Source organism: Lycium barbarum, chromosome 2 (genome assembly GCF_019175385.1).
Source record: "Lycium barbarum isolate Lr01 chromosome 2, ASM1917538v2, whole genome shotgun sequence".
NCBI classification, from domain to species: domain Eukaryota; kingdom Viridiplantae; phylum Streptophyta; class Magnoliopsida; order Solanales; family Solanaceae; genus Lycium; species Lycium barbarum.
Window position 1 is genome coordinate 139,833,960 of NC_083338.1, and position 60,948 is coordinate 139,894,907.

Below are 60,948 nucleotides of genomic sequence, written 5' to 3' on the forward strand. Positions count from 1 at the left end.
CCCCTCCTAACACTCGCCCCCGTCCCCAAATAAAATTATATAGTATTGTTAATCAAGCATATATACTTTTACTAGTATATACCAAGAACATAACTAAGAAGTTGGCGCGCTGGCAAAGGAAGGTGCAAAGAAAAAGTGATCCGATGATTTTACTAGTTCCTCCTATGTATGTCAAAGTTATTTTTTGGACAGACATAGCAGGAACTACTTTTGCTAGACAATTTCTAACTCTTAACTATTAGTGTTTAATATATAATTGAATGATCTTTATTACCAAAAAAAAAAAAAAAAAAAAAAAAAAACCTCAAGTCCATAATTAAATTATTCCAAAAAAAAAAAAACGAGAGTGAAAGAGGGGGAAGAGTGGTCCTTCTTTTTAGACTTAGAAGATATAGGATTTTTTTCTTTTAATTTAATATAAGTTTTTGTTTAAATTTTAAGAAGTTGCTTTTTGGGCTTTGTAATATATTAATGGCTAGATTATGCTCCTTCTCTTGTTGCTTTTAATTTCTCATTTCCTCTAATATTTTATATTTTTCAATTAATTTTTTTCATTTGGCCCACAAGCCGACCCAAACTCAGACAAACATCATGGGCCGGCCCAGTTTCAGACAAACCTCACGGGCCGACCCAGTTTCAGACAAGCCTTACGAGTTGGGCCAGCCTCGGACAAATCTCACAGGCCGACGAACTCACATGGACCGGGCTAAAAGCCTCATTCTTAAACGGGCTTTAAAATCTTAGCTCGGTCTGATTAATTACGGATCAGGATGGGCCGACCCAGCGGGCCCAACCCATATCGACAGCTCTCATAAGAAGGTGGTCTATCATTGCTTGAGAATCATTTATCACAATGAATGAAAATAAATTCTTGGTATATGTCGATTCTAGATCAGAAAGTAGCACATGGGGGTCCGGCATGTAACACAAAAATGTCAATTTCATGGAAAATTCTACTTGTGTGTTAAGATAGGATCAGATCACCTTTTATAACCACATGCGTGTAGTATTTGATATCCCTTATAAAAATAAACAATGTGAAATATAGAGAACGGGATAAATAAACAAAAATATACTCTACTTCGAAGTTTTTCTAGCGTTAGCTTATTCAGATTACTATACTACTCCTTTTATATATATATATATATATATATATACACACACTATATATACACGACCAATATTAAACATTTGTTTTACTTAGAAGGACTAAAACCCCGAAAAATTATTTACATCATAACTTAAAACTCAAAAGGAATACCGATACATACAACTATGTCCAACATGCGGTGGTCCAAAACCACAACCACCTCGAATATTTGCCGTGTTTTTTGTGTCATCACAAGTCTAATACGAAAAAAAAAAAATCTCACAAAATAAAATAATCTTACACGACGAATAAATAATCCACTAAGGACCATCTCTTCATAGTTCTATTGGTGATTTACGTTCTACTAAACACTAAACAAATCAGTCTTGGGTTGCTAATCTTCTTGTCTTACTTCCAAACTTTGTCTTTTACAATTCGTGCTGTTTGGTTCTACTTTGGGAGTGAAGAAGGAACCACTTGCTTGGGAAATTGGGGTATATTTCAAAAAATAGTTCTTTCATATGTGTATATATTCGTTCTGGAACCCGACTAATTTGAATTCTTATTTTCTCTGAAAGTCGTACTTTGAGGATAAAAGTTAAAGGTAATTTCTGTCCCACGGCTCAATGCCGAGACTCTAATAAAGAATGTAGTGGTACTAATCACTCTACCATGATCCTTATGAAAAAACAGTAGTTTTATTTGTTCAAAGGCCAAAACTAGGGATCTCGTCCTTATTGGACATTTTCCAGCTACTCTTAACCTAATTAATTTATACTAAAAGTTGAATTTTCAATATGAAGATGCTCTAGGTGTTGTTTAACAGATTTAATAGGTGGATTTGGAGTACACGTCGATTAGTACAATTCAATGACTTGTTTAACGTGACTCAAAAAATCTAGATTCGTTGGTCCTCTGCACAATTACATTCATCTTCTTAATTTATTTATCTCCTTTTACAAAATTCAAGCATAATTTCAATTACTTGATCTAAACGTCTAGTTTTCATACACTAAGTTACTATGTTTGTCTAAGTTGTATATAATATAATTTTACCTGATTAAGTATCCAAGTTAGTAGACTTTATACATAGGAAATGATCTATTATGACGTGTAAAAACGAAGATTTCTTATAAGAAGGACATAAAACTTAAAACAAGTTTGTAAAGAGGTTCCAACTCATTTCTCTCGACGGGTAAAATGGTATGTTTCGATTTATATAATTAAAAAGTTACAATTCTCATATAATTAGATGGACAATTTTGATAGTGATACCTCTAAGCTTCAAAACGGTGGTGTGAAATATCTATGATATTTCTGATGATCTGCCAGAAATTGTGAACAATTAGTTCCAAAGTTACAATATAATTTGTACTGATGTCCTGATGATTCAATAGAATTTGTTTAATCAGAAACATTTGGTGACTCGCTAGAATTTGAGAATAACTTATTTCACAGTTACAACACAACTTTTACAATAGTGCTCCTGAGGATTCGTCGTGCTTCTAGCAAGCCCATTTATCAGAGACCCTGATAATTTGCTAGGATATTTTGTACTAAACTCTTTGTGATCCGCCATGAGTCGTGGCAATGCAAGTGTTCCGGGGATCCACCAAAAAATCGAATTCTAACTTATGACGTAAAAGTTATTTTTTCACAACTTATTTAACAGGGATCGAACATTAAATAATGGTGCAAAATAATCCTATTTGCACAAATCCCGTCGTCCGAAATTAGGAACTTTTGTTTGAACCTATTTATGTATTAAAAAATTTATCAAAGCAAGTACAAATAAATTGAATTTAACCCAACAAATCAAATGAATTATGGTAGAATTTTGAACTCAAATCCATAAAGTTTAAATTCTAAATAAAAATTATGATTTTTGCTGCAACTTTTGTCCCGACACCTTGATGGTTTTTTATAAGTATGGATTGCTAATCGGAAGTGCTTAGCCACTGGACATTTCTTTTTCTGGTAGTGCAATTTATTATTAGTACTCGAAACTTAAAAAATTGCATTCCCCCCCCCCCCCCCCCCCCCCCGTGATCTGTTCTACTGTTAATCTTGAAGATCAAGCTACGTGCATCTACTAGAAATGTCATCATATATTGGGATTTTCCCATTTTAGAAACTTTGTCAACGATCTCCATAAGTGAATGGAAAAGAGGAAAGGAGACAAAAACCGCAAGGGAATCACTTTTAATCTCTAGACTACATGTACAACTTAGAAAATTTCCATTTGCAAATATGAAACCGAAATAATTATACGTAGCGTTTTGGTCTTTCATGAAATTTAAACCATGATCTTTTATAGTTTTCACCATTTTAATGACCACTAAACCGCGCCATTGGATGTTCCTGTAATGAAATACACATAATTTCAATTTTCGGAGTAACAAGATAAAGAAAGGGGAAAAAGGAGATTAATAATTCGATTGGTATATTGCTATTCAATTCTCATTGTTAAAAACATTTAGAAAGTGGTGCATATGTTTCGGCTAAATAGTAGCCATTGTTGATCCATTTTCAAGACACAATGCTATATAAGTTGTAGAAACTTCAAAAACAAAGCAAACGCAATATTATATCTAAGCTAGGTTGTGTCACATTCTTTAGCCCAACTAGCATTAACTTAAGACCATCAAACCAAACAAAAAATATTAACTCTAAACAACCTAATGCATAAGTGGCACAACACAAAAATAAAGAATTAACCTAAATAACTCGTTCACCCAATCGCTTAAACTAAAAATAACCGCGAATTCATACTATATGTATATTCACTACATCTGCCTTTACGATATTTACTATGTTCCTTACGTTTCAGATATAACACGTCCTTTTTTCTTTCTTTTTTACCGTATGAAATCCATACTTTGACACTTGGGATTTTGTAACGAGTAGATAATTCAGCAGAAGCATAATCAATTTTCTGGTTATATATATTACGAGATGTATTTTCATACTTTCGCATTCAGTTCTAGCTATTTTTTCATATATAATATGTGTATAACTTTGTATAATCAATCTATAATTTCTATGTACCGACTAGAACAAATAACAGTGAATTCAACTGGCTATTTTATAAACATCCTCACGAAAATAGGTATTTAGTTTCGATAAATTAAGTGATCATGTTTACATTGGTTGTGTTATACCTCGTAGTTTTGTACCTTGAGATTCGTTAGGTGTTAGTTAACCTAATTGTGGACACCGGAGTTATCTTCAAGGATATATGAGATTATACTTGCCTATCTTATGGTTAAGAGGGTTTAAGTTCATGTTTAGTAAGTTATGGAAGGATTGAAGAACAAGCGAATTAAAGAAATTAAGTTTGTCGAAAATTTGGGAAAACTTGGCAGAATCTTGAATAGAAATTTTTGGTCCAACTTGAGAGAGGTATATCTCCTAGAATATGAGGAGTTGTGGTGTGCATTACCTATCCAAATTAAATTTTATTGAGTCTAGTTTTCAACGCAACAAACCGTTCGTCGATACGATATCAGAGTAAAAAGTTGTGGGTGTTTTAAGAGTGCAATTTGACGGACCGCAAAACTTTCTGTGGCCTGTCAAATGGAATTTTCTCCACCGTAAAATAGTTCCAGTAAGGTTATTTTGGGTGGTCCATTTGACGGAGCGTCGAATATTCTGCGGTCTGTCAAAGTGACCGCAAAAAGTAAGTCGGTGGCCGACTTTTTGATATTATAAATTTGTTCTAAGGTTCATTTTTCACCATTTCCACCTCAAAATTCGTCCAAATACTCTCCAAAACCCTTTCCTCAAGTTCATCTACTAATCAAGGCCAAACCCAAGAGAATCAATAGATTCAAGTGCTAGAAATTTCACTAGGGTTAGTAGAGTTGAAGTATCTCTTTGGTGTTGAAGTTGGAGGTTTTATCCTAGTGAAGTAATTTGATCTAGAGCCTGTTCTTGTGTAATTAAGGTAAGTTTTCATCTCTATTGCATGTTGTTAAGGTTGTTTGATTGTTATACAATTTGATTGAAGGAGGAAAGTGAAAAAAGAAAGTTCACCTATGAATTTGATGATATTTTGAATTGTAAATTAACTTGGGCTATAATTTTTAGCATCTTATGAGTATAATATTGTTATGAGGGATAATATTGATGATGAGGAAGTTTTGTATACAAGGGTATGAGGGGTTGCGTTTAAGTTGTTGTTATGGATTGATTATGAAAAGAAGTTTTGGGATTGAGTTGAGCATAATTTGAATGTAACCTTTCGATTATGGTATTATTGATGTTGTTAATGAAGTTTGGGAGCTGTTTTGGAATTTGGTAGAAGTAAGTGATATAGGGGAGATGCTGCCTAAATTTAGTTAGCTCACCTAATAGTCTAGTTTGATCTTATAAGTGTTTCAATAACTTAAACTTAGTGTGAATCATCTTGAATGTAGATTTGCAAACACAGGAGGATAGGCGAAGAGTAGTAAGGAGACGACGAGATATGTAAGGCTATCCCTTTCTTTCTCTTGGCATGATCCTTGTGAATCGAACGTACACATAACGTTAATCCATAATGACTCTACTTTTATAATTAGGAATGATCCATTTGATTCATGCTCCATATTGTTGTCTTCAGAAAGTCTTGCTTAGATCTAGTTTGGTCTTTAGAGTCACTTGTACTCCTATCATGTTTTATGCAATGTATTGCATTTATATATACATATGCATATACTGACCCGAGACCCCTCAAGCACTATATGAGCGTCTATTATGTATTATATATGTATATATGTATGGGGTATGGGGAAGGTGACGGCGTTATATACGCACTACCATTTGATCAGCTGGTCATATGATGATACAATGATGATGATGATGATGCCGGCCGATACGATATGATGGGATGCCCACAAAGGTATGATAGACGTTACACACACACACACACACATATATATATATATATATATATACCCCATGCATGCATGCACAGTCTTTATGCATATCCTCAGACCTTAGAGGCAGTTCAAATGCATAATAATTATATACGTGATTTACTCTCAGGGGCAATTCAGATATACAGGTTGCATTCACTTACATTATAGTTTCTTATATCTCTCTCATGTTACTTTCATGTCTTACATACTCAATACTTTGTCCGTACTAACGTCCTTTTGTTTGTGTAGGCTGCGTTCATGCCCGCAGGTAGACAGAGAGACAGCACAGATCCTTAGGCTGCCACGTCAACATTGGTACCGAAGCACTTCACTCGTTCCGGAGTTGCAGTTCAGAGTGGTGTGATTCTTTTGTGTGTGTGTGTGTGTGTATATACATACATATATATATATATATATATATATATATATATATATATATATATATATGGTCATGGCGGGTCCTGTCCCGTCCCTATTATGTTATGTACTCTATGTAGAGGCTCCTAGACAGATATGTACAGTTAAATGTCACATGACCTCTTCGTTCTATATTTTGTTATATCCTTTCATAGCCTTGTCGGCTTATATATGGGCACAGTTGATGATGGTGTGTGTGTATATATATATCTTTTGGGCATGTGCCCCTTTCAGTTATGATATTTGTGAGTTAGTTTCATGGCCCACTCAGGTATGACTATGAGATGTACGTTTTGAGGTACTTGGTAGGATAGCTCTGGGTGTCCGTCATGGCCCTCCGGTTGGGTCGTGAGGCCCAAGAACTTAAAGAATAAACATTTTGAGTTCATTTGGGCATAAGAGATCCGAGAATCCAAGTTGGTGAAGTTGTTTGGGAGATGGTATATTTGAGGTAAGGTTGTCCAAAATCGAACGGTGATCGATAATTCAACCGCAAAATATATTTATTGGTTTATTGGTATCAAACTATCGAATTAATAGTCGGGGAACAATTTGGAATTTTAAAGTTAATGGCTTAACAATGCGAATACAATTTACTCATTTTTCTTATCACATCGAGTTAGCCGTTATCATATTACATTTTAACTTTCTACTTTTAGAAGTCCCACTTTTCACATGACTTCTTGTCACGACCCAAATTTGACACTCAGGCCGTGACCGGGCACCTTTCGAGCTTCTACCCATAAGGCAAACCCTCTAAGCTAATCATGCGAAAATTAACGAGTAAAATGAATAATATGCAAAGTCTCATAATATAAAAAAAAAGTGCGGAAACAAAATACAAATACTGAGTCTTGCCTATAAACCCCATAAAATGTCTAAGTTATGGAACTACTAGTCTGAATATAAAAGTACGAGACGTAGCTCGGAATACTACTAAGTCAACTAAAGAAGAAGAGGCCGCTATGATCTAATGGTGGCTCACCTCGACTGAACTGGACTGAACGAAGCTGGAATGAATCAAGTATCGGCTACCTGGTCACTATTAACCACACCTGCACACATACAACATCAACAAGTGTGAGTCTAAAAGACCCAGCAAGATCATCGACACTCTCAGCTTACCCCTAGGGCAAGTCTTTAAAATCCCTGATAATGCATAAAAGCAATTACATAGTACAAGTATATTAAATATATACAAACACTGAAGCTAAAGCTAAAATCATGAGGCACAACCAAGCAAAACATAAAATACTCTAAATCTGAATCTATGCTCACGGGACATAGTACGTATTTATCTATGTCCTACCCCATTTTCCGGAGAGGGCATTATTTACCCCCATCTTACCCCGGACGAGCAATACATGAAATACACTGAATCTGAATGTATGCTCACGGGACATAGTACGTATTTGTCTATGTCTTACCCCGTCTTCCGGAAAAGGCATTATTACCCCCATCTTACCCGGACGAGCAATAGACGCACTACACTGAATCTAAATCTATGCTCACGGGACATAGTACGTATTTGTCTATGTCTTACCCAGTCTTCCGGAGAGGGCATTATTTACTCCCATCTTACCAGGGCCACTTAAAATTCTAGCATCTATCTCTCACTGAACATCAAAGGGACCTATGAAAGTGTGCCCCTTTGAAGATATGATAAGTGGAACATACATCCAATCAATACCACTTCTAAACTTTACATTTATATATATAGTATCTATTTAAGCGAAATTACGCTAAAGTACTCATATGGTCATTACTTTAGAAACTTGAAAATTATCCAATTTAGATCATGCTTGCCCACTCGCACGAACTAAATGGTTTAAATGCATACAAACAACACAAACCATATGTTTTTTATGAAAAGCAAGTAAACTAAGAGTTTAAGCCTCACTTGCCTTATAAGCCGTACGCAAACCTCTCTTGAAACGCCAGAATCTCTTCAAATATATTCGATAGCCTCAATCTATTCAAAACATAAATAACGAGTCCAAATTAGTGAAGAGAAACTAATCCCATAATTGTAAGACACCTCGGGTTCAAAGTCCATAATTGACATGCTAGTAGTCCACTAATCCCTTCAATCCCCCACATATTATAAAAACGCAATGGTTTTTTTAAAAAAAAAATCCTTTCCCGACAGACTATGGTAGAAATTCTGTCTTTCTAATCTTTACCAACCCATGAGTTGTAATTTATAAAACTAGTCTAACAATATTGCAGAAGCCCCAAACGAATTCTTTCCTTTCCTGTATGGCAGGAAGTCCCTCCAGCTTGTCTGGTTAACCGGGCTACCTATTCAAAGATGAACTAATTGCCTTTGGTTTCTTCTAATGGCAGGCCTGTGCCTCCTCTATTCCTGCTTTTCGGGGTACCTCTTCATCTAGTATCAGACGATTCGTTAGACGATTCCCTTGATCTTCTTCGTGCAAATCAAAGTGGAACTATAATCTTGAAAAGTTGTCCATTATAAAAAAGTTATACTGCTATTCCCAATGCCTATTAAACCCAATCACTTATCCCATCATCATTGTGTCCCCCAAATGGCAAATTCTTTACATTATGTCAGAAAGAAGTAACTGTACTCTCGTTCTAATTCAATTCATGAAACATAGCTACGGAATAAATTTAGCATAGTACCTGGACACGAATGTTGGGGTTGGGACTGCCACTTCTCCCACTCTCAGTACACGTTACCAAATCCTCTCTTGATACTACAATGTTTCCTTCTCAATACCAGAAATTTTTCTAATCCCTAATAACCTCTTAAACGTGGCCTGCAAAATTTGGAGGTGACTCGGCCCACTCCTCTCTTTTTAAAAAAAAAATATATATATATTTAAGTCCTTAATTATTCAATCTATGTAATGTGATATTGGCCCATTATCCACTAATTAACTGACTATCTCAAACTATATATATAAATATACTACTAATACTTTCAAGAAAATAAAAAAATATAAGCATATGATGTGGACTATATTCTATAGTTACCTCTCCGATATGAAACCCGTTAAAATTAGTAAGTTATAATTAAGGGAATAACTCTAAAATTCACTTGAGAAAAAAATATCGGGTTGTTACACTTCTTTACTTTTAGCAAAAAAACTTATATGGAATTGGTTAAATTAGCATCACAGTTACAATATTCTAAAGGTATACTCTATAGCTAAGTTGTTAAAGTCGGGCTCGAAGATAAAGCGATATCAATTGTTGCATTAGCTATAATGCTTGTTGGGAGTGGCATATGTTGCTCTTGTGATGATTGATGTAACAAAGAAATAGAGTATTATTAATTTTGCTTAACTCCTACGCTAGCTTTATGATTAATTGATAAAGCAATCGACGACTGATCGGTAATCGCTTAATTCAAATCAAATCAATCGGTATTCTGTGAGTTGGGTAGAGGATTAGTATATTTTAAAATTTAATAACCAATAAGTTGAACTATTGAGCGCAAATATCCAACCAGAATAGCAAATAAACACCATGGAGAAAAATAGTTTTTAGAAAATATTTTTCAATTTTCATGTTTGACTGGTCAAAATTTTAGAATAATATTTGATCTAGTAAAATAAGTTTCTTAAAATGAGGAAAAGAGTTTTCCTAGTGGAAATAAGGAAAATAAGTTTTACGAATGTCATTCCACATTGACCGTCTCTTCTCCATCCTCCAAAATCTCACCCCTACCCCATCCCCACCAACCCAAACTCTTACCCCCACCTCCACCTCTCATGGTATCTGTGTAGATTATACACAAATATTTTTAGAATAATATTTTCTATTTACATACCAAACACAGAAAAATAAATAAGAAAATTACTTATTTTTCAAAAAAAAAAACATTTTTCGAGGATCCTTCGACCAAACACACTCTTGATTTTGTAGTTTATTTTAGTTATATACTTTTTCTCAAGAATATCAATAAGAAACAATATGAATGATCTATTAATAAACAAGAAATTTTTGTTAAATTATTTTTTTGATTCAAATTGTAAGTGAATACAAAAGATCATTTCCTAGTAGAAACATTCGTGTGGATTCTTTTGTCCAACATTTATGTCAGTATTCTACGAACATGTAACAGAGTGTTCCAAATTTATGTAAATTTATAATGCGCAAATATTGTAATATATTTAGCATAGTTGCATTTTTGCACATTAATTATTAATTAGTTCTGATTTTGGTTATTGTAATATTTAAATAAATATTTTTAATTTTGTATTAATTAAAATATGTGTTTCGGTGCCTTTACATAGTAAATAAGTTATATTTAAATTAATATTAGACCTATAAGTAATATATAGAGTAAAGATACAAATTGAACATAATACAACAACAATATCAACATACCAGTGTAATTCCACAAGTGTGGTCTGGGAGGATAGGATGTAAATCATAGCTTACCTCTACTCATTACGAGGTAGAGAGGTTGTTTCCAATAGACCCTCAGATCAAAAGCAATGCATTCAAAGCAGGATTGTAAGAAAAATAGGTAGAAAATACTCAAAATACCCCTCAACGTTTGACCAAAATCCCAACTACACACCTAACCTTTGCGGGGGTCCTATTACCCCCCTGGACAAATTTTTTCAGTATCAAAATGCCCCTTTTTTGCTGATGTGGCAGTCCAATATGACAACTCTCAATTATTAACAGGCAGTCCAGTATCAAAAAGGGGCATTTTGATACTGAAAAAATTTGTCCATGGGGGTAATAGGACCCCCGCAAAGGTTAGGTGTGTAGTTGGGATTTTGATCAAACGTTGGGGGTATTTTGAGTATTTTCTCAAAAATAGGACATCAAAGTAGCAAGATACAAACAAAAATGCAGCGGATAGTAGTATACATCAAGGAATAAGAAACTATGTGATAACTAAAGAATACTACTACTAAAAAGGACAAAACACTTAGCTACCTACTAGCCTTCTATCATAATCATCGACCTCATACCTTCTTTTTTTGAATTTGATTTGTCTAATCATCTCCCCCAAGATTGAAGATATGCATGGTTAATTAAATAGTTAATAGAAAATAATTCACCAAATTTGGGAAATTCACAAGCAAAATGATCAATATTGCACATTTCGATCAATTGAAGGTTAAATGTGCCTAATTAAATAATACAAAATCAAAGTAAGAGTTTGTCAATATTTCACGGACTAAAAGCACAAATTTCCCAATATCTTTTTAGCACTGGACTTATGGATTTAATAAGTCTTTCAACTAGCCCAACCCACTTTCAGAGAGGCCTCACATTGGATATAAACAACAAAGCCCTTAAGTTTGATCCCTCTAGAAAGTTTCAGGCTTTTATAGTAAGGGGTTGTTTGGTTTGAAATCAAGTTATGCTGATATTAGCTATTTTAATATTATTTTTCATTCAGTTGGTTATTGTATTAAAAATAACATACATTGCATAATTTATAAGAAGAAGTTGTTTGTTTATAAAAACACCCCTACCTTATTTAGTAGAAAAAGAGTTTGAGGGAACTCAGAGTTATTTTTATCAGGGATAACTAATCTCGGTACTATTTTTCCACCATCTAACAGTAATAACTAGTCCGATACTATTACTATTCTTGAAATAACTTATCTAAAAATTAGGAACCAAATAAAAAATAAGATAATACTAAATTTTTATTCCAGGATTACTTATTATTGGATAATGTACCAAACGATCCCTAATGTTACAATTCCTTTCTTTTCTTATGGGGATGACAACGCATCAAGAAACTAATTAAACCAAATATAAAAGCAGACCAAATAATATTAATAAGAGATGGCATTAACACTGTCAGCAATAACATCATCAACCTTAATCCGTCGAAAATTACCCATAGTAGGTGCCTTTTGTGTACTTACTTTTGGTTTCTCTAATCTCTCTATCCCTTTTACCAAACCGGGTTTTGCTCACTCACTTGGGTAATTTTTTTTTATTTTTTATGTCTGATCAGAATCTTGAAATTAATTTTGGGTTTTAGAGAAAAATAATATCTGGGGTTCTTTTTGTTTTGTTTAATGTTTTCAGGTGGAAATTAGGTGGTGAAAGACAGTGTACAAGTGTTAGTAGTATTAGAATGGAAGCTACTAGCAGCAAGATTGTTCCTAGTATTGTTGTTTATGTCACTGTTCCTAACAAAGAATTGGGTTTGTCTTTGCTATTATTTCTAATGCTATTTAATTTTTGTTTATCTCTTTTTCCTTTTGTAGTATTGGTATTTCATTTTATTATCTCTTGATGATTTGTCTTTCCTTGATCCTTGTCACTAAAATGGTACTCCCTCTCTCGGATTTCGAGAGTCAAACTTCTTTATTTTAACCGTGAATTTTGAAAATACAACTTTAAGTTTTTTGAGAAATAATTTACATATTTAAAAAGTACAGTAAGTCATAATAATTAATAATTTTTAAACGGCATACGAATAAATCGCGGTCAGAGATTTTTTTGTTTGACTCTCATAATCTGAACTGTAGCACATAAATTGTGACAGAGGGAGTAATCTGTTGAGATTTCTAGTTGAAATAAGCATGGTCTCGGGATCACATAGTACGTGTCGTTGTTGTTGTTCTTGTTTTTTTTTTTTTTTGGGTGTTTTCTAGTTCTATTTTTAGCTAGAATATGTAGAGAACGAAGAGTTTTTTTTTTTTTTTTTAAAAAAAAGTAACTTCTTCGGATTCAAGCTCTAATTCATGAATCTTGGTCATTGTCTGAACAAAAAAGGAGAACCTCGCATTATACTATTGGACTTGTATCAAAGTGCCAATATTCTGAAGCAATATTTATTATCTGTCCATGTGTACTAGTTTAAGCATGTTATGGAAAGACGATTTCAGCATAAATTTCCGGTGATGCTATCTTTAAGAGTGCTTTTATGTAATCTTTGTGATTTCTGATGCTATGGATGGATCTTTATCATCATTATCTTTGGTTCAAAATAATTTACAGGTAAGAAACTGGCAGGGAGCATAGTCAAGGAGAAACTTGCAGCATGTGTTAATCGAGTACCAGGCGAGCACATCTCCTTATTACTGATCTAACTAGCCAAAGAAACCTTCATGTTTTTGTCTTGCACCCATCTCTGAAAGTATCTTTACCATCATTTGCCTGTTTAGACCTTAGCAATTCAACTTCAGTTCAACATGGTGACAATACCACTATGCTTTGGAAAGTGTGGTTCACTCTTGTTGTCGTGAATTCAATTTGAGTACAGAGTGCTAATCCCTCATCATTTGCTAGTAACACTTAGCATTAGAACTTAAAGCTTGATTCCTTCAAATGTATCATCATTTATGGGAAGTGTTATGTTCGTTACAAGCATACTAAGGCTTGTGGTATGACGCATAAGATTCTTCCACCTTAACCAGATGTCTTGAGTTTGAGCTCTGAGAATGAATTTTTGGTTATCAAAAAGTGTTTGTCAAGCATGTTAACCATTAGTGCTTTAGGTATTTTGATTTCCTTATCTTCTGCGATAAAGAATTTGCAAATATGAACTCAAATATATCGCTGTTTCCTTGTTTACTGCCTGTAATGTTGCATGCTTTTGACTATGCCCCCTTTCCGGAGATTGAACCTAATTGAGCTATTACAACAACAACAACAACATACCCAGTGAAATCCCACAATGTGGGGTCTTGGGAGGGTAAAGTGTACGCAGACCATACCCTATTGATTCCATCAATTTTCTTTGATGTGGTTGGACTGCTGCGATGATACATTGATGTCCACTTTTCTCATTTTTTTCTTGCTGGAAGTAAATTCACGAAGGATCGGTGTTCATATTATTGAAGGAATATGCATTGAAATTTTGAGAAATGTCATTTGAACATTACTGAACACCAGGGTAATGTAGAATGTGTAGGGGTGATTGTTATTATATAAATATAAAAATTGAATACGGGCAAATTGAGAGGAGAGGCTTTTAGGGCTCAATTTCTCATTCTGGGGTCTTGTGGTTATAGCCTCTGGTAAAATGGAAGAAATTTTGGATGTAAATTAGTAGTTTGCTGGTGTCCTCATTAGTCTTCTTTTCTAAGTTGATAACTTATATGATTAATACAAGTACTTCAAGAAGCTTGTGGATGCATAAGTGAATTGATGTGCTGTGTGTGCAGGCGTCGAATCTGTTTACGAGTGGCAAGGAGAGGTAAGACTCTTCTTCGAGCGACTGTTCCCCTTTGATTTGATTCAACTTTTCTCGATACACAATGTTAGTTTTGCTTTTTGTTTTGGTTAACAGGTACAGACCGATTCTGAAGAGCTGCTTATAATCAAGACCAGGGAATCCTTATTGGAAGCTCTTACAGAACACGTGAAGGCCAACCACGAATATGAGTAAGTCGTCGCATCTTTGTTCTTTTTTCTACCTGTTAAAAGACATCAGTACTTCAGTTTGTAACTTGTCATTTAATGTTCAACCGTCTTATTTCTCTGCATTGGTTAGACAAACTTGGTACAGATTATCCTTCTTGAATATATGTTTCCAATGTTAAAAAGGGACTTAGAAGGAAGACAGATTTTTCATGTATATCTGCCTGTTTGGCCAAGCTTTTGGGAAGCCAAAAGGATTTTCTTCTTTTTTCGAAAAGTTGAGGTGTTCGGCCAAACTTTTAGGGAAATCCGGAAATGTAAGTGCTCTTGAGTAGTTGCACTAAAAAATGTAGATTTTCCTCAGAATTACTTTTTAAACATCGACTAAACACAAAGTATTGCTCTAATATCGGCAAAAAGTGTTTTTCAAATTGATTGGCCAAACACAAACTACTATTCTCCAAAAGACTTTTTCAAAAAGCACTTTTGTCAAAAAACGCTTTTCTAATAAGCGGATTTTAGAAGCTTGACTAAACATGCTATTAGTCTTTGGTGCATAAGCTGATTGCTATCTTCACTCAAAATGTTAATCCCCAAATAGAGGGGAATGACGGTGGAGAGTGCGCATATATTATTTTGATCCTTTTCTTGCTTGTTTCTTGCAGTGTTCCGGAAGTGATTGCGATGCCCATAGTTGGTGGTTGTCCCCAGTACCTAGAATGGCTCAAGAACAGCACAAGGGATAAATGATTAAATGCCAAGACAGGCTTGTTCAACCTTGAGCTAGAACTTTGTAGGAGTCTGAGACAAAATATCTATGTTACTAGGTATCTACCATCTGATACTTATTACTTAAAGTGTGTCGTTAGTCTTGACTCTTGATGTGAGCTCTTATATCTATCTCTAATAATAATAATATCTTAGATGCATGGGTGATTTGGGGCACTGCTTGTTGTATAAGGTCTACAAATGCAATACTACTACTACTACTGTATCCTTTTATGAATTTGGAAAGCAAACTTTGCCAGTTTCTGATGAATATGAACATTTCGAAGGACTTGTTGAGCTTTTGCTGCCTCTTTACCAATTTTTCTTCTGAGACTAAAACTATGGAAAAAATTGCACAGGAGTGGGGTTTACCCAGTGCGCACCCGAAGGATAGCGGCTGCGGTTCCCTGGTCAAAAATATATATATATATATATGGTGAAAGAACGAGACCCTCATAAAGTTGTGGGTACTGTGGTATTCTCTCTTATGAGTTGTGATTGTGATTGGACAACTAACATTCAGGAAAGCTCGTTTGCAATTCGAGGTTGAATTAAAATATTCACGGTACTTCTGGACAACATTTGAAGTGGAAACAAAAAATTATTTGAAGCCGAGTGGGAAATAAGGTTTGTGATAGTTTTGATAATTTAATACCAAAATTCACCAACTCAGCTCATTTAGTAAACTTTTAATGCATATTTTCTAGGGCCATCATAATTAGCTTCTTGAGTTGTCGGTATAGTAGATGGATGAACAGAAGGAGCATGATCACTTAAATTATTTGCTTCTATACATACCTTTTTTTAAAAAAATTATTATTATTATGCAGGGAGGGAGTAGGGAAAGGACAAATGGAGGAGGGGATTATAACGTGGGATTCAAACCCTCACAAATAAGGTGAACCATTATAGCGGATTAAAGCGATTTTACTCTCAGTATACAATAGAACTTATTACTACGTTTAGCAATATGAAAAGACTATGTTTTGAATTTTTAACAATTGGATGACGCTGCCTACAGTTTGAAAAGACTATGTTTTTAATTTTTAACAATTGGATGACGTTACCTACAGTTTCAAATAGCACCATTACAAAAATGGAGCAAATTCTCTAAAAGATCACCCATGTTGTCAAAATTCCCTACAATTGGATGATTTTATTACAAAAATCGTTCATATTCCACGAGGAGATAACAACAGTCATTCATGTTTCAATGTTTTTATACCCGGTTTTTATTCACTGAAGTTAATGGCTCATATTAATAAATTTAATTAGGAGGACAATATTTTCCTCCATATAAAAATTTGGTGTTTTTACTCTATTGAGGAGACAATTAGACTAGTTCCTTAAGATTGATCTAGAAAGAAAAACAGGTTAAGCTAGTAAAATTTTCACCATATGCCTTATCAAAATGTGTGCACAAACAAAGTTGATCTTCAAAATAATAAATTGTAGCAGTAATACTTCAAAGGAGCTTGTGATGAAGTATGTCAAGTAACCTGCTGCAGCCCATAAAATGACCGTGAGAATTTAGCAAAAGAAGACGCATAATGTGTCTAAAGAGTTTCACATAACCAAGACACTAATACATAATCCCTATATTTTACTAGAGTTTCTATTATTCTTCTGCACAACAACTGCATAATCCTTCATGCCTTTTCTTTTAAAATGTCTTCCTCTCTTTGCCATAGGAAAGGGTCAATCAAGATAATTAACCTTCATGCCTTTTCTTTTAAAATGTCCTCCTCTCTTTACCATAGGAAAGGGTCAATCAAGATAATTAACAGTAAAAGTTACGGACTTGTTTGATCGGTTAATTAACTTATGTTGGGAAAAATATAGCTCCCGTTTAGCATAGATTTTGAAGTTGAAACTTGAGGTTTTTGAAGTTGTGGTTTTTGAAACTAAAGTTGTGTTTGGACATACATTTTATTTGAAAAAAATTGAAGTTTTGTGAGTGGATGTCCCAGAGTTTTTGGAACTTGAAAATTTTTTAAGACAGATTTTCAAAATATGATCCAAAATCTACGGCCAAACAAATATTTGAAGATAAATATTTAAAATCTATGGTCAAACGCTAGTCTAGTACTTCTCTATTTCACACCGAAAAGGGGAAAAAAGTAATGCAAAATACGGAAGTAAGGTATCCAAATATTGGAGTAATAGAGCTTGTTTAGATTGGCTTATTTTAGATATTTTTAAGTTAAAATACTTTTAAGTACTTTTTGTAATGTTTGACTAAGATACAAAAGATGCTTTTAAGTATTTATTTTTAAATTAAAATATCAAGAATAAGTCGAAAATCATAAGTTACAATTCCTAATATATGGCTAATCCATCCGAACAACTCATAACATTCTTTATAATTTATAATTTCTTAATTTTTTAAATAAAAAGATTCAAAATATTTGATAAAATCATAATGGAAGATAGGGGTTTAATCCTCCAAATAATAAGGCGATGTTCGTAGCTGGTTAGAGTCATGCAGTTATTAGTAATACATGAATTAATTATGTGGAAATCGATGGACTAGTTTATGCAGAAATTAGCCATGCAGAGCTAGTTATTTATGTAATAATTGTCACATAATAACGTTGTTTGATGGTCTCCAAATACAAGAGTATTCGAAACATTTTATAGTAAAGTTATTTATGAATATTTTCACCGTGGATTTGATTTTATCAAAAATGATAATAACGTGAATTCACAATCGTTTATGTGTTGGAGAGATCATGTCTTATTTTGTTACGACACTATTTATAAAGCACGTGCTAAAACATGTGAAATTATTGGACACTGCTTAAATGTTATAGGAGTACTACATATACATATAAAGCACGTGCTAAAATAAACATTTATTTTTTTATATGAAATTGCTTTGGGTATGTTGTCGTTGTTTGTATTTGAGGGAAGTAGTATCATTTTTAGAAACAAGTTGTTGAAATTAATGTCGATCTAAAATTTTAAGCTGGTAAATTAAGTAATGATACTTGACATTCAAAAAGATCCAAATAAATAAATAATAAAAGAGACTGAGAAAGAATATACATTGATATTCATCGTATGCATGCTAAATTTTAATTTTAGTTGTGTACCTTTTGTCGATTAGTGTACTTTCGATGTGAGTTCTATTAACATTTTTTTCTAGATAAAAAAGAATTTAAATTAATTTAGTCCTTGGAAAAAATTATTGACCAACTTAACACAATCTGTGAATCTTGAAAGGATGAAGAACAAAAGATAAAGGGTCTGTTTGAAAAGCCACCCAGGTAATTGGAATTGGATATAATTGGGTGTAATTACACAGTTTGACATGTTTGTTTGACCAGGTAATTACACAGTTCGGTGAGAATTGGGTGTAATTGAGAGGGTGTAATTACACTCTCCAATTCTCAAGGGGGCTCAGAATTGGGTGTATTTACTCTATTTCTTTTTAATTTTATTTTAATTTCTTTTCTTTTCTTTTTTAATTTTTTAATTTTTATTATTTAATTTCTTTTTTATTTTATTTTGATTTATTTTATTTTCTAATTTATTTTATTTATATTATTTAATTTATTTTTATTTTTACTTTTTAATTATTTGTATTTTTAAAATATATTTTTCTTTTTATAGAATTTATATTTCATTTCCTCTCTTCTCATTCCCAACCTTAACTTCTTGTGGTTCCATGTAATTGCTCATATTTTTTTTAGTTTTTGCTTTATTCATTAACCGTGTTAATATTCTAATATTTTAAACTACATCTCTTAATATTAGAAAGAATGAGTCATTAACAAATATGACATATAATAAGTGACGTTATTAAAGAAGAATTTCGTTGTCAATGAAGTTATAGACTTATATTTTCCCTTTCTTTTGAATTATAGGAGTATTTACTTATGTTACATTGAAACTTACTTATGTAACGTTGCAATTTGACATAAGAGTATTATGTTAAAAAAATTCTTTTGGATTTTAAATTTAGTTTATATTTTCTATTTTAACAATATTTGCTTTAGTACTATTGACTTGTTATTTTCACATTGTATGTTGTTTATTTTTCACTTACAGTTGATAGAATTATTGTCAAACATTTGATTAGTGTTATGGCATTATATTTATAAATATTCTTTTTTTGTCAAACATCCAATCCCATGATGTTCTCACAAAAAATGTATGCTTTTAAGTTTTATAATCAATTAAAATTAAAATATTATTAATTTTGAAATTATATATCAATTATTTTTTACAATATTAGTTACAAATATATGATTATTAATTAACATATTTTCAATAAACAATGTATTATTAAATAACTAATTTAATATCATTTATAAAGGCACATATTTTTTAAATATTAATTTTAAATTTTTTATAATTAAATTTTATTTTTAAATTAAACTAACTGTGTAATTACACTTGTGCAACCAAACAGCACGCTTGTAATTACACTGTAATTATATTATGACAAACAAACAGGTCGTAGTAATTACAATGCTGTGTAATTACTAGGCTGTGTAATTACTAGGGTAGTAATTACACTAGGGTAGTAATTACACTAATTCCAATTACCAAGTGGCTTTCCAAACAGGCTCAAAATGGACTTTAATTAGGAACTCAAATAATACATATAATGAACTTCAAGTCAAACTCGAAAAATTATCCATATTACTGCACATGAGAAAATATTGAACAAAGATTGGTATTTTTATGTAATCACTGATATTTGTAATTTGCTATCCGATAAATTTTAATTCTCGTTGTATAAGACTAATTAAAGAAGAAGTGTTTCTTACTAAGAGTTTCTTCATTTCCAATACTCGAACTCGAAATCTCTAATTAAGGATGGAGGAATTTTATCCATTCCACCATACTATTTAGCGGCATTAAAGGCTTAATTTTAGTATAACCATCTAATGTTCGAAATCTAATGACCTAATATATTCATATTCGCATCGCGTAAGACCCATAAGGGGCTTCATTTTACTAAGAGTTTGTTCATTTTCACGAATCAAACTTGAAGCCTCTAATCAAAAGAGAAGAGATCTCATTCATCCCATTAGACTCTTTGATGGTATCAAATACTATCTTTTTATTACAATAATCATATGTATAAAATTCACGCCGCATAAGACCTATAAGGAGAGGAACGCTTTCTACTAGAGATTCTTCATTTTTAGGGCTCGAACTAGAAACATCTAGTTAACAGAGAAAAAATCTCATTCATTCTAACATACTTTTTGGTGGTATCAGAGGCTTTTTTTATGTAACCATTTGATATCTGAAATTCACTAGCCAATTAATTTAAATTTGTGTTGAATAAGATCCATAAAGAGGCAAAATGCTCCCTATAAAAGTTTCTTCATTTTCAGGGCTCTAACTTGAAAAATCTCTAGTTAAGAAAAAAAAGATATCTCATCTATACCACCATACTGTTAGGTGGTATCAGAGATTCTTTTTTAGTATCACTATCTGATATCTAAATTCACTAGCCTAAACTAATCCAATCTCGTGTTGTATAAGATCCACATGAGCGGAACGCCCCTACTAATAGTTTATTCATATTCAAGGCTTGAACTCGAAATCTCTACTAACGAAATGATAGATCTCATTCATCACACCACACTCTTTGGTGGTATTATGGACATTTTTTAAGTATAGTCATCTATTATTTGAAACTCACTGACTCGATTAATTCAAATTCGCATCGCATAAGATCCATAAGGGCGGAAATCTCCACACTAAAAGTTTTTTCATTTTTAAGGCTCGAATGCGAGACTTTTTGTTAAGAGATGAGAGATCTCATCCATGCCACCATATTTTTTTGTGGTATCAGAGACATTTTTTTAGTATAATCGTCTGATAACTTAAATTCACTGGTTCAATTAATTTAAATTCGCGTCACGTAAGACCCATAAGGGGTAGAGTGCAACCTACTAAGAGTTTATTCATTTACAAGACTCGAACGCAAAACGTATGAATAAGAGATGAGAGATCTCATTTATCCTATCACCACCCTTAGAGTTATTAAATATTTTTATTAAATGAATTTATAATATGCTCTTGGTTTCCCACATGGTGGTTGATATCCTGCTTTGGAATTTTGAGAAACGATTCTTTATACTCTCTATGTTTCAATTTATGTAGAACATTTTGTTTTTTAGTCTATCCCAAAAAGAATATCACTTTTCTATAATTGGAAATAACTTAACTTTAAAATTCTCCTTTTACACTTAATGAAATGATTTATAGTCATACAAATATCTAAGGTTATTTTAGACCACAAATCTCAAAAGTTTTCTTTTATTTCTTAAAACTTTGTAGCAAGCCAAACGGTGTCACATAAATTGGGACGAAAAAAAGTAGATTTTTTTCTATTGTCAATGGTTGCATTCAAAGTTTTTGATTAAGGATGGATGAATCCTATTTATCACGCAATAATTCTAGATTGTTAAAAGAAGAATTTTATCTGCTTTTGCAAGCACAAAAAACTTAAAGGCCAGCTGTCAACTGTTAATGGATAAGGAAGTAATTGTCAAAAGTGAAACTATAGGACACTGCTTATAGGAGTACTACATATGCATTCGAAGAAATGATCTAAGTTCATTAAAAAAAAAAAGTGAATCAAATGACATCTAGACATATGGTTAGAAATTGTTATAAACAAGCATGGGGTACTACTTATCATATAGTACTGAAAATTAAACAAATTCTGCATGAACAGCGGCTAATAGAGATTCGTAAAACTTTATAGTTGAAATATAATGATCATAAAAGTCTACTAACCAAAATAGTCATGTCGTAGGCTTGATATATTTTGATACTTTACATTAGTCAATCACTGGATTTAGCTAAATACGTACGCATTTGCTAATTGTTAGCAAATTAATTAAAGCCAACTACTTTGGAAATTAATATTACTTAGTTACCTAATATTCTACTCACCCTGAATCCTGATTGAAGAGTACTAATTTAAGTATTTAAAAGTAGCAATTATAAAATTCAAGGCAGATAACTTTTTTATGATTGAGCAAACATTGTTAATTTCATATCAGAAGTAGAGAATCAAATGTTGAACAAAAATAAATAAATGTTATTGTGAAAGTATTCCCTATAATGGTTAATTAAAAAAAATACAGATAAAAGTACCTAAATGAATTGGCCTACCACAAATTTAACCCGAAGTTAACAAAAATCGTTGCTCTAAGTCCCGAAAGTTACTCTTAAAAATGTATAATATGTAATTAAAGTCATAATTATTTATTACTATTGACAAGTAAATATTTTTCAACTATTTGCAGCTTGTCAACAATTATTAATCGCGTAGTTCCAAATGTTATAACGGATGGAAATGGTAAGGAATTAGATTAATTAATTGTTAGTTTTTTCTTTTTATTCACTTCAAGCTGAATCAGTTTTCTTTAATAGGTCTATGCACCGATCCTGACTCAATAGGACAATTCAAATAGGAAAACGAGGACAACTAACTACCGCTACCGACCCTTACTCAATAGGACAATTCAAAGAGGAAGACGAGGACAGTTGACTACGGCTAAAAATCATATTAAGAGTACACATGTATGCTTGAAAACTACCGATGCATGCTAGTTGGTGTTTGTAGGTCTTACCGGTGTCTTCTCTCCAACAACTACTTCAATTAATGTTAAATTTAACTACGCCCACTTTCAAGCTAATTAGCTCTATATTGATGTCAAAATTTGGGACTAAAAGTGCTTAGAGAAATTGTACAAGTAGAATATTTCAATTGATATACTCAATCAAAATAAAAAAGTTAATTTTTTAAACGCTTTATAAAAGAAATTATCACACCTAAGTCGAAAGAAGATTTTCAAAATGTAAACTTAATAAAATTTTACCTAAGATTTAAACTTCAGTTTGTAACTTGTCATTTAATGTTCAACCGTCCTATTTCTCTGCATTGGTTAGACAAACTTGGTACAGATTATCCTTCTTGAATATATGTTTCCAATGTTAAAAAGGAACTTAGAAGGAAGACAGATTTTTCATGTATATCTGCCTGTTTGGCCAAGCTTTTGGGAAGCCAAAAGGAATTTCTTTTTTTTTCAAAAAATTGAGGTGTTGGGCCAAACTTTTAGGGAAATCCGGAAATGTAAGTGCTCTTGAGTAGTTGCACTAAAAAATGTAGATTTTCCTCCGAATTACTTTTTAAACATCGACTAAACACGAAGTATTGCTCTAATATCGGCAAAAGTGTTTTTCAAATTGATTGATCAAACACAAACTACTATTCTCTAAAAGACTTTTTCAAAAAGCACTTTTGTCAAAAAACGCTTTTCTAATAAGCGGATTTTAGAAGCTTGACTAAACATGCTTTTAGTCTTTGGTGCATAAGCTGATTGCTATCTTCACTCAAAACGTTAGTCCCCAAATAGAGGGGAATGGCGGAGGAGAGTGCACATATATTATTTTGATCCTTTTCTTGCTTGTTTCTTGCAGTGTTCCGGAAGTGATTGCGATGCCCATAGTTGGTGGGTGTCCCCAGTACCTAGAATGGCTCAAGAACAGCACAAGGGATAAATGATTAAATGCCAAGACAGGCTTGTTCAACCTTGAGCTAGAACTTTGTAGGAGTCAGAGACTAAATATCTATGTTACTAGGTATCTACCATCTGATACTTATTACTTAAAGTGTGTCGTTAGTCTTGACTCTTGATGTGAGCTCTTATATTTATCTCTAATAATAATAATAATATCTTAGATGCATGGGTGATTTGGGGCACTGCTTGTTGTATAAGGTCTACAAATGCAATACTACTACTACTACTGTATCCTTTTATGAATTTTGGAAAGCAAACTTTGCCAGTTTCTGATGAATATGAACATTTCGAAGGACTTGTTGAGCTTTTGCTGCCTCTTTACCAATTTTTCTTCTGAGACTAAAACTATGGAAAAAATTGCACAGGAGTGGGGTTTACCCAGTGCGCACCCGAAGGATAGCGGCTGCGGTTCCCTGGTCAAATATATATATATATATATGGTGAAAGAACGAGACCCTCATAAAGTTGTGGGTACTGTGGTATTCTCTCTTATGAGTTGTGATTGTGATTGGACAACTAACATTCAGGAAAGCTCGTTTGCAATTCGAGGTTGAATTAAAATATTCACGGTACTTCTGGACAACATTTGAAGTGGAAACAAAAAATTTTTTGAAGCCGAGTGGGAAATAAGGTTTGTGATAGTTTTGATAATTTAATACCAAAATTCACCAACTCAGCTCATTAAGTAAACTTTTAATGCATATTTTCTAGGGCCATCATAATTAGCTTCTTGAGTTGTCGGTATAGTAGATGGATGAACAGAAGGAGCATGATCACTTAAATTATTTGCTTCTATACATACCTTTTTTAAAAAAAAAAAAAAAAATTATTATTATTATTATGCAGGGAATAGGGAAAGGACAAATGGGGGAGGGGATTATAACATTGGATTCAAACCCTCACAAATAAGGTGAAAGTTCAGATAGCCAATCAGTATAGCGGATTAAAACGATTTTACTCTCAATATACAATAGAACTTATTACTACGTTTAGCAATATGAAAAAACTATGTTTTTAATTTTTAACAATTGGATGACGCTACCTACAGTTTGAAAAGACTATGTTTTTAATTTTTAACAATTGGATGACGTTACCTACAGTTTCAAATAGCACCATTACAAAAATGGAGTAAATTCCCTAAAAGATCACCCATGTTATCAAAACTCCCTACAATTGGCTGATTTTATTACAAAAATCGTTCATATTCCGCGAGGAGATAACAACAGTCATTCATATTTCAATGTTTTTATACCCGGTTTTTATTCACTGAAGTTAATGGCTCATATTAATAAATTTAATTAGGAGGACAATATTTTCCTCCATATAAAAATTTGGTGTTTTTACTCTATTGAGGAGACAATTAGACAAGTTCCTTAAGATTGATCTAGAAAGAAAAACAGATTAAGCTAGTAAAATTTTCACCATATGCCTTATCAAAATGTGTGCACAAACAAAGTTGATCTTCAAAATAATAAATTGTAGCAGTAATACTTCAAAGGAGCTTGTGATGAAGTATGTCAAGTAACCTGCTGCAGCCCATAAAATGACCGTGAGAATTTAGCAAAAGAAGACACATAATGTGTCTAAAGAGTTTCACATAACCAAGACACTAATACATAATCCCTGTATTTTACTAGAGTTTCTATTATTCTTCTGCACAACAACTGCATAATCCTTCATGACTTTTCTTTTAAAATGTCTTTCTCTCTTTGCCATAGGAAAGGGTCAATCAAGATAATTAACAGTAAAAGTTACGGACTTGTTTGATCGGTTAAATGAATTAAGATATGGGTTGGTTGGGTAAAAGGGGTTTGAGTTGAGTTAAATGGAATAAATGAGTTAAATAAATTTAATAGTATTAAAAATTAAAATTTCATATGACATGCCAATTAGGAAAGAAGGAGAGTTTTGTGTGTTTAGTATATTCTGAGAAAAATAGTGAAAGTTAGGTGATATTCTAGTTCTAAAAGAAACAAAAGTGATATTAATAGGAATTCTCAATACATGGGTGACATTTTAGGGAATTTACTCTACAAAAATGTGCATCCCATTAAGACATTTCATTGCTGGGAAAAAAAATATTTAAGACATTTCATTTGATGATACCTTTTGATACATGTCCTTGAAAACACTTTTTTAGTTTTCACCTGGTGTCCAATACCCGCTCCGGACTCGACTAAATTCAAATTCTTGCTAGAAAATTTCACATTGTGGAGGATAAAGCGCGTGACTCTACACACGAGGCTCTTGAGATTTCTAGATTTCTGATTAAGGATGAAGGAATGCTTACCGCTTCACAAAATTATTCAACCAAAAGCTACCAAGGTAATTATCTGGTTACTCAAACTAAAAGAGAAATCTAATAGCACCAAAACCCACATTTTTTATAAGAACAAAAATCAAGGTAGTGCAATTTACCCAAGCATGCATTCAGTGACGCAAATATATAGCAGCTGTTGCGATAAGTACCAGAGCTCCACGTATTCTTACGATGTAACAGAGAAACTGGGTGAAGAAACAGAAAGCATGCACAATAGGTACACTTATCATTTGCTCATTAGGCAGTGTGAATGTGACATGCTCAACAGACAGATCAAATAGCTAGTCAAGAGGTTTTCTAGTAGCATGAAAACCTCCAGCTGGGTGGGCAGGTGGCAAGTTCTTTTCTGGGCATGGATAGATGCTATGTTTTGTTGTTCCACCTTATAACATTGTTCTAATTTTCTTTATCATTTTTGGGCTCTCAGGTACAACATATTTGCTGAGGACCACTTGAAAGCACTGGTTTAGAAGCAAATCAATTGTTTAAGTCAAGATCAGATGAGATGATTGACTCCTTGAAACTGCAAGATACCGATCACCATGGAAGTTATAGAATGGTCATCCAAGCTTTTCGTTTTCTCAACATTCAGAAAATATCTCATCATCAAGAATCCCATAAAAGGCACACACATTTAAGGTTTTTTTGTATAATACCTCAAGCTTACACAATACTAGATTCGATTGCATTGGAAAAAGAAAAGAAAAACATTTCTAAAGGCAGTAACTATTACCAAAACAAAAGAAATGCAGCAAATATTGCAAATTTAACAACTAGATTTCCAAGTACCAAACCACCATAGGTCAAATATCAAACATAACAAGTCAAGAGAAGCTGTCTTTTTTCTTATACAATAAGTCAGCAGAAAGCAAATGACATTTAGAGCCCATACAAGAGACGAGTCAGCATAGCAAATCAAGATTCATCCAACTGATCCTGCATTAAGCACATGACAATCATTAAAGAAAGTTTTATTAAGTAGCAATATCATAATATCAAAGTTTCAGAGTTATGGTACGTGGGTGCATGTGATGATGACTTGTAATGACAGCCTTCAACAGAAGCACCTACCTGAGCATCTGAGGTCCAAAGTGTGAGATTGTCTCGCAGGAGTTGCATTATAAGGGTGCTGTCCTTGTATGACTCTTCACCTAAAGTGTCCAGCTCAGCTATGGCTTCCTCAAATGCCTAAACAAGTAGACAAAGAAATCATTCCACAGGCAACAAACATAATATAGATATCATAAAAACTGATGGCAAATCCTAAATGTTCGATCTGCAGGTTAGCTTCAACTGAAGTGGGACAAACAGAAGGCTCACGCTTGTGACCAACAATTGCTCAAGGTTAAACTTGACTATAGATCAATTTACAGACAAAACTAAATGGATCGATACGACTGTCCTCGATTACTAACTTCACCAACATTTTAACAGTACACCGGTTCTTGACTTGACTTTGCAAATTTCAGGAGAAGAATATAGACACACCAAAGCAGATCATCTCCCCATATTGCTTTTCAATAACTTATCCTACTGTCATCTATCTTAAACTAAGTTGTCAACCCACTTTCTCTAAATCACTTGGATTCATCTGTCTCCACCTTGTCGTCTTTCATCCCATCCATCCATTTCGCCATTCATCAATTCTCCCTTTTCTAATAAGTCTGATCACTTTCTTCTCCATGTGTCCCATCCCCTAAGCCTTTCATTCCCCATCTTTCACTGCATCTCACCATCAATATTCAGTTACCCTTTCCCAACTTTATTCAATGACTCTTTTATTAGTCAAAGTCAAAACAACAGTTCAGCACATATAAAAATTGCAAATGAAGCAGAACCAAATTTTACCTGTTTTGCCATATTACAAGCTTTGTCAGATGAGTTCAGTATCTCAAAGTAGAACACTGAGAAATTAAGTGCAAGACCCAGCCTTATGGGATGTGTTGGAGGCAGATCTGTCAGTGCAATTTCCTTCAATGACAACAAAGGCAGGAAAACAGAATCAGTGAAACGCAATTTTCCAACCATATGATGGAACGCTATATACAAAACGAAATGCAAACATCTGAACATACAAGATTTGACCAACTGTAGCACAGATAAAATCACATACCAGACTAAACAATTCTCGAAATTAACAGTTCATCAAGAGCCAGTGGGAGCAAAGACAGACAGAACTGATAACTAGGTAGCAATCAACCTAACCTCCTATGTACAGTGTCCAAAAATGCGCAGCATAATTGGAAAGCCTTTGCATGTGAAGTTAATTTTGTGAATCACACACCCAACCCAAGTCAAAAAAATTGGTCCTAGAGTGTTCCTAGCTACATCAATGCCACAACTACAGCTAAATTGGTGTAAGCCTTATTAATTTGCACATCCTTGGATATTTACAAGCAGTGACCAATCATCAAGCTATGTACAACAAGCACCTCTTATTGTTTCAGTTCAATCTTTAATTTCAAACAAGCACCATCACACCAATTTGGTGTTGAAAGACCCCTCTGGCATGGAAATGACACTATCTGATACAAACATGAAACACCACAAAATAAAAGTGACATCGCTTAGCAACTAACAGAGTGAGGCTACAATCTGCAGATCACAAAGTTCTGTCCCTTGTTCTCTTAGTTGCCGTACATGTACCTGTGGTTTCCTCTATAAAGATAATACATTCACTCACAAACCTCTTTCAATGGTCAAGGATAATAATACAAAGGAACATCATCATATTGCTAATTAACAACATTTTAGTAAAATAGGCGATGAGAAAACAAATTTGCAGCAGAACAAACAAAAGTACACACTAATGTAATAATTTTGATGAAAACACACTAATGTAATAATCTCCACCACAATCTCAATACAATAAACTAAATCCAGTTTGCAATTGCTAAATCTGTACAATTCATTTTGAAATCTAGCTACACCATCAAGATGCATCGTCGCCGTCACAACAGAAATCCTGCTAAGACCTAGATGCAGTTTACCCTAGAGACTCAAAGTAACATCATCTTAACCTCCAGCTAAACAAATCATTTCTCACAATCTTTTTTTTTCTTTTTTTTTTGATAAGTAATTTGTTTCTCACAATTTAAACCATACTAGTGAGATCGATATATATGTGACACAAACTGAAATGCAATGGAGAAATCAAACCCGATTTTACAATCTCCACTACATTCTCAAAGCAAATACTCCCTCCGTTCACTTTTACTTGTCGCGTTTCGCTTCTCGAGATTCAATTTTACTAATCTTCGGAGCTAAAATGAATTAGATTAACTTAATATTTTAAAATTAAAATTTAGATGTTCAAAAACTATAAGAAAAATACTATAAGTTGCAATTCTCGTCATACTAATATGATGAAAAAATACATCTTAAAAATGTTAGTCAAAGTTCATGTAGTTTGACTCTCAAAAAATGAAACGTGAATGGAGGGAGTACATAAATCCAGATCAGAATGGCTAAAATCAGTTCTCTACATTGACATATCGAAATCATCTACAGTTCCTACATTTATTTCAGATCTCAACGAAAATCCTACTATCGCAACAACTAAATACGAAAACTGACATGTAATTTGCCCTAATCTGAACAACAGTAAAAAGCAACAAACAAAAACCAAACTCAAAACCTAGAAAAATACCGCAAGTAGTAAGATCCATATATAAGTGACACAAAAACTAACATGCAATGGAAAAACAACCTGATTTAACAATCTCCACTACATTTTCAAATCAAATACATAAAATCCAGATCAGAATGGCTAAAATTAGTTCTCATCCATAATTTCATATCGTAATCATATACAGTTTCTACATTTAGCTCAGATCTCAACGAAAATTCTACTGTCACAACAGTTATATATAAAAAAAAATAAAAAAAAAAACGAGATGTAATTTGCATTAGCCCTAATCTGAAGAACAGTAAAAAGCATCAATGAAAAATACTGCAAATAGTAAAACAAAAGTCAACTCAAACAGTATACCTGAGCAGCCTTATGAGAATTCATATCGAATTAATCTACAATTATTTCAGATCTCAACTTAAAATCCTACTATCACAACAACTAAATAAGAAAACCGAGATGTAATTAATTTGCCCTAATTTGAACAAAAGTCAACTCAAAAAACAGTATATACCTGAGCAGCTTTATAAGAATTCATAGTATCTTCAGCAGCCTGTTTCCTTTCATCACCAGCTTTAAACTCAGCTAAATACCGATAATAATCACCTTTCATCTTAAGGTAAAACACCTTCGATTCACTTGACGAAGCCGAAGGAACCAAATTCAAGTCAAGCAACTTCAATATACCAGCACAAACCTGTGTTAGTTCATTCTCAACTTTACCTCTATACTCCTTAACTAAACTCACGTGTTCTTCATTCTTCCTTGATTCTTCTTTCTGTTCGATAGACGAAACAATACGCCACGCGGCACGTAATGAGCCGATCACGTTTTTGTAAGCTACGGAAAGGAGATTGCGTTCTTCGACTGTGAGTTCAGTTGATGGAGTTGAGGAAAGGACGAGTCTGTCCATGAATTGTACCATTTCTTCGTAACGTTCGGCTTGTTCGGCTAGTTTGGCTAAGTATAGGTATTGTTCACGGCTTAGATTATTGGATGGAGCCGCCATTGATGGATGGTGTTGCTACAGAGGAAGGTTTGGGGGAAAGAGAATGGAGAGTGTGTGTGTGAGAGAGAGAGAGAGGGGACTTTTTGTTGCCCTTTTTCTTTGGTTTGTTTTGTGAGAATACTGTACACGTGGAATCGAATACGCTTTTTTTTTTTTTAATGTATTTCGAAAAAAAAAAAGGAAAAAACTTATGTTGGGAAAAATATAGCTCCCGTTTAGCATAGATTTTGAAGTTGAAACTGGAGGTTTTTGAAGTTGTGATTTTTGAAACTAAAATTGTGTTTGAACATATATTTTACTTGAAAAAAAATTGAAGTTTTGTGAGCGGATGTCTCAGAGTTTTTGGAACTTGAAAAATTTTTAAGATAGATTTTCAAAATATGATCCAAAATCTACGGCCAAACAAATATTTGAAGATAAATTTTTAAAATCTATGGTCAAACGCTAGTCTAGTACTTCTCTATTTCACATCGAAGAAAAAAAAGGGGAAAAAAGTAATGCAAAATATGGATGTAAGGTATCCAAATATGGGAGTAATAGAGCTTGTTTAGATTGGCTTATTTTAGGTATTTTTAAGTTAAAATACTTTTAAGTACTTTTTGTAATATTTGACTAAGATAAAAAAGATGCTTTTAAGTATTTATTTTTAAATTAAAATATCAAGAATAAGTCAAAAATCATAAGTTACAATTCCTAATATATGGCTAATCCATTCGAACAGACTCATAACGTTCTTTATAATTTATAATTTCTTAATTTTTTAAATAAAAAGATTCAAAATATTTGATAAAATCATAATGGAAGATAGGGGTTTAATCCTCCAAATAATAAGGGGATGTTCGTAGTTGGTTAGAGTCATGCAGTTATTAGTAATACATGAATTAATTATGTGGAAATCGATGGACTAATTTATGCAGAAATTAGCCATGCAGAGCTAGTTATTCTAACTATTTAGAAGAGTCGGTTGGGCTGCTTTTTCGTCGTCCATTGTCCATTCCAAGTTAAAAAAAAAATATATGAGCCCCATATATATTAAAAAACAACAATTAATATAAAAAAAATTGAACTCCATATTAAATACTAACCAGTATTAAAAAAAAAAAGAGAAAAGAAAAAAAGTGAAACCCATCACATCCAAACTCACAGGAAAAAAAAAGTGAACCCCATATTAACAAAATCAAGCAATATTAAAAAAAAAAAAAAAGTGAATCTCATATTTAAAAAACAAACAATGTTAAAAAAAAGGTGCTTAGAAAATCAAACAATTAAATCAATAATGATGGATTCATTGCCGCATGCGTATCAACCCATTAGTGGGAGCAAATGAAATTATTGTACAGCAACATGCTTAAAATACTTATATATTAAAATAAGATAGAATTTAATTACTTTTTCATTTTTTCCTTACTCTAATAAATGTGAAAAGAGATTAATGTCATAAAAGAAAAAATACTATTAAATGGAGATCAAATAATTAATAAGGTAATTTAGTGAAATTATAATTCTAATTGACGTTTCCTTAAAAATCGTGTAAAAAACAACATGACAAGTAAATTGAGTTAAACAAAAAATATTTATTAAAAATTAAAAAATAGAAGTTCTTCATGGACCCATATTAAACATCAACCAGTATTAAAAAAAAAAAAGAAAAAAAAAAGTACAACCCACCACATCCAAACTCACGGAAAAAAAAAATGGACCCCATATTAACAAAATCAAGCAAGATTAAAAAAAATGAATCCCATATTAAAAAAACAAACAATGTTAAAAAAAAGTGCTTAGAAAATCAAACAATTAAATCAATAATGATGGATTCATTGTCACATGCGTATCAACTCATTAGTGGGAGCAAATGAAATTATTGTACAGCAACATACATAAAATACTTATATATTAAAATAACATAGAATTTAGCTACTTTTTCATTTTTCCCTTACTCTAATAAATGTGAAAAGAGATTAATGTCATAAAAGAAAAAATAATATAAAATGGAGATCAAATAATTAATAACTTAAATTAATGAAATTATAATTCTAATTAACGCTTCCTTAAAAAACCGTGTAAAAAATAACATGACAAGTAAGATGAGTTAAACAAAAAATATTTACTAAAAATTAAAAAATAGAAGTTCTTCATTTAAATAGAAAATCAAATTTCTACTTTATTTCATTTTAAACATGTAAAATTAATATAATAATTTGAATTAGAATTATCCAAATCAAAATTTGATAAAAAAATTATATGTATTACTTTACTATTACTACTATATAGAAGAGCCGGTTTATAGAGACAAGATCGTCATCCGTGTTCGGTCCTACATTTTTATTTAAGGGCAAAAAAATCCTTTGTGGTCCCACCCACTTTTTTATTTTAGGGTAAAAAAAGGACGTTTTATATTTTATATTACCAACTCTTCTAAAAGGTAGATAGAAATACTTTATTATATTTCTATTTTTCTACTATATAGAAGTATCGGTTTACCCATGCTTCGTCGTCAATCACTCTTAAAAAAAAAAAAGGTGGACCCCACCCTCTCCTAACTCATGAAAAAAGAAATGAATCCCATATTAAAAAAAAAAGGCAACGTAAAAAAAAAAAAAAACGTGCACCCCATATATTAAAAAATCAAACAATATTCATGTAATTCCCAAAGTATCCCCATCAAGTCAATAATAGTGGATTCATTGTCACATGCATATTAACTCATTAGTGGGAGCAAATGAAATTATTGCAAGCAAAAAACATGGACCCCATATTATTACTTTCTTCAAAATATTTAATTGTTGTATTTGCTATTCCACCATGTCATTTATTTGTTATATTTACTAAAATAAATATACATAAAATTTATATATTTAAAAATAAGATACAATTTAATTACTTTTTTATTTTTATTCTTTAATTACTTTTTTATTTTTATTCTTACTCTAATAAATGTGAAAAGAGATTAATATCAAATGAAGATCAAATAATGAATAAGGTAAATTAGTCAAATTATAATTCTAATTCACTTTTCCTTAAAAAAACCATGCAAAAGACAACACGACAAGTAAAATGAGCTAAACCGAGAATATTTACCAAAAATTCAAAAATAGCATTTCTTCGTTTAAATAGAAAATCAATTTCTACTTTGTTTCGTTTTAAACATGTAAAATTAATTTAATAATTTGAATTAGAATTATCCAAATTAAAATTTGATAAAAAATAATAAGTAATTTACACCTTCAAATTAATCGAATTAAAATTGAAAGTATCAACTCAAAGAGAGGAAAATAGTTTTTTTAAAACGATTCTTCTCTTTTAAAAAGTATTAATAAATTTTCGTAGCAAACATGAATATAATAAAGCTTTAGATACAGAACGCAAACTACAATGTTATATTAATTGTGTTTTGAACGCAGTGTGTGTATATATATATATATATATATATATATATATATATTATCACTATCTAAACACAACTACATATATATAGATACACTATAATCCGAAGTGTTGGCCCCGTGCGCGGCACGGGCATAAGCCATCTAGTTTATGCAATAATTGTCACATAATAACGTTGTTTGATGGTCTCCAAATACAAGAGTATTCGAAACATTTTATGGTAAAGTTATTTATGAATATTTTCACTGTGGATTTGATTTTATCAAAAATGATAATAACGTGAATTCACAATCGTTTATGTGTTGGAGAGATCATGTCTTATTTTGTTCCGACACTATTTATAAAGCACGTGCTAAAACATGTGAAATTATAGGACACTGCTTAAATGTTATAGGAGTACTACATATACATATAAAGCACGTGCTAAAATAAACATTTATTTTTTTTATATGAAATTACATTGGCTATGTTGTCATTATTTCTATTAGAGGGAAGTAGTATCATTTTTAGAAACAAGTTGTTGAAATTAATGTCGATCTAAAATTTTAAGCTGGTAAATTAAGTAATGATACTTGACATTCAAAAAGATCCAAATAAATAAATAATAAAAGAGACTGAGAAAGAATATACATTGATATTCATCGTATGCATGCTAAATTTTCATTTTAGTTGTGTACCTTTTGTCGCTTATTGTACTTTCGAAGTGAGTTCTATTAACTTTTTTTTTGGCTTATAAGTTGGCTTATAAGCTGTTTTCAGCTTTTTTGAGTGTTTGGCTGGCCAGCTTAAAGTCATTTTATGCTTAAAATAAGCTAAAAAAAATAATTGGACCCATTTGACTTAGTTTATCTAAAGCAGCTTATAAGCTGAAAACAGCTTATAAGCCAAAAAAAATAAGTTGGACTACCCCAACTTATTTTTTTCAGCTTATAAGCTGCAAACAGCTTTAAGCTGTAAGCCAATCCAAACGGGCTCCTATTAACTTTTTTTTCTAGATAAAAAAGAATTTAAATTAATTTAGTCCTTGGAAAAAATTATTGACCAACTTAACACAATTTGTGAATCTTGAAAGGATGAAGAACAAAAGATAAAGGGCCTCTTTGAAAAGCCACCCAGGTAATTGAAATTGGGTATAATTGGGTGTAATTACACAGTTTGATATGTTTGTTTGACCAGGTAATTACACAGTTAGGTGGGAATTGGGTGTAATTGAGAGGGTGTAATTACACTCTCCAATTCTCAAGGGGGGCTGAGAATTGGGTGTATTTAGTCTATTTCTTTTTAATTTTATTTTAATGTTTTAATTTTCTTTTTTAATTTTTTTAATTTCTATTATTTAATTTCTTTTTTATTTTATTTTGATTTATTTTCTTTTCTAATTTCTAATTTATTTTTTATTTCTATTATTTAATTTCTTTTTATTTTTTCTTTTTAATTATTTGTATTTTTAAAATATATTTTTATTTTTATAGAATTTATATTTCATTTCCTTGCTTCTCATTCCCAACCTTTACTTCTTGTGGTTCCATGTAATTGCTCATATTTTTTTTTGTTTTTTGCTTTATTCATTAACCGTGTTAATATTCTAATTTTTTAAACTACATCTCTTAATATTAGAAAGAATGGGTCATTAACAAATTTGGCATATAATAAGTGACGTTATTAAAGAAGAATTTCGTTGTTAATGAGGTTATAGACTTATATTTTCCCTTTCTTTTGAATTATAGGAGTATTTACTTATGTTACATTGAAACTTACTTATGTAACGTTACAATTTGACATAAGAGTATTATGTTAAAAAAAAATCTTTTGGATTTTGAATTTAGTTTATATTTTCTATTTTAACAATATTTGCTTTAGTATTATTGGCTTGTTATTTTCACATTGTATGTTGTTTATTTTTCACTTACAATTGATAGAATTATTGTCAAACATTTGATTAGTGTTATGGCATTATATTTATAAAAAAAATTTTTGTCAAACATCCAATCCCATGATGTTCTCACAAAAAAGGTATGCTTTTAAGTTTTATAATCAATTAAAATTAAAATATTATTAATTTTGAAATTATATATCAATTATTTTTTACAATATTAGTTACAAATATATGATTATTAATTAACATATTTTCAATAAACAATGTATTATTAAATAACTAATTTAATATCATTTATAAAGGCACATATTTTTTAAATATTAATTTTAATTTTTTTATAATTAAATTTTATTTTTAAATTAAACTAACTGTGTAATTACACTTGTGCAACCAAACAACACTCTTGTAATTACACTGTAATTATATTATGACAAACAAACAGGTCGTAGTAATTACAATGCTGTGTAATTACTAGGGTAGTAATTACACTAATTCCAATTACCAGGTGGCTTTCCAAACAGGCTCACAAGGAACTTTAATGGACTTTAATTAAGAACTCAAATAATACATATAATGAACTTCAAGTCAAACTCGAAAAATTATCCATATTACTGCACATGAGAAAATATTGAACAAAGATTGGTATTTTTATATAATCACTGATATTTGTAATTTGCTATCCAATAATTTTAATTCTCGTTGTATAAGACTAATTAAAGGAGAAGCGCTTCTTACTAATAGTTTCTTCATTTCCAATACTCGAACTCGAAATCTCTAATTAAGGATGGAGGAATTTCATCCATTCCACCATACTATTTGGCGGCATTAAAGGCTTAATTTTAGTGTAACCATCTAATGTTCGAAATCTAATGACCTAATATATTCATATTCGCATCGCGTAAGACCCATGAGGGGCTTCATTTTACTAAGAGTTTGTTCATTTTCACGAATCAAACTCGAAGCATCTGATTAAAAGAGAAGAGATCTCATTCATCCCACTACACTCTTTGATGGTATCAAAGACTATCTTTTTATTACAATAATCAGATGTATAAAATTCACGTCGCATAAGACCTATAAGGAGAGGAATGTTATAAAATAAAAACTATAAAGTAAATACACGGAAGAAATATGTAGAGAGATATGAGATTGTATTGCTAATCTTTCAATTCTACATATGGCCACTATTTAAAAGGAAAAATATATGCTTAATGGCTAAGCCATTTAAGATGACAACTAAGGGCTCATGTACTCTTGGTGGCTAAGTAACTTAATGGCTAAGTAACTCAATGGACAAACATACTCATAACAAGGAACACTTTCTACTAGAGATTCTTCATTCTTAGGGCTCGAACTAGAAACATCTAGTTAAGAGAGAAAAAATCTCATTCATTTTACCACACTTTTTGGTGGTATCAGAGGCTTTTTTTTTATGTAACCATTTGATATCTGAAATTCACTAGCCAATTAATTTAAATTCGTGTCAAATAAGATCCATAAAGAGGCAAAATGCTCCCTATAAAAGTTTCTTCATTTTCAGGGCTCCAACTTGAAAATCTCTAGTTAAGAAAAAAGAGATATCTCATCTATACCACCACACTGTTAGGTGGTATCAGAGATTCCTTTTTAGTATCATTATCTGATATTTAAAATTCACTAGCCTAAACTAATCCAATCTCGTGTTGTATAAGATCCACATGAGCGGAACGCCCCTACTAATAGTTTATTCATATCCAAGGCTTGAACTCGAAATCTCTACTAACGAAATGAGAGATCTCATTCATCACACAACACTCTTTGGTGGTATTATGGACATTTTTTAAGTATAGTCATCTATTATTTGAAACTCACTGGCTCGATTAATTCAAATTCGCATCGCATAAGATCTATAAGGGCGGAAATCTCCACACTAAAAGTTTTTTCAATTTTAAGGCTCGAACGCGAGACTTCTTGTTAAGAGATGAGAGATCTCATCCATGCCACCATATTTTTTTGTGGTATCAGAGACATTTTTTTAGTATAATCGTTTGATATCTTAAATTCACTGGTTCAATTAATTTAAATTCGCGTCACGTAAGACCCATAAGGGGTAGAGTGCAACCTACTAAGAGTTTATTCATTTACAAGACTCGAACGCAAAACGTATGGTTAAGAGATGAGAGATCTCATCTATCCTATCACCACCCTTAGAGTTATTAAATATTTTTATTAAATGAATTTATAATATGCTCTTGGTTTCCCACGTGGTGGTTGATATCCTGCTTTAGAATTTTGAGAAACGATTCTTTATGCTCTCTATGTTTCAATTTATGTAGAACATTTTGGTTTTTAGTCTGTCCAAAAAAGAATATCACTTTTCTATAATTGGAAATAACTTAACTTTAAAATTCTCCTTTTACACTTAATGAAATGATTTATAGTCATACAAATATCTAAGGTTGTTTTAGATCACAAATTTCAAAAGTTTTCTTTTATTTCTTAAAACATTATAGCAAGCCAAACGGTGTCACATAAATTGGGACGAAAAAAAGTAGAATTTTTTCTATTGTCAATGGTTGAATTCAATGTTTTTTATTAAAGATGGATGAATCCTATTCATCACGCAATAATTCTAGATTGTTAAAAGAAGAATTCTATCTGCTTTTGTAAGCACAAAAAACTTAAAGGCCAGATGTCAACTGTTAATGGATAAGGAAGTAATTGTCAAAAGTGAAACTATAGGACACTGCTTATAGGAGTACTACATATGCATTCGAACAAATGATCTAAGTTTATTAAAAAAAAAAAAAGTGAATCAAATGACATCTAGACATATGGTTAGAAATTGTTATAAACAAGCATGGGGTACTACTTATCATATAGTACTGAAAATTAAACAAATTCTGCATGAACAGCGGCTAATAGAGATTCGTAAAAGTTTATAGTTGAAATATAATGATCATAAAAGTCTACTAACCAAAATAGTCATGTCGTAGGCTTGATATATTTTGATACTTTACATTAGTCAATCACTGGATTTAGCTAAATACGTACGCATTTGCTAATTGTTAGCAAATTAATTAAAGCCAACTACTTTGGAAATTAATATTACTCAGTTACCTAATATTCTACTAACCGTGAATCCTGATTGAAGAGTACTAATTTAAGTATTTAAAAATAGCAATTCTAAAATTCAAGGCAGATAACTTTTTTTTTGATTGAGCAGACATTGTTAATTTCATATCAGAAGTAGAGAATCAAATGTTGAACAAAAATAAATAAATTTTATTGTGAAAGTATTCCCTATAATGGTTAATTAAAGAAAATACAGATAAAAGTACCTAAATGAATTGGCCTACCACAAATTTAACCCGAAGTTAACAAAAATCGTTGCTCTAAGTCCCGAAAGTTACTCTTAAAAATGTATAATATGTAATTAAAGTCATAGTTATTTATTATTATTGGCAAGTAAATATTTTTCAACTATTTGCAGCTTGTCAACAATTATTAATCGCGTAGTTCCAAATGTTATAACGGATGAAAATGGTAAGGAATTAGATTAATTAATTGTTATTTTTTTTTTCTTTTTATTCACTTCAAGCTGAATCAGTTTTCTTTAATGGGTCTATGCACCGATCCTGACTCAATAGGACAATTCAAATAGGAAAACGAGGACAACTAACTACCGCTACCGACCCTTACTCAATAGGACAATTCAAAGAGGAAGACGAGGACAGTTGACTACGGCTAAAAATCATATTAAGAGTACACATGTATGCTTGAAAACTGCCGATGCATGCAAGTTGGTGTTTGTAGGTCTTACCGGTGTCTTCTCTCCAACAACTACTTCAATTAATGTTAAATTTAACTACGCCCACTTTCAAGCTAATTAGCTCTATATTGATGTCAAAATTTGGGACTAAAAGTGCTTAGAGAAATTGTACAAGTAGAAGATTTCAATCGATATACTCAATCAAATAAAAAAGTTAATTTTTTAAACGCTTTATAAAAGAAATTATCACACCTAAGTCGAAAGAAGCTTTTCAAAATGTAAACTTAATAAAATTTTACCTAAGATTAATAATGTATCAAGAACACTTAAATAAATGGGCTATATTTTCAATAAAATAGATTATTGGAGATTGATTACAATAAATCAAAATATACATCTCTACATCAAAAAAGTTAGAAGAATAAAATTCAAATAAGAATATATATATATATATATATATATATATATATATATATATATATATATAAATTTATGAAATAAACTCAAGGCTTCTTGCTAAGATTTGATTTTTTTGTCATCTATTTCATTGAGTTGTTCTGTTGCTGTCCTTCAAAGTATTTATCTATAAATTTGTTTTGACAAAATCACTTTTCGAATAAGTAAATTAGAAAAAGTTGACAAAGGTGAAAAAGTTAAAATGTCGAATCGAAAGAGTTGAAAACTTGCAAAACTTAAATATTTTATATTCCATATATCTTGTTAAATAAAAAAGTTGAAAATTTCCTTCGCAGCTCTCCGTAAGAAGTAAGAACACCGACATTGAAGATTCTATTATATGAATTATATTGTTAAAAGTTAAAATCACATTAATCTCAGCTTGTAAGTAAAATTAAAAGAAAATTAATCTTCCTAAGCATAAAATCAACTTTGATACGTAATACAAAGGAAATAGAAAGCAAAGGGGTCGGCTTGAGCCTTGGGTAGTTGGGTATGAAAAAAATTATGTTAAGAGTGCTTTCCCCATAAATGGGCCTCACGAATCGCGAATCCTAATTAGTCAGAGTCCCAATGTGGATATCGAACACCGGATGAGAAATCAAAAGAAGAAAAAGCAAACGAACACAGGTATTCGTCGAGAAAATAACCAAAATGACCATTTATATTTGGAGATGTTCTTGAACCGAGGGTTTATCGAAAACAGCCTTCCTACCTCCCAAGGCAGGGGTAAGGTTTGCGTACACTCTAGCCTCTCCAGACCCACTATGTTGGAATATACTGGGTATGTTGTTATTGTTGACCATTTATATTTGGAGATAGGTTCAAAATAGTTCCTAAAGTATTCTTCGAACATTTTTTTTCTATTAAGTTGTCAACAATGAACATTTTTTGAATCTGTCAAATATTTAATGATTTTGTCTGTTAGACACGTGAGAACCGTGGAATAAAAGATTAGCCATAAATATTAGAAAAGTCTCATTAAATCCTAGAAACTGCAACACCAAAAATTGTACTAGACATTAAAAAATAAAAATATCGGAAATATTGCACATAAAAAAGTATACCAGACTTTAGAATAGAGAAAAAAATAGAACCAGCTGCAAATATTATACCTCCCAATATAAGTTTTCGCTAAATTCTTTTATTTCAGAGTTCCTACCAAATCTAACACCAAAGTTTGTTAAATATTAAAGGAGCCCAAAGTGTTCACCTTTAACAAACTTAAAGGATAAAAATAGTTCAGATCATACTTGAGGAACTGTTTTGAACCTACAGAAACATAAAGGACCATTTTTGTCATTTTCTTGGGTTTTTTTCCATTTCCTTAATGATTCCTTTATACAAATGCATTTTTCCCAAAAACAAAATTAAGTAAATTAAAAACTTGCAATTACAAAGGAAAAACCCTGAGCCTACAAAAATCCCTCTACTGCAAAAGTTGGTGACTTTGTATCTTAATTGACGTCCTAAATCCAGTTCAAGATTACCCTTCCCTTAATTTTCTTGAATATTGGTGAAAAAGAGGATCTTGAATGCAGTCAATCAATTCTATAAAGCTCTATCATTCATTCACTGGTAAACAATTTAACTATTTCAAGTGTATGTTATAGTGATATCTCTTTTTTTGCTCTAATTTTGTTTCCAAGTATTGAAAAATAGTATAGCATTTTCTGTTTCAGTCTATTGTTATCTGTTGTTTTGAATGCTTCTTGATATTGTGTGAATTGTCTGACTTGGGTTTGGATTGTGTGTCAGGACTTTCATGTGAAAAAATGTGTTTTTTTTAAGTGAATGACTGATGCTTTAGGGTGTGTTTGGTATGAAGGAAAATGTTTTCCTGGAAAATAAATGAGTGTCTTACTTATTTTCTGGTGTTGGGTAAGTAAGTAGAAAATATTGTTTCGAAAGTATTTTACATAATCTAGGCAAACACTATGAACAGTGGGGTGGAGGGTAGGAGTATGGGGGTGGTGGGGATGGGGCTATAGGGGTGGCGGTGGAGGTGGGGTGTGTTGGAGGATGGTAAGGAGACATTAATATGGAATGCCATTTATGAAACTTGTTTTCCCTACTAGGGAAGTCATTTTCCTCATTTTGAAGGAACTTATTTTCCTAGGAATAATGTTTTCGAAGAATTTTGACCAACCAAACATGGAAAAATGAAAAACTCTTTCTTCCATACCAAACAGACCCTTAATCTGAATGTTTGATATGGTCTAGTTGAAGTATGCAACACTTTCGCAATGTCATATGGCTTTCCAGTTTAAAGATTCATTAGAAGCGAGAAAATGAAATTAGGGAAAGAGGGGAACAGAATCCTTACATGAAAACGGGGATATGTTCAAGACTTTGTCCGATTTTGATGGATGAGCTGTAAAAAGTGATTGTCCCGCGAAATTAATACAAAAATGTTGATTTTGCAGATCTAAACTGAAAAATATAGTTAGCAGGTGCAAATTGTTGTGTTAACTGTATATTTTTATGAATTTCCTACATAAAATAAAAAATTCACTATGGAAACTTTTTGGGACCCCAAAAATTCAAAGGCTTTACTAGTCTCCCCTCGAGTCGCCCCTGCATTTTTTCTCATGTCTATATGAGAGTTGGGATGCGGCATAATTTTTTGCCTCAACCCTAACAGCTGCACATAAATCTTCAGGTGGAATTTGAATCACAGATCCAGGAGTTCCATTAACGTGGATGAAAGCTATTGGGCACTACAGATGCAGTCTCTGTTCATCATCTAGGTTATTCTCATCTTCAGTTCAATGGATTTCTCCTCTAAATTACCAGAACAGGAATTCCCTGAGGCCAGATGCTCCTATCAAGATAGATGGCACTGCAGAACAAATACCAAGAAAACGCAAGTACATATCTCATGAATCCGCAGTCAATTTGATAAAACAAGAGAAGGATGCACGACGTGCCCTTGAGATTTTTAACAAGGTTTCTGATCAGAAGGGTTTTAATCACAATAACTCCACTTATGCTGTTATTCTCCATAAACTCGCGGCTTGCAGGAAATTCGAAACGGTTGATGCTGTTATTCATCAGATGAAATACGAAACTTGTAAGTTTCATGAGGGCATATTTACTCATCTCATGAAACATTACTCCAAATCCTCTCTCCATGAAAAGGTTCTGGAAATGTTTGATGCAATCCTGCCTATTGTTCGGGAAAAGCCTTCGCTCAATGCCATTAGCACATGTCTGAATCTGCTTATTGAAGCAAATCAGATTGAACTGGCGAAGGAATTTCTCTTAAATGTGCAGAAGCATCTAGATTTGAAGCCCAATACATGCATTTTCAATATCCTGGTTAAGTATCACTGCAGAAAAGGGGATATCGAAGCTGCATTTGTAGTAGTAGAAGAGATGAGAAAGTCGAGAGTTTCCTATCCTAACTTGATTACTTATAGCACCCTCATGGATGGCTTATGCCGATGTGGAAGGCTTCAAGATGCACTTGACATGTTCGAGAAAATGCTTGCTAAGGATCAGATTCCGCCAGATGCATTGACTTACAATATCTTAATAAATGCATTTTGTCGTGAAGGAAAGGTGGATAGAGCTAGGAAAATAATAGAATTCATGAGGAAAAATGGATGTCAGCCAAATATAGTTAATTACACAGCTTTGATGAATGGATTTTGTAAGGAAGGAAAAGTGGAAGATGCCAAGGAGGTATTTCATGAGATGAAGGGATTAGGCTTAACACCGGATATAGTTGGCTATACAACATTGATAAATTCCATTTGCAGGGCTGGTAAAGTTGATGAAGGCATCGAGTTACTCGAAGAAATGAAGGATAAAGGGTGCAAAGCTGATGATGTGACGATAAAAATCATACTCGGGGGATTGTGCAGAGCGTCTAGATCAAGTGAGGCTTTCGATATGCTCGAGAGGTTACCTTATGATGGTGTCCATCTAAGTAAAGAAAGTTACAGGATCGTGTTAAATTTCTTGTGTAAAGAAGGTGAGCTAGAAAAAGCGATGGAGTTGTTAGGTTTAATGTTGGCTAGACGATTTGTGCCCCATTTTGCTACGTCGAATGAATTGATAGTTCAACTATGCGAGGCTGGAAAGGCAGCTGATGCAGCTTTGGCATTGTTTGGGCTGTTAGAGATGGGGTTTAAGCCAGAGCCTCAGACATGGAGCATGTTGATTGATGTGATTTGCAGGGAGAGAAAGTTGTTGCCTGCATTCCAATTACTTGATGAGTTGATTCTGCAATAGTTACTTGTGTTGTGATTGTAGGCTTTTTTTTTTCAATTTTTTTTATTACATAAGGGTTAGGGGGGAGGAGAAATGAGGAAGGAGATTACATTGTGGGGATTCGAACCCTCACCAACGAGGTGAAAGTTCAGGCAGGCAGGCAAAATTTTGATTGATACTGTTTGTTTTCTTGTTCAGTGACTCTTATAAAGGAGATGGTAGAATATGCCAATTTCAGCGTCATTAGCTTTCTGTAGACATCAACATATGTTCATTAGAAGTTTAATCTACATCTGTTATGCATTTTACCACCCTAATATTTGCTTCCTCGAATGAATTACTAGTAAAACTTAGAAATTGCTACTTCTCGTTGTGAATCAGCCACCAAGTACGAGAAAATTTTCCAGAAAAAGGCCGTAGCTTGTTCTATGGACTTTTCAGCTAATAACATTTTATTGGTATCATAATATTGACATGAAATCGAGTATAAATTAAGTGACATGTTCAGCGAAGATTTAGATAGCCAACACCAGCTTGTTTGGAACTAGTTACTAAAGATTTATATAGCCAACCCTAGCTTGTTTGAACTGAAGCGCAGTTCTTATTGTATTCAATTAATAACACTTAAAGACCATAGCTGAAATAGTTCACAATCTTTATACGAGGGGCAAGAAGAAATGGTCGATAGAGAGCTCAACAGGATACCCTGATAGAGCAATGATTCAACAATAATCTGTAATTTGCTGGAAAATGTGTGCACATCCAAATTCGTCCTCAACCATGATTTGAGACAACATAAAGTCCACTGATATTCTTGCAAGAAATCTACGAAAACAAGAGGCCACCAGTTCTTTAGTCGATACAAGTCCCAAAAAGAAAAGAGGATAAAATAGAAACAAGAAGATTTCATATAAACAGTCCTCTAAAATGAGGTTGGTGATTAGGCAGCTTCGCTATACATGTGCAAAAGATAGTACAATAGCCTAATTGACGTCAACTACAGATCAAACTGTGCATCCCAACTCCTGTAATATGCGATGGTGCCAGTAGGATCACGAGATATACTACAATATGGATGGTGCATATCTTGGGGCTTTACCAAATTGAGTGCTTCATACCAAGACCGTTACATGTTAGAATTAGACCCTTGTAGCGATTAAGGTATTCCTGCAATCAAATGTCAGAGCAGTGTTAACAATGAAGACATAATCAAGCACCTAAATCTAACCAGAACGAAAAAGATTGGGAGGAAACTCACGACGATATTGTAATCATAGGCTTGTAGCATCCCTTTATTGTCGTATTCTTGTCGTTTCACAGGATCAATCAAAACTGTTATGTCACAATTGGAAAGTTAAATATAGGGAAACACAACGAATGCCCTTGAGATTAATCCGAAACAGACACATAAAAAGGTGAAAGTAAGAGTGGATAAAAAATCTTTAAGACATGCAAAAAGTTGGTGACCGGGTCACTATAGTTTATATTATCACATTGTCCGACAAGGCATCCGCATTAGCTATTATCCCGTTACATCGCTAACTTCTTACACACAATCAGATTATAAATTGTTTTTAATTGGATTGTTTTTTCCCACAATTACTGAATGCAACAAAAAAGGCAGCTCAGAAAATAAAGATACCTCTTACAAAAACACCCAACAGTTTATACCAGTGCTAATTTGGAAAGTTAGCTTGAATTAAAATTCTCGCTTACAATTAACTAAAAAGATCACGATGAAGGTCCTCTCCTGATATATTCGGAGTTCACCTAACAAACAGTTGTTGAAGTCCCAATTTAGTGAAGTTGTATTTGCTAGATCACTTGGTCTACACAGAAATCATAGCCAAGTCTATCCCCGGTTAAGCGGAGGTTATAATAGACTACCCTAAAAACAGGCAACCCTCTGAATATTGAATGAATAGAATGGAATGGAATGGATTCACATAATTCATATAATCAACTCCAACTAGTTTGAGACTGAGACGCAGTTGAGTTGAGTAGAGCTAATGTTGTAAACTCTCAAAAAAACAAAGCCAATGAGAAACATAAGTCTTGACAAGCCTGTTATGAAGAAAATTGACAAACGTAAGTCTTGACAAGCCTGTTATGAAGAAAATTGACCATTCTTTGCACCAGGACTCAAATCTAACTTGCACTCTCCAACAATTCTAGAACCTTCATAATTACTCTATGAGAGTAGCTCAAATTTTCTTTCTCACTATTCTAAACTTTCATGATTAGTTGGAAAATGCAGACACAAGTGTTTGGAAAACCGAATGTTAGTCACCGTCTACAGGACCATTTTAGAATCTAGGAGTTCAACTTTAGCACACAATTTTGTCTTTCCAGAAAATGATCATTTACCTGACCAAACAGATTCATCTCAAAGACTAACGTGCCAATAATTTTCTATTAATTCTAAGTTCTTCAATAGAACTGATTTTCAAATATTCTAAACCTACATTTATTTATTTACTGAAAAGGTAACATATTCTAAAACCTATAATTTAGCTTACAGAATATGATATTTGGCATATAAACAGGAATGTTTCGATACTGACAGTACAATGGATGGGATAGCAGCGAGAGAGAGGAAAAGAGGTGGCCCCAAAATAATACTCCAGGGCTAGCGCACTATCCAAGTTAGGTAAAAGACACATGTTGAGGTACTCAGACCCTTTTGATTGAGGAAGAAGAAGTGCGGGTATGAAACTTTGGTTAATAATAATGTAAATAAGGTTTCTTTAAATGGGCCCGCTTAGCTCAGAGGTTAGAGCTTGCATTTCAACCAATACTCAAGGTTGTGTAATTAATACTTGGGCTGATATCGTTAACTGTGGGTGTTGGTTTCTTTCATGACAAAAACCACTTTGATCAAAATTAATACAGCCATGTATGACATGTCACATTTGCCTAGCTGTTCAACTTAAAGATAACTGAGATAAGCGTATATGCACACCTAGTATTTGAAGCTTATACTCTATAACAATATTCTCAATGCCCACAAGCTTGATAAATAATAGTCAAAAAACACCAGGGTGAGTGCATGTACAAATATATTCATAGTTCAACAAAGATAAGCTCTTGCAATGAGATCAGTCTGTTACCTTCTTATTCCCATAATACTGATACACAATTATACAATCTAACTACTTTTGATGACTCACTCTTTACTGCCTATTTTGTCCCTATACCAGGAGCAGTAGTTATCTTTAATTTTCATTTTTTTTTTGTTGTTGTTGTTGTAGGAGTTATTGCTTTTATTAGGTTTGCACTACAGTGCGACATTAGTGCGTTATGGATGCTCCTTACATTACTGAGTGAATCCTATAATCTACTTTCTCAAAAACAAACTCATAGAGTGACCCATACCTCCTACGAAATAAACTATGAGGAAAACTCTCTGAGCTACTCTTTACTATAGACATCCCTTGTTTCTGGAAATCACGAACTTGAATCCCTCTTCTGCAAGCTTGGCAAAAATCCAAGCTATTTTGCTCAACATGGTTGCAATTAAGTAGCACACATGGATATCGGCTCTCTACAACCATTCCCTACGGGGCAACCAGCCATAATTTTCAAATCTTACCTGAATCTAGACGGACAGAAGTATTTGATTCTCAAGTTACTCAATCAAGCATGTTGCTTGCAGAAGACATGTTATTAAACAAACAAACTCCAAGAAAACCCAGATATGAACAAAATATTGACTGATTGCAGGTTGAAAACTCCGTATAAATCAACTTTGATTTGTCAGAGGCTTTAAAAAATTAGCCAGTTAAGAACCAAATAAACTGTTACAGCTTTGAAAAAGAACTAACCTTGGTACGCCTCATTTATTTCCTGAAACTTTGAGGTAGAACTATCCTGATCTTTTTGCTTATCTGGATGCCATTTCTGTCCCCAAAACGAAAATTATAAAACGAATGCTAGAACTAAGAAAATGAATAAATGAAATGTTTAACACTCACAAAGGCGGAAAAATCGTAAACCAGGTATAAAAGAATTGGTTTTAACATGGATAGACTGAAAACTAACCAAAGCAAGACGGATATAATTGGATCGAATGACCTCCTCTGTAGCATCATAATCCACTTCCAGTATTCTATAGTAATCCTATATCCAAGAAATGCAAAAGCACAAGTCAATACTGCAACTTTACACAATATTCCAGCAAATAAAACCAAAATTTACTTCCAGTATCCCATTATAATCCTATATACACATTTGAGATTGGGTGGAGCCAGGTGCAGGCCTCCCTACAGCGAAAAATTACATTGTATAGACAAGATTAAAATTATATACACACACAGTAGATGTGGAATCCCCTTGGTTTCTTCTTCTGTTTACTTTTTTTATATTTTAGAGCCTCATAATGAAAATTCTGACTCCGCCAGAGTTCGAGAAATGCAAAACCTAAACTCAGACACATATTTATAGGAATAGGAATAGGATAAAACCAAAATCACTTACCAGTATCCTATAATAAACATACACAAATATTCAAGAAACGCAAACCCCACCAATCAAAGTTACAAACTTGACACAAATTTAACAAAATAATACCAAAATCCACTACCAGTATCCTATAATAAACCCCCATAAACATTCAAGAAATGCAAACCCCACCAATCAAAATTACAAACTAGACACAAATTTCAACAAAATTTCAAACTTGACACAAAATACACATGAATACCTTGGGCTTAGACAAAGCTGACAAGAAGTCAAATTTAAGATAAGAATCATCACCCTCTTCTTGCTGCTGTTGCTCATGTTGTTCTTCCTCGTAATCGTGTTGGAAATCATTGCTCCACTCGTCCCACATCATCTTTTCTTCTCAACAATATTTTCAGCTCAATAAAAATAGGCAACCCATAAAAGATTTATCTGAAAAGAAAACAGATGGAAAAAAACATTACCCCCCCCCCCCCCAAAAAAAAAAAAAAAAAAAAACCTAGCGTTTTTTTTTAAAGTTTATCTTGTCTAGTCTAGATAATAAAATGCAGGTCTAGATACCCGCTAAGATGAGGAAAATTCTGAGAGAATTTATCTAATCCGAAAGGTCAAGAGACAATCCCCATAAAAAAAGGGAGATAAAAAGAAATTGAAAATGAAGAAAAGTAAGGAAAATTGATTAATTAGGAATTAAGGTGGATACCTGTTTTGTGTTTTTTGTTTCTTTCAAGGGTGGATTTTTCGTGCCTGTTTTTTTTTTTTTTTCGAGAGATTGATGTGTTACCACGAATGCACTTTTTTGTTAGGACACTTGGCTTCTTGATTTGCGTTATTTATCTCACTGAGTTTTCTAACATTTTTTTGGGCGGATGCTCTTAAATTTTCGTTTTTTCGCACGTTCTGAATTCGAATCTCAGCTCAGTAAAAGAAACAAGAAATTTCACAAGATAGAACTTTAGATTCATAAGGTAGAATTTTACTTTTATAAGGCAGAGTTTTACCCAAAACTTTAATTTGTGATTTTTTTAAATTTTACTGAACGGGAGTTTAAAATCCGAAATCAAGAATTTTTTTAGCAAAGGCCAATCCTGTAAATTTCCTAATTTTCAAAAGGAGAAAATATTTGGGTCAGTTGGGTTTGGGCTTGGCTCTTATTCATCTTTTTTGGTTAAGTGACCTCAAAACTTAGTAGGCGTTTGGTCATAAAAATTAAATATTTTTCACTTTATTTGAATTTTTTTTACGGTGAAGTTGTGTTTGGTTATGTTTTTTTGTAAAAAAGTAGATGATTGTTTGAATGTATTAAACATGAAAAAAATAAAAATATGATTTCAGGTGTTTTTTAAGTTTCAAATACAACTTCAAATTGTATATGAAATTTTCATGACAAAGGTTGATTTTCAAATAAAGTGGAAAAAAAATCGAAAAAAAGTGAAGACATGTACTTACATTTTGAAGCAGGGGTCACTCCAAATATATGAAGTAAATATAATTTATATAATTATTAATAAAAGATTTTAAATTTTAATATTTTTTAAAATTTGACAGAGGTTGTATGATTAATAAGTAAAGATAAGTTTTCTCTAGTTAAATTAGATACGGTACATTTACCTTCTAATAATTATTCCTCCATCTATAATATTTTTTCATGTTTATGGCGATTTCAATTTTAAATTAACTCAGTTTTTCGGTATTAACTATATATTTTATGTCATTTTTTATTGGTCTTTCCATCAAAAACAAAAGTTCTTTTACCTTTTTTCCAGTTAAGCAATTACCCAATACGAGCACTTAATGGGAGTAATATTTTTTCAATTATGAAAACATAGATTGGTAGAGAGTTGAGTAACGGTGAGTACACAAATTATGCCGTAAATTTCGTGCAATAAGTTATTAGTACTATGGAATCTTTCTTGTTTTCCCTTGCGAGCATTGTTTTAAAAGGCAGTGTCAGGATTCGCCCCGGGACTCGCCTCGGAGCAGGGCAGTGACAAAACGCCTTGGGGCTAACGTGCGAGGTTTAGTTCAGGCTTACGCCCTAAGCGCCCAACCGTACGCCCTAACCACGCCTAACGCCCAACGCCCAAGGCTCGCCTAACAGTTCTTACACAAATTATATTTTAAATTCCTTAATTAAAATCATTCATCCTCATAATTGTTTAACAAAATAATGATACTTAATAGTTTTTCATCTATAGAAATAGAAGATTGGGTGTAACTCATATAACAAGTCGTAGTATTGGATATTTACTATTTGAGAACGTCGTGAGAGTGAATATCACTTAATTTAAAAAAAAAAAAAACACATAGCGGAATTGTATATTTTCACTTGTCATTGGTCATAAGTCTTATGTATCAGAATTATCATATAATTTTATTTTTTGTTCATGAAGAAGTTATGTTTTAATTGTAATATTAATAAATTTTATTGATTATTTGCTTATAGGGAGATAAAATGAATAGTATGATAGTAATAGTGTTTTAAGAAACTGTGTTTTTTCCCGTGTTTGAAATTTTAAATGTTAGAATTGATTTGCATTTCATTGTATTGTTTATACTTGTAAAATTATGTTATGTATAATTACAAGTTATAAGCGGTGTATAATGGATTGCTTTGATCATTTTTTTGTGAGTATCAAGCGCGCGCGCGCTCACACACACACACATTTACAATTTTCTTTTATTTTATTTTATGTAATTTCATCTATTTAAAAATATTTATTGTAATTATATTATTTTAAAAAATACTAAAAATTAAATATCCATGGGGCTTACGCCCCGTGCCTCGAAGCTTACGCCTCGTCGAGGCGAATGTAAAACGTCCCGCCTTACGCCCCGCCTTTTAAAACACTGCTTGCGAGATAGTGAATTACCATGATTTTCTTTTAAGATTGTGTATTTAAATTTAACATGGGAGTAGGAGACATACAATTATTTCTTCTAGGCTTTATGAACGTAAAACAATACCCGTGCTATTCTAGGGTAGACCCTATTTTTGGGAATCTTGGAAAACAAATATCTAGATTCACGTAAAGAATCACAATAATTGCAACGACAAAAATGCATTTCATACTCTTTCAAATTAGTTGATTCTCGTCAAAATAAAATCTCTGTCAATTAAGATGGTGTTGAAGTTGAAATAGAATCACAAGTTAGTCTCATGATCATTACTACTTGGACTATGACAAGGTAGAACAATTTGAATGGTCGCAGTACATCCAAATGAGGTGGCCCATAATGCAATAGGAATTGAAGCAAATGATCTTCAATCAAGTGACTGCATTCTCATGAGTAGAAGAGGATTGATTGCTGATCTCTCTTTTGGAGGTTGCAACTCGCCACTCCATTTGCATCCATTGAAGGCTATGTACAGAGGTAGATCCAGAATTTTCATATAGGGTGTTCGAAAATAGCTGAGCTAGTCTTTTCCATGTTGTTGAGGGTGTTCAAAACATATATATTTACATAAACTCATAAAATTTACCCTATATATACAGTGAATTTTTTTGCCGAGGGGGTTCGAATGATCACTCTGGCCTACCTTTAATCCGCCCTTGGCTATGTATATAAAAACGTAGAATTTTGAATCTACTAAAATATAAAATTTAAATTCGTCTACTAAGCAACTTGAAAATGTAGAACTTTTACAGTGCAAGTGGTCATTCCTCTTTCCGCTTGTTGCTATTTTTAAATTTGTCTCCCCTTAACTAATAAGGTTGAAAGATATATATTATGCATGAAAAGATTAATGAAGAGACCTTTCTGAAAATTACGTTATCCATATTAAGGAACAAAAATGATATATTGGTAGAATGAAATAAGCTGGCAAATTACAGTCACAACATCATCAACCTACAAATTCAAGATCATTAGCACAATACAAATTAACCTTCAAGCATAATGGTAAACATGATACCTGTAAAATGTGAGTAGTTCATTGTAGTCCCCGGTGCTAGGGCAAATCTATAATGTCTCCTCCAGGTCACATGAACTCTCTAGCTTTTATTCAAACTTTGTGTATATATTTTAAAAATCATTAAATGGCTATAAATATTTAACCGTTAACTTGGTTACCACTATATATTAACCTAAAATCGATATAAGAACTCATAAATCAAAGAATTTGGATCTGTCCCTGCCCAATGCTTATGATATTTGTGCAAATATGAGCGCCATCGAATCAAACAACATAGAAGAAGAATATCCAAGGAAGCCTACCCATGTCCTTGGACTACCACAAAATAGCACAATACCTCCAAATTCAAAACCATAGCCAACCAATCTCAGCCTGTAATTTAACACCAACCCCATCTTGGTCCATTTGGGCTCCCACGAGCATCAACTTCTTGTTTTACACCAGTACTTTCTGTCTCAATTTATGTGACACAATTTTCTTTTTAGTTTATCTTAAAATAAATAAATATTATTTTCTATATTTAGAAATAATTTAACTTTACAAGACAACCATAAAATTTAAAAAACCTTTATTTTTTTCTTAAATTTCATATCTAATTGAATAGTGCCTCATAAATTAGAACGGAAAGACTAGGTATTGTCACGTAGACCCTGGGTGTACACAACTCTCGCACAACATCATGTGTTCACAAGTCACAAAATACAAAAAGTAAAATATGAACTAACAATGACCATCACAACAGTACTACTATATTAGTATAGTACACAACAACTCCCTTTACCTTCCAAAAAGCCAAATAAAACCCAAAAAGCTCCTTTTTCTAATGGCTTCTTGATCTCTCTCTTTCTCCCTTGTTTATATCGCTTCACAAATTCCTCTTTCTTTTTGTATATGAATCAATAAAAAATGGCTTCTTCATCTCTCTCTAGTGTCTACTCACCTTCTTCATCTTTCAAATCTGAATTAAAATCCACTCACAAGATCAACTCTTCCCAATTGAGTTTTTTATCCAACAAATCAAGATTCCATGTACACGCGCTGGCGCGTGAAGTTTCCACTGACAACAACAACAACAGCGTTGTACCCAAGTTAAAGAAAGACAACAACATTGGGTTAGTGAAAGACCCAAAGGCTTTATGGAAGAGATATGTTGACTGGCTTTACCAACACAAAGAGTTGGGTTTGTATTTGGATGTAAGTCGGGTCGGGTTTAGTGATGTGTTTCTTGAAGAAATGGAGCCCCGTTTGCAGAAAGCGTTTAAGGACATGGTTGATTTGGAAAAAGGTGCTATTGCTAATCCAGATGAAGGTAGAATGGTGGGTCATTATTGGTTGAGAAGTCCTCATCTTGCACCAAATTCATTTCTTAAGTTGCAGATTGAAAATGCTCTTGAAGCTGTTTGTCAGTTTGCAAATGATGTTGTCAGTGGTAAGGTCAGTGGTGTCAACTCTGTTCTCTAATTTTCAGCTGAAAGTCAACCCTTTTTGTGTTGAAAGACAACTTATAAAGCTGATTTGCAATTGACGTGTAGTTGATTGGTCTTTAATCTATAAAAATCTTAACTTGATGATCTCTATTTGTTTTTGATGTATCAAGAGGCATTTCAAGTCACATAGTATGAGTAATGTACATGCTCATGTCATTGTAGTTAAAAATTTGTATGATACAAGTAATGTAGTTTCACTGATTGTTTGGGAATGGAAATTTAGTATAATAAGCTTATAAGGTCAGTTGGTGTCAACTTTTTTCTCTCATTTTGCAGCTAAAAGTCAATCCTTTTATGTGCCTTTTGCTCTGCATTTAAGAAACCCTTATTTGTAAAGCTGATTTGTGATTGAGGTGTAGTTGATTGCCTTTTGTTCTGCTTGAGTAATCTTAACCTATAAAACTCTTTAGCTTTTTCCCAATTTGATTATCTCTACTTGTTTTGATGTATCAAGAGGCATTTCAAGTCGCATAATTAAAAATTACTATTATGATATGAGTAATGTAGTTTCAGTGATTGTATGGGAATGGAAATTCAGTATAATAAGCTTATAAGGAACTTTTGACTGGTAATGCATGTTCCTAACTTCTAAGCTACACTTTTCTGATTTTCAGCTAAAAGTCAATCCTTTATTTGCCTTTTGTTCTTCATTAAGAATCCCTAATTTGTGTTGAAAGTCAACTTACGTAGTGGACTTGTAAAGCGAGTTGCGATTGAGGTGTACTTGATTGGTCTTGATTTCCTTTTTTTTCTGCTTGAATAATCTTAATCTATAAAAATCTTAATTTTTCCACTTTTGATGAATCTCAACCTCAAGTGCACATAGTTAAAAATTATTATGATATGAGTAGTGTAGTTTCAGTGATTTTATGGGAATGGATATTTGGTATAATTAGCTTATATGGAACTTTTGACTTTAGAGCACCCAGGGTGTGGCCTAGTGGTCAATGAATTGGGAGGAAAACTATGAGGCCTCGGGTTCAAATTTTAGGGGAGGCAAAAACTCTAGGCGATTCTTTCCATATGTCTAAGCCTTGGTGGACAGAATTACCCAGTACTTATTGCCGGTGGGAGTAGCGGGCATCCTGTGGAATAGTTGAGGTGCGCGAAAGCTGATTCCGACACCACGCTTATCTTATTATTATTTTTTTTTTTGGAAACTTTGACTTTGGAGTAGTAATGTATGTTCCTAAATTCTAAGCTACACTTTTCTGGCTTATTATCTGGTTATCCTTTAAGCCTCAACTTCTGAAAAGCATATTTTGGCACCTTTGATTGGTTACGGGCTGTTGTATCGCAAAGCTTTGTCAACTTATTGTGAATTACAACATCTACTTTGCAGATCAAGACTCCCTCTGGTGGTCGATTTACGCAAATTCTTTCTGTTGGAATTGGTGGTTCAGCACTTGGACCACAATTTGTGGCTGAGGCATTGGCTCCTGACAACCCTCCTCTGAAGGTAATTGGCAGTTGTATTCAAGATCAACAGAAAAATTTGTGGGTTAACTGAACTCACTCTTTTAGCAGTAAAGTATTTAGGCGTTTTACCAAATTTCCCTTACCTTCAAATCCTATGAGAACAAAAAAGGAACAAATCTTTTTACTCAGTTTCCTGTATCAAGCATCTCTATATGTTGTGAGTACCTATATCATAAAATTTGCAGCACTTCACCATCTAATGTGCACCTTTGCTTAATTAGTTGTTTGTTCAACGTTGTAAATTTGGCTTAAAAGTTCTATGTTTACTTTACCGAGCATCGCTATCAATGTCGTAAAATATATTTATCTTGCCAAACTGGCGCTGCACAACATCAAAGCCAAATGCAAGTGACTTGACTTAGTCCTATCCTTTATTCTTGCATCTGTAGTGATCATGATAATATTGTTTCTCTTATTTGACGTGTCAAGCACTAATGAATATCTCCATGGAACGGTTTTCTTCTCATTAAGTGTGTAGATAACATCAAACGATGCAAAAGAACTTGTGCAGAAAATTTAGTGATTAAGGATATAAAATGTAAATTGCCTTTTACATAGTTTATAATAATTCTACATGGTGCCTTTCCTAATTGTACACATGTGTAGAATCTTCCTTACCTTTTTATCTGTTTCTCCCACTTCTCTCTATATAAATATATATAACATGCTTTACCATCTCTTGGCAGATAAGATTCATCGACAACACAGATCCAGCAGGCATTGATCATCAAATTGCACAACTTGGCCCTGAGCTGGCTTCAACACTTGTTATTGTTATTTCAAAGGTGGTTATGCGTCTAGTTTCTGTGTTTTTTTTTTGTTTCCTTTACAAAAATAGCGCTTTTTTTTTTTTTTTTTTTTGATAACTGAGAAATCTACAAGGGCTTAGTGTCGCACGGTTCGAATTAATGAGCCAACTCCTCTGCCTCCTCCACTAAATGGCTTTTGTCTGCAGCAGGGTTCGAACCCTGTGCCAAAGCCCTGGGGGCTGCATGAATGGAGAAGTTTCTAATACTCTTTTTGATCTTTTTATGTTAGAGTGGAGGCACACCAGAAACCCGAAATGGCTTGTTAGAAGTTCAGAAGGCCTTTCGTGAAGCTGGCCTGGAATTTGCAAAACAGGTTTTGACCTCAGGTTCTTTTTTCTGCTTTCATATTTTTCGCCATAATGTGGAGTTGCTTTCTGATGAGTACCGTACTTTTAAGCAAATGAAAGCTTTCTGGAAGAGATTTGAAAAACATTATGACTGGTTACCTCCTTTTAATCTGCATCTGCTGGTTCAGGAATTTTAGTAGGTCTATGAAAAGATTCTGCTGGATCTGTTATCCTTTCTGTCTTTTTGTTCACTCTCCAATGTAGTTTACATCGCAGGCTGTGCATAGCATTGCTCTTAAATAGTTCTTATCGTTGCTTACTGCCACTCATATGCAGGGTGTTGCCATTACACAAGAGAACTCGTTGCTTGACAATACTGCTAGAATTGAGGGTTGGTTAGCCAGATTCCCTATGTTTGATTGGGTGGGTGGAAGAACCTCTGAAATGTCTGCAGTTGGTTTACTTCCAGCTGCACTTCAGGTTTGTTACTCCTAAACTCACATTTCTACTGTCTTTGTTTCTATATCACAATTTTCACCGCTTTAAACTTTCCAAAATTTTCATGTAACTCTCACTCTCACAAGTTGTTAAAATTCAAATTAATTTGTGTAAATTGAAATGTGATCTTGTCTTTATCAAACTAATCTATATATAACCTCCACTACTTTTTAAGAATTCTAATTTACCAAGCATGTATTATGTAAGTACAAGTATGACAACGCTTATTATAATCAAAGGTCAGCCAAACTTTGTTGCATAGAATGAGACACATGGAAATATTTCATCTTGACTTTCATCTTGACCTAGAACATTTCTATCACAATATGCCTAATATTTTTATTTTTCACTCCAGGGAATCGATATTAGAGAGATGCTTGCTGGCGCTGCATTGATGGACGAAGCAAACAGGACAACTGTGGTATGACTATATGGCTTTTTCACGTTCTTTTGACAAATTAAAGTTGATTCTTTTGTATTTGGAAATTTGAGAATAACTAGTAAATTTTCCAAGTACATGTCATTGAAACAAATTTCTTTGTAGAATTATATGAGCTATATTTTTTTTCGGTTGGCTGACTTCAGGAAAAAATAAGATTGGCTACATTTTTTTTTTTTTAACTTCAAGAATCTGTCTTTGATCTGTACTAGAACAAATTGATGATTGCTTTTGCAACAACTTATTATTTGTCATCAGGTTCGGGATAACCCGGCTGCCCTACTTGCTTTGTGTTGGTACTGGGCAACTGATGGAGTTGGATCCAAGGTCTGGTTCACCTTCAGATTTGTGGTTGTGATGTTGGAGGAGCATATAGTTGTGTATTTGACTATGTCGATATGCTGTTTTCTATGTGTTGCAGGATATGGTTGTCCTCCCATACAAGGACAGTTTATTACTATTCAGTAGGTATTTACAGCAGCTTGTCATGGAGTCCCTCGGAAAAGAGTTTGACCTGGACGGTAAACGGGTATGTTTCCAATAGCTCCAATGCTTTTTAATTTTCATGGAAGAAAACCACACAGAATAGATGCATTTCCACTCATGTAACTGTACGTGCACCAACTCAGTTAACCACTTCTCAGAAAAGGAACCCGGTAAATTACTAAATTAAGACAATTTGTTCAGTGGAAACATTTGCGATTTTTCTCTGTTTAAATCCTTTAATATCTGTTGTCTACCTGCCTTGTCCTTTGGCCACTTATCTAGGCTGTTGATAGAAGTTCAGTTGTGAATAAGATCTCCCTTCATTCACTAATTTAGATTGTTGATAGAATTTCAGTTGTGAATAAGATATCCTGGTGTTTATGTTTATAACTTTTTAGCTGCTCACAGGTGAATCAAGGGATCAGCGTTTATGGAAACAAAGGGAGTACGGATCAGCATGCGTAAGTTTGGATTGTGCTTTTCACTTATCACTAAAGGAAAAATAAACAAGAAAAGGAAAGGAAAAAAAAAAGGCTGGTATTCTTTTTTCTGAAGTTTGTTTAGGTCTTTGCAAACCTGTCATAACTTCACCATAAATTTTTAGCCTCTTTTTCTTGGTTCTAGCTATATTCAACAACTCCGAGAAGGCGTGCACAATTTCTTTGCAACATTTATTGAAGTATTGCGTGATAGGCCCCCTGGTCATGATTGGGAGCTTGAACCTGGTGTTACTTGTGGTGACTACCTCTTTGGAATGTTACAGGTTTGTTCTTGTAATAGTTTAGTTTAGTGATGATCTTTTCTTCTTTTCTGTTTTATTTTTCTTGCTATTTGTAGCTTTATTCAAAAGGTTGATCCATGTCTTGCAGGGAACAAGGTCAGCTCTGTATTCGAACGATCGGGAGTCCATCACAGTCACTGTGGAGGAAGTGACACCTAGATCTGTTGGAGCTCTAGTAGCACTCTACGAGCGAGCTGTTGGGATTTATGCCTCACTTGTCAACATTAACGCTTATCATCAACCGGGTATTTCCTTTATCCTTTTGTTCCTTACATGGTCCTCAATAAGAGCTAAATGCTGATGCTTGTTTATGTAAACCATCTCTAATTAAAACCACAAGTCTCTGTCTGCCTGTATCATTGTTGAATCGTAATTAGATAACACTTACATACAGGCTAACTGGTTGATTTGGTTTAGTGGCTTATTATTATTATTCTTTTTTTTTTTTTTTAGTTTTATGTCAAATCTCCCAAGTGATCTAAAAATAAAACACAGATCTACATGAGGTCATTTTCTTCCGTTCAAATTGTAAAGGGTTAATTGAATTGAAGTTAATATATGTCCTATTCACGCAAGGCCAACTAATATCTATTATGGCGTCAGGTGTGGAAGCTGGCAAAAAAGCTGCTGGAGAAGTTCTTGCGCTTCAAAAGCGTGTCCTTCAAGTACTTAATGAGGCCAGGTATGTTGATGAGAATATCTTGGTTCTCATTGTTCTTTCTTTGGTAGAAAAATACTGATGCAAATTCTTTTAACTTCAAATTCTCTCTTTGGTGAGATGGCGGCTATTAATTAACTATGTTATTTCTTTCTCCAGCTGTAAAGAGCCTGTTGAACCACTTGCTCTAGAGGAAATAGCTGACCGTTGCCATTGTGAAGATGATGTATGATCCATCTCTTTATGTTTTGCTTATTTTTTATTCTTTATTTAACATACAACAGGATGCAAATTGCTGACTGCCCTTCGCAATTTGGCAGATTGAAATGATCTATAAGATTATTGCACACATGGCTGCTAATGACAGAGCTCTTATTGCCGAAGGTAGTTGTGGTTCTCCTCGGAGCATAAAAGTTTATCTGGGGGAGTGTAATGTTGATGAGTTATATGCCTAGATCTTTCTTATGTTTCTTCATACATCTGAGAAATACATATGTGCCTGAGATAGGGTCCGGCCTTGTGGTGGCTGATTGTTGGGGATTCCTAACTGCTGTTAAGAAATAAAAAATCCATTTTTTTCTTTTCAAAGCACCATGTTCACATCTAATTAGCTGTATCCAGCAAATTTGCTTTCCCGTGATCAAATAAATTTCTGAAAGCTGAGTTTGTAGACGTTGTTCCTGTTTATAATTTTCTCTTGTTCACCGTATTTTTTGTTATTGATTGGACATACTTTTGGTAAAACCAACATATGTTGGTGATATATTGTGAAACTTGACATTCTATTGGTACCATTGTGATCTCGGTATCCTTTGGTGAAGCATTATAATGCACCAAAAGTTCCATGGGACCAGGAGAAGTGAGGTAGAAGAAGAATTCCCATTGTGTGGGAAACCTACTGATTCAGAAATTTGCTTGATGATACATGATTTTTTCAAGTCAGCTG

General features: G+C 32.9%; 5 protein-coding genes across 9 annotated transcripts; 3 read left to right on the top strand and 2 right to left on the bottom strand.

The window, feature by feature from the left end:
• The first annotated feature begins 12,141 nt into the window (after nt 1-12,141).
• Nucleotides 12,142-24,362, top strand: LOC132627603 (protein CutA, chloroplastic). 2 transcript variants are annotated; one of them, XM_060343031.1, is made up of 6 exons: nt 12,142-12,338; nt 12,445-12,563; nt 13,363-13,425; nt 14,532-14,563; nt 14,657-14,751; nt 23,956-24,362. In XM_060343031.1, exons 1-6 carry the CDS (start codon nt 12,196-12,198, stop codon nt 24,038-24,040), a joined length of 537 nt encoding a protein of 178 aa, XP_060199014.1. In that variant the 5' UTR covers nt 12,142-12,195; the 3' UTR covers nt 24,041-24,362. The 2 variants fall into 2 exon arrangements, with proteins under 2 accessions (XP_060199014.1, XP_060199013.1); XM_060343030.1 differs by lacking the exon at nt 23,956-24,362 and adding an exon at nt 15,393-15,792 and having other exon boundaries at nt 12,146-12,338.
• Nucleotides 24,363-26,996: 2,634 nt separating this feature from the next.
• Nucleotides 26,997-31,104, bottom strand: LOC132627605 (14-3-3 protein 10). The gene is made up of 4 exons (XM_060343032.1): nt 30,522-31,104; nt 28,225-28,347; nt 27,448-27,564; nt 26,997-27,312 (listed from the first exon to the last, which is right to left on the bottom strand). Exons 1-4 carry the CDS (start codon nt 31,014-31,016, stop codon nt 27,292-27,294), a joined length of 756 nt encoding a protein of 251 aa, XP_060199015.1. The 5' UTR covers nt 31,017-31,104; the 3' UTR covers nt 26,997-27,291.
• A 10,711-nt stretch (nt 31,105-41,815) lies between these two features.
• Nucleotides 41,816-44,944, top strand: LOC132627606 (pentatricopeptide repeat-containing protein At5g18475). The gene is made up of 2 exons (XM_060343033.1): nt 41,816-42,061; nt 43,146-44,944. The coding sequence occupies exon 2, from the start codon at nt 43,187-43,189 to the stop codon at nt 44,720-44,722; it is 1,536 nt and encodes a 511-aa protein (XP_060199016.1). The 5' UTR covers nt 41,816-42,061; nt 43,146-43,186; the 3' UTR covers nt 44,723-44,944.
• Nucleotides 44,945-45,485: 541 nt separating this feature from the next.
• Nucleotides 45,486-50,010, bottom strand: LOC132627607 (uncharacterized). Of its 4 annotated transcripts, none has more exons than XM_060343037.1 (6): nt 49,866-50,010; nt 49,457-49,594; nt 48,743-48,820; nt 48,526-48,601; nt 45,960-46,033; nt 45,486-45,868 (listed from the first exon to the last, which is right to left on the bottom strand). In XM_060343037.1, the coding sequence occupies exons 2-6, from the start codon at nt 49,511-49,513 to the stop codon at nt 45,797-45,799; spliced, it is 357 nt and encodes a 118-aa protein (XP_060199020.1). In that variant the 5' UTR covers nt 49,514-49,594; nt 49,866-50,010; the 3' UTR covers nt 45,486-45,796. The 4 variants fall into 4 exon arrangements, with proteins under 4 accessions (XP_060199020.1, XP_060199017.1, XP_060199021.1 ...); XM_060343034.1 differs by having other exon boundaries at nt 49,404-49,594; nt 49,866-50,008; XM_060343038.1 differs by lacking the exon at nt 49,866-50,010 and adding an exon at nt 49,724-49,850.
• A 3,839-nt stretch (nt 50,011-53,849) lies between these two features.
• LOC132627608 (glucose-6-phosphate isomerase 1, chloroplastic) lies at nt 53,850-60,674 on the top strand. Its single transcript, XM_060343039.1, has 14 exons — nt 53,850-54,512; nt 55,908-56,024; nt 56,731-56,829; nt 57,083-57,166; nt 57,477-57,620; nt 57,994-58,059; nt 58,336-58,404; nt 58,499-58,606; nt 58,972-59,024; nt 59,188-59,326; nt 59,433-59,589; nt 59,948-60,026; nt 60,162-60,228; nt 60,323-60,674. Exons 1-14 carry the CDS (start codon nt 53,985-53,987, stop codon nt 60,455-60,457), a joined length of 1,845 nt encoding a protein of 614 aa, XP_060199022.1. The 5' UTR covers nt 53,850-53,984; the 3' UTR covers nt 60,458-60,674.
• The last annotated feature ends 274 nt before the right edge of the window (nt 60,675-60,948 follow it).

Excerpts from the sequence above, each read along its gene's own strand:
- LOC132627608 (XM_060343039.1), top strand. The coding sequence starts at position 53,985 with ATGGCTTCTTCATCTCTCTCTAGTGTCTACTCACCTTCTTCATCTTTC. Across the intron at positions 58,060-58,335 it reads AAGCAAACAGGACAACTGTG|GTTCGGGATAACCCGGCTGC; the intron begins GTATGACTATAT and ends ATTTGTCATCAG. Across the intron at positions 58,405-58,498 it reads CTGATGGAGTTGGATCCAAG|GATATGGTTGTCCTCCCATA; the intron begins GTCTGGTTCACC and ends TATGTGTTGCAG.
- LOC132627607 (XM_060343034.1), bottom strand. The coding sequence starts at position 49,535 with ATGATGTGGGACGAGTGGAGCAATGATTTCCAACACGATTACGAGGAA. Across the intron at positions 46,034-48,525 it reads AATAAATGAGGCGTACCAAG|TTTTGATTGATCCTGTGAAA; the intron begins GTTAGTTCTTTT and ends GTGACATAACAG. Across the intron at positions 45,869-45,959 it reads CCTATGATTACAATATCGTC|GAATACCTTAATCGCTACAA; the intron begins GTGAGTTTCCTC and ends ATTTGATTGCAG.
- LOC132627606 (XM_060343033.1), top strand. The coding sequence starts at position 43,187 with ATGAAAGCTATTGGGCACTACAGATGCAGTCTCTGTTCATCATCTAGG.
- LOC132627603 (XM_060343031.1), top strand. The coding sequence starts at position 12,196 with ATGGCATTAACACTGTCAGCAATAACATCATCAACCTTAATCCGTCGA. Across the intron at positions 12,339-12,444 it reads GGTTTTGCTCACTCACTTGG|GTGGAAATTAGGTGGTGAAA; the intron begins GTAATTTTTTTT and ends TAATGTTTTCAG. Across the intron at positions 14,564-14,656 it reads TTTACGAGTGGCAAGGAGAG|GTACAGACCGATTCTGAAGA; the intron begins GTAAGACTCTTC and ends TTTGGTTAACAG.
- LOC132627605 (XM_060343032.1), bottom strand. The coding sequence starts at position 31,016 with ATGGCGGCTCCATCCAATAATCTAAGCCGTGAACAATACCTATACTTA. Across the intron at positions 27,565-28,224 it reads CTTGTAATATGGCAAAACAG|GCATTTGAGGAAGCCATAGC; the intron begins GTAAAATTTGGT and ends CTACTTGTTTAG. Across the intron at positions 27,313-27,447 it reads TTTGGACCTCAGATGCTCAG|GATCAGTTGGATGAATCTTG; the intron begins GTAGGTGCTTCT and ends TGCTTAATGCAG.